Source organism: Narcine bancroftii, chromosome 10 (genome assembly GCF_036971445.1).
Source record: "Narcine bancroftii isolate sNarBan1 chromosome 10, sNarBan1.hap1, whole genome shotgun sequence".
Taxonomy (NCBI): Eukaryota; Metazoa; Chordata; class Chondrichthyes; order Torpediniformes; family Narcinidae; genus Narcine; species Narcine bancroftii.
Window position 1 is genome coordinate 89,470,838 of NC_091478.1, and position 64,322 is coordinate 89,535,159.

Here is a 64,322-nt window from a genome sequence, read left to right on the forward strand (position 1 = left end):
TTTACGGAACGTATTGAGTCCAAATATGGCCCTACCTCGGTGCAGTGCCATAAAGACTGTGATATGAAGGGGAAGTGGAAAGAAATTCATTTCTGTAATGTATTTCCTGCTCCAGTCAGATGGACCCAAACCAGACCTCCATAGATCAAGAGAAAGATGGGAGTCAGACTTGGGTACTGTAATTGATGAGAGATGCTGGTCTGACTTATGCTGGGAAAGCATGACCATGGTCATCAATGCAAGGTACAGATTAGTGCAATATAATTTCTTGCACCAGCTGTGTCTAACGCCACAGAAAATGAACAGGTCAAAACCAGAACTTTCAGACCAATGTTTCAGATGCGGCATGGCGACTGGGACGTTTGTGTACACAACCTGGTCATGTGCCAAGGTGAGGGAGGCCCTTTTGGGAAGAACTAGGCCAATTTCTAGAGAAAATCATAGGTAAATGATTCCTGCAGGACCCAGAGCTGTTCCTATTGGAAAACATAATGGACATAAGGCTTACAATGAAGAAGTCCAAATTTCAAATCCAATTTGTGTCAATCGCATTGGCAGTGGTCAGGAAGTGTATTGTGGCAACTTGGAAGTCCAGCTCTAATCTCAGTATTGAATGAAGGAACACTGAAATGCAAAGCTACACTCCCCTGGAGAAAATAACATAACCTGAGAAACAAATACGGTACCTTTCGTAGGATCTGGCAGCCATACATGCACTACATAGGTGCATGGCAGTGATTGGTTTCCCCGTTCTTGCTGCGACTTTCTCTTCCTTGTATTGATCCCAATCAAGGAAAGTCAGGAGTGAATATCGGCCCAGAGGCCGCCCACTGAGCTGCGACAATCCCTGCCCCTTATTTGTTATTTATTTTCCTGGTGTTAAAGTGTTATTGTTGTTGGTTGAAATTTGAGTGAGTAGTCTTATTTTATATGTGCGGGGTGGGGTAGAGATATGGGCTTGTATATATAGTCATAAAGAGAATGAATATATGTATATTTGAATGTGAACTGCCATTGTTGGCAGGTCACTGTATATGGCTGTACAAGCTTGTGTGAAAATATAAATAAAATGTTTTAAAAATGTTACTATCCAACACAAACTTGTTGAAACCACAACTCATATCATTCATTGTCTTTATCTAGACAGTTGCCTGATTCAGTCTAGCCTTGTAAATTTAGAACAATCTGTTTGTGGCCATCTCCATTGCGATAACTTGAAATTCCTCCTCCGCTATTGACAGGGGAAGTTTCTTTGCTCAGAGGAAGGTGAAGTCTCAGAATTCTTTGCTCAAAATAGCTGTAGAAATTCAATCATTCAAAACTGAGATTGACAGAAGGGATTCAAGGATTTTGGGATATGTACTGGAAAATTGGAAATAAGTAGATTAGCCATAATGTTAATTATGGTGATAAAGACTCAACGGGCTGGTTAAGCTACTCCTGCTCTGTTTTATTATATATTTATTCTAATTTTGAATTCCATTTTCTCCCCTGCATCTGACTGTAAACCATGGCTTTATTTGTATTTTTCATTTGATGAATGTTTTTATATTCCTTATTGCCATCTTCATAGACATCCTTATTTGGCATGCAAGATCATAGGCTAGATTCTGAATATTTCGTAACTTGAGTTGAATTTGCTCAATGGTTCAGTCACAAGAAACCTTGTCCTGTAAGACATGCTATATGAGAACACAAAACTGTAATCCTGACACGAGTCCTTTCATGAGATAATATATTTGCTGACAACATTGCTGACTTCTGTCAGCTCGGTTAGCAACAATGTTGTTTCAGCGCCAGTGTTTGGAACCGAAGTTTGTATCCCGCACTGTGTGTAAGAAGTTTGCACGTTCTCTCCATGTCTGCGTGGGTTTCCTCCAGGGGCTCTGGTTTCCTCCCACTGTTCAAAGCATACCAGAGGTTGTAGGTAATTGGGTGTAATTGAACGGCATGGACTCATGAAATGGCCTGTTGCCGTGCTGTATGTCTAAATTTAAAATTTAAATTTATAGCTCTCTACAAATTTCTGGCAATTTGGTATTGAAATGATCTTGTGCCTTTGTACTGCCTCAAGAAACCAAACATCTATGGATTTCTTTGAAGCTATAGATTTGTTAACATGGTGTATATTTTAGAATGCCTTTCAGTTAGAAGCAGAACTTTCTTAAGCTCCTGTCTGGCATGACTTTCCACAGGCCTTTTTCATAATCACCAACGAGTTCTATTATTTCCCACAATTAACATTCTATGTATTCCACGTTGAAAGGTTCACACACCTAAGTGCAAAAAGTAAGGCTTGCAATGTTATCAGCCATTTAGTCCAATTCCTATTTCTAGATTGATGCAGTTTCTGGTCAAAAGCCATTATAAACCTTGTTCCTACATATCCTGAATACTTTTTAATCAATTACTATTGTTTCTTACAACTCAGTATTTGCTATGGACTTAAACTAATCTCTGCATAAAATCAAAGTTAAAAAATTGGTCAGCACTGGCTCATGGGCCAGAAGGGTCTGTTACCACACTCTATGTGACAAGAGGTTTCGCATATCCGAACTCACCCCCTTAAATGTTTCCTCGCTCTCATCAAAACTTGACTTCTTTCTCTTGCCTTGTTGCCAGTTTCTATTGCTTGTTTATGGGCAAATATCTTCACTTCAAATCAACTTTTCTTTAGACCTACAGACAGTAAATAGGTCCTTCGGGCCCTTGAGCTCATGCCCCCTCAAACACACCAACTTAACTTACAACCCTTGAACAATTTTGAAGGGTGGAAGGAAACCACCGGAAGGAAACCTGCACAGACACGGAGAAAACATATCAATTCCTTACAGACAGATTCAAACCCGAGTCGCTGGTATTGTAACAGCGTTGCATTAACTGCTACGCTAACCATACCACTAGCTGTAGAACACGGAGAGAAGAAGGAGCTTCTGGAACATGGGCAAATGATTTTTATTAATTCTCCAATTATACCATGCATATGCTTATATATATATTATACATTTACCGATACTACAAATCTGAATGGCTTCTCAAAGGAAGCTGTTTGCTTAAAAACTGCTGGCTTATGATCAGGTCCTGCTGTGTCGAGGCTCGCAGAATACCATCAGGTGGCTTATATCTGCTTCTGTGCAAACTTTCCTGCCAGTTCCCAGTGACAGCTGCCCCTCAAATTTCTATACAGCTTGCAGAAATTCAGAATTGGCATGCCATTATGGGTGACTCTGTCAAAAATTTATCCAAATACAGTTAGAAATTGAAGAGGCTCACAATTAGAAAATACACAAATGGGCTGGACGAACTCAGCAGGTTACACAGTGCCTGCAGACTTCCTTGTTTCACACCATAATTAGAAACTTTTCCTTTTATGATGCAACAACTTATGATGGTGTAAAAACTTAAATGCAAAGTAAATTTAAAAAAAAACATTGCAGATACTGGAACTCTGAAAGAATGATAGGAAATGCTGGAACGTTCAGCAGGTCTATGTCAAGCGAAACAGTTAATATTTCGGGGTGAAGACTCTTTGCCAATATTGAGAAAGAGTTGGTTTAAAGATGTAGAGAAGCTTGGGCAGGGTCAGAGGGGATTACACGAGACCAGGTTGACAATGGGGATAAAATGTGATGAAGTAATCTGGTCAACAGGTTAAGGGAACATCAACAGGTAACTGAGAGAATACAAACAAAAGACTATAGAAGCTACAAAGTGCACCTTTATAGGAAATGCATGTAGAAAGAGATAAATTGAGCCAATACCTCAGATGTACGACCTATGACAGAAATGGCCAGTTCAGATTCAAACAGAGAAAACTGATTCAATAGTGGATCTGAACAGCCCAAAGGGAAGATGAGGTGTTGTGCCTCAAGCTTATATTGGGCCTCTGTTTTAAGTTCAGGAGACTACAAATACATCAGAGTGGGGTGGGATGGAAATTAAAGTGGCTGGCAATAGGGCCTCAGGGTCACCCCACACACATGCTCCACAAAGCAATCACATAATCTGCATTCAGGATCCAAAGTAGGGGAGACCAGAGTTTGAATGTTGGATGTGGTACACTAGATTAAATGCAATTGCTGCGGGTTCAAAATCAAAGCATTTTGTGAATGGATCAATTAATGAAGAACCCTCCCAACAGATGTTCTTATCATATTTTAATTTTTACGTTCCCTCTGAATTTGAAATCAGTTTGGATTGTAGCAGAGGTTTTCTCAAAATTATTTTCCACCCCAGCCTATGTAAATGAAAAAAAAAACAAGCGTCATAAAAAGACCAAATGATTTATGCTCTTCATTTGTCAAAGTAATATAAAACAGAGACCAGGAGTATAATGAAATCAAAACATTGTTCTCTTCCCATAACAATGTTGTTAGTACCAACCACAAATACGTCTCCCACCTGTACAACATCCCATGGTCAAAACTGCAGAGGATCAAATGAACTCTGTCCTATTTCCTTGCACCTATGATGTCTATCATTTTTACAAAGGTCCATCTTTAAGCAACGTCTCCTTATCCTCAAGCTTGCCTTCATTATCAGTGCCTCAAAATTATAACAGCCTTGACTCCTCCTTCCTTGCAGACTATCATCCAGTGTTCCTTCTCATTTCAAACACTTGCTCAACCTTCCAGAGATTCCTTGAGTGAATCCACAGTATTAGGTTGCAGTCCACTACAGAAATACAGGTCCTGCCAGCCAGTCTACATGATTATGACAAAGGTAATTGATCCCTCTTGATTTCTTACCATGTTTCTGACATTATTGTTCATACATTCCACCCACTGTGATCCAGACAGTGGGATCACATTTACCTATTTACAACCTTAGCTAATTAAGATTACACTTGACAACTTCAAGATCAACGCAAGGATAATTTCAGATTTGCTGCATCATGTAGGAAGTTGGAGAAACATTAAATTAACTTTTATTGAATTTAACATGTTTAATCACATAATGATGCTGAGCCAAGCTCTCAGGTTGATAACACATGTTGCATAACAAATGTGAGGAATCCAGGGCTTGTTATATTCACCAAATTTGCAACTAAAGCCAAGCTCATAGGCTTTCTTAATAAGTGCAGCCATATTGTGACCTTAAGCTTTAAGCTTATACTCGCCACAAATGTAACAGAATGTATCGGAGCTGTTGTGACATTGACAAGATATTTCTGCTGTATTGAATCTTCCTCAAGTCAATAAAACCGACTGTTAAGTATACTTGTTATGCTGTTGCCTGAAGAACATGTGCATCGACATGCATTCAATCTGCCTCAATGCACAGCATCTGTATATATGACCAGCTTGTCTGTCTTGACTAAGCATGCCCAGGTGTTTGCATAGACCTGCACTGAGTGTATGCCCAGGCATGCTTGGACTGACCAAAACCACTTGTTTTGTGGGAAATATGCTAGTAGACTTAAAATAGGACAGGGAATCACAAAAATAGGTTATATCTAAAAATCAGTATGTGATAGGAAACATTTACAGTTATTTTCATGACCAGCAGGACGAAGTCCATACAATACGCCCAAAAGTGTTCAGGAAGAAAAATCTTTGTAGACCAGTGTTATTTGTCTGATATCTTACATTGGATGAGCAGACATTTCACCCAACTAATTATTGGAAGCCGTTGGATAAAAATGTATTCTTAGCCTTGCGCAGTAAATGCAGGATCTTACCCAGAGTGTGTGCTTCATCAGCTTCTTTTGTCGGGAATGGAATTGAACTTTGGCAGTAGATTCAAAGCCTTTATATCACTATAATACATGTTTATCCCATGTAATTATGGGCAGTCTTTTTGGTCAATATCATAAACTCTGACTCTCTGCTACTGATTCCATTCCTTAGTCAGGCATCTTCACCAAAACTGCACAGGACCATTTCAACAACCTGGACTTAAGATGAGCTTTTTCTATATCAAGCCTTCAATAGGATCATTAATGGTTTTTTATTTATCCTCTGGACAACTTTTCCCAACCATGACTGCCATACCTTATTCTAACATTTGTAGGTTGGAGGTTTACAAAGCCCTGTTGACCATTTCTAGCCTTGGATAGGCCAGAATATGTTTGCTGATTTACATGGGCTTCCAGTTAACCATATTTTAAAAGCTATGCTTCTCTGAAATCCCTTCATACCCTGGTTGTATTCCAATATCTGATGTCTCCTTCAACACTATAACCTTCTGAATTGTTTCCATCCCTACCGTTTTGACCTCTAGATTAGTTCCAATTTTATTCACTAATCCATTGTGCTCAGTTGCCCATTACATTTGTCACCTGGCCTAATGTTTTCATGTATGGCACAGTAAAATTACATTTGATAAAGATTCATGTTGGAACATTTTATAACCTTTGCTGGAACTGTATGCATGCATAAGATTCTTATTTATGCACTGTAGAATTGAAGAAGTCAATTTAAAATATGTTTCGGAATCAGAAGTTGAGAATTTGGGAAACAGTATGGAGCAAGGAGGTTAGGGCATATTCAAGATCCACAGCTCTTTCATGGACAGGAGTCTGGATGCCAAAGTTAAGTCAGAATTTGCCTCAAATACTGGTTAGAGCATGAACTGACCTGAAGTGATCCAGGGAACCACAAAATGTGGTGGGGGAGCTAGAAAGATCCCTCACCATGAGGGAAAACTGCATATAGGCGGGAGAAGGGTGAAAAACAGACTACGCACATGATAAAGACAAATATGTTTTGTAAACAGGACCTTGGCTTAGCTGAAACTGTCAAAGGTATCAAAGCAATAGAACACTTTGAAACCATAAATATCTAACCCCTTGAAATCTTCACCAATAGAATAACCTGTGGAATGTTCGAGGTTTGATATTCCATGGACATTGCACAGCTAAAACTATAGGCGGATAGAACAGAAAATTAGATGGCATGATGTTGATTAGTTGTATTCATGTGATCCCTTCTGCTTTGTTTCTCTGGATTTGATTTTACTTCTCCAGTTGAAAAATGATACATGTACTGCTTTTAGAATCTTTCTCCTGAGTAGGTTTCAGTGCAGTATTTCAGTGTCTTTCCACATTATAATAGAAGTTATTTTTCAGTTCTTGATAACATTGCCAGGCAGAACATAAAATATGTTATTGTGCAAGTGTCAAAATTAAGCTATCACTCTGTGATTGACAAGGTATGTGGAATGTCATAGCAAACACTATTTTATCCAGGAGAGTTATCATCTGATATCACAATCCATAAAAATAGATGGATGTAATTGCACTCATGTTAATGTTAAGAAATGTATTGATATAGCCATCTTCCAAGAAACAAGGCAAAAATCAACTCGAATACAGATATAACTGAGAGGAGGGTACCTTCTTTTGATGTATTTAGCGGCACTGAATCAGAAGCCTCTAAGATATATACACAGCAGAAGCTTGTCTTTTGGTATGGGAGTTCAGCTGCAGAGATTTCGCAAATTTGTTTGCTTTAAGAAAGTAATGGACTTTCTTTGTGAATTACAGAATTAAATAAATGCTTTCCAATTAATTAACAGCAGAGAGGTGAAGACAAAATCTGTACAGCAGCTGTTACTTGATCTCCAAACCCAAACATGTATCTTTACCTAGTATCCCAGAACAATAAAGAAGGAAAATCTACTTTCCAAGTATATCCAATACTTTACATAACATGATTGTTAATAGCTTTATAGCAGGCTGTTCATTTGCCAAGGCAAATAGTGCCTTTGGAAGACTACACAAAAGAGTCTGGAAAAACAACCAACTGAAAAACCTCACAAAGATAAGCGTATACAGAGCCGTTGTCATACCCACACTCCTGTTCGGCTCTGAATCATGGGTCCTCTACCGGCACCACCTACGGCTCCTAGAACGCTTCCACCAGCGTTGTCTCCGCTCCATCCTCAACATCCATTGGAGCGCTTTCATCCCTAACGTCGAAGTACTCGAGATGGCAGAGGTCAACAGCATCGAGTCACGCTGCTGAAGATCCAGCTGCGCTGGATGGGTCATGTCTCCAGAATGGAGGACCATCACCTTCCCAAGATTGTGTTATATGGCGAGCTCTCCACTGGCCACCGTGACAGAGGTGCACCAAAGAAAAGGTACAAGGACTGCCTAAAGAAATCTCTTGGTGCCTGCCACATTGACCACCGCCAGTGGGCTGATAACGCCTCAAACCGTGCATCTTGGCGCCTCACAGTTTGGCGGGCAGCAACCTCCTTTGAAGAAGACCGCAGAGCCCACCTCACTGACAAAAGGCAAAGGAGGAGAAACCCAACACCCAACCCCAACCAGCCAATTTTCCCCTGCAACCGCTGCAACCGTGTCTGCCTGTCCCGCATCGGACTTGTCGGCCACAAACGAGCCTGCAGCTGACGTGGACTTTTTGCCCCGCGAAGCCAAGCCAAAGATACCAAGTGAAACATGAAAGTCTGCAGATGCAGTGTTTGTAGTAAATACACAAAATTGCTGGAGAAACTCAGTGGGAGCCAAAGACATATAACCAACCTTTTGGGCCTGAGCCCATAGTTATACCTTGAAGAGCTCAATCCCAAAAAGTAGGATATATATTATTGTCTCACATTGACGTTGCAGGATCTGCTGAGTTTCTCCAGCATTTTTGTGTCAGATGCCACTATCAAGACTAGAAAGAGAAGAAAAATATAATTCCTTCATGGACATCAAGTGTCTGTGGATTCCACCACCTCCTCCGATACCACTGCCTACTGCGCTCCTGTAAGCTCTGCAGCTACATTGTCTCCTGTCTGATGCAGAGGTGATCCCGGCATCCACATCACCATCCAAGACCCCTGGTTCCCAACCCCCAATGCAATTTAGAGACTGTCAACATCCTGCTTACCATCAGCACCCTCATGAACCACAGTACCATCCTTGCAGCCTATAAGTGCTTAAGTGGATGAGTCTCCACTGATGTGGTCTATTCTCGAAGGGGTCCCCTCCCAGGCCCCTTCCCCTTCTCAGCAGTGGAGGGGGGTGGTTAGATTGGGGAAGAGGGGTGGTCTCATAATTTGTTACCCTCCTTCAGAGCCTACAACCTTCATGGCCTGGGCTGCCAACTGTGGGTGCCGCCATCTTGGCATGCACTTCTGTGATTTTAAGGGAAATAAAATACAACGGGTTTTGTTGCACAGGCAATTTAAGCCAAGCAGTTGGAGTCTCCACTTTTCCTCTCCTCCCAGGTTCACACTAGCCATTGTAGCAGCTGCAGCCATACAGCAATCTTTATGACTTTCAGCACAGCAGCCAATGAATTTAAACTAAGCTATGAAATGAAGCTGGAATTAAAAGTTCATGCTGATCTTGAAATAACTTTGTCATAAAAACTTATTTGGCTCATTAATGGCGTCGTGGAAGGAAATCTGCCATTCCTTCCCAATCTGGTATTTAAGTGTACCCAGATGCAGGGCAATGTGTTTGAATATTAATTACCCTCTGAAATAATGAAGAAAGCTCTTGAGTTTAGGGCCAGTGTGAAAAGGGCAAGAAAAGCTACCTCGACTCAATAAACCTGTTGGAAGTATGGCAATACAGCAAGGTAAAATTCAGGAAGGGCGGAAGAGCCAGGTTTGCTGTAGGGAACATCTGTAGCTGAGGTCATGTGGTTTGACTTTACAATTTCTGCCACCTTTAGAGAAATTACACCTCCACCTCCTGTTCAGCATTACCAAGTGACTGTCATTGATTTATTCTTCCATCACCATGGTAATGAATGAGAGGGGCAGCAATTAGCCTGATTTGAAATGTGCTGCTCCTTGTCAATGGGCAACTTCCCACAGCTTCAGGGGGATTTTTTTTAAAATTTAGAGATACAGGCCCTTCTATCCCGCAAGCTTGCACTGCCAAAATACTCCCACGTGACTTGTTAATCTACCAACACCATACATCTTTGGAAAGTGGGAGGAAACCGGAGCACCCAAAGGTAACCCACATAGGTCACGAAAAGAATGTACAAACCCTACAGGCAGGGCCGTAGGTCACCTGTGCTGTGATGCATTGTGCTATCCGCTGTGCTAACCTTGCTGCGCCAAGGAGTCCTATGAACATTTCTGTATCCAGTGCCCTCAGCTCTTACCTGACATTACTTGGAGTGAATTGAGTTGAAGAGAGACTTGTGTCTGTGATGGTGGGGTGCATCGTGAATTCCACACTGCTGATATAACATAGTAGTGAATGGTTTTTCTTTAGTGCACACATGCTGGACAACACCATTATTGAGAATGGAGATGTTTTGCAGCCTCCTTCTCCCATTAACTCCTTAATTGTGCATCAGAATTCATATCATGATGTGGTGAGACGGCAGATGTTTGATCTGATCTGATTATCTCTGTCTGCTGCATCTGTTTTTTGTTGCTTGTAATGCAAGTGGTCCACATTGTGGTTCACAGGTTGATATCTGATTACTGTTAGTCACACTTTTCTGCATTCCTCATTTAACCTGGGTTGATCCTCTGGCTCCACATTAGTGATAGAATGAGGGATAGACTGGGCCATGAGGCTACAGATTGTGGAGATGCATGTTTCTGCTGCTACCAATTGTCCCCAGTTTTACGACGATATACATAAGTCACCAAAAATCTGTAATAAAAGGGAATACTCTCCTCCATGTGTATCTACTCGAAAATGTAAAACATCCAGGATTCTATCCTGGCTCAGATTTTCCCTTTATTCTCTCTGTCCTTCCCTTTTCTTCAACTTAAAGCGCACACTTTCTCCCTTCTCCAATTCTGATGAAATACCATTCACGTGAAATGTTAAGTCTCACTCTCTCGCTCTTTCTTTCTCTCTCCACAGATGCTGTTTGACTGACAAAGCATCTCTGGCATTTTCTATTATTTCAGATTAGTCACGGAGTTGTACAGCACAGAGACAGGCTCTTCACTCCATCACCCTGCCAATATTTTTGCCAATCTACACCAATCCTATTTGCATGCATCAGAAACATTTTTCTCTACATTGCCTATATTGAAGTGCTTATGTTTAAAATTTTCTTTAGGGACCCATTCATCTCCCCTTTCCTTGCATTTTGTTTCTCTACAATTAATTATTCAATTTGCTTTTGAGGGTTACAATGAAACTTACACATATCATTCTTTTAGGCAGATTCTAACAACTTACTGGGTATTTAATGATGCTTCTCCCCCTGCTAGCGTCCTAGCCAGTTCCTTATATTTGTATACTTTGGTTATTAATGCTTCTGTCACTGGAAACATCCCCTTATTTACTTTATCAAAACTATTAATGTTTTTTTGAATACTTCTATCGAATTTCCTCTTTATTCTCGCATTTTTCATTCCTTTAATTGATAACAGTGTCCATCACATCACTGCTAAATTTCCGCCGCAGTTAGACACCAACATGCTGCTGTCAACGAGAATGGAAGGATGGATTGCCTGGTTGTGAGATGTTTAGATGCAAACCATATATCTGAAATGTCCATCAAGCTGGAGAAATGTCAGGGTTTTGCAGAATGCTGCAACCATGTTTTTGATTACTGTCCTCTGGAGAAGGACATGACAACATGCGGATAGGAAGAAATTTCTTCTTACTCTTGCTTTCCATGATTAGGGGATTCCTTAATTTATTGAATTCATGCTAAATATAACATTGAATAGATTCATTAAAGGTTATTCTCTCACACAATGAAATAGTTCGCCTGAAGAAGTTTCATCTAACATCCTTACAAAAAAATAAAACTAAATTTACAATCAATCAAATCTAAACCTGGCAGACAATTGTAACTTGGAATGGAATCAAAGTTTTAAGTGTACAAACTCACCGTTATCTTGCTGTGGAGACTTTTTTTCTTTTTAAAATATTTTTAGTAATATTTTACAGCATAAACAATTAAACAGTACACTAATTCAATGTGCTACAAGATTTTTAAAAAAATTACAAATATTCTCAGAATAGGGAAATCCACAGCACAATGACAACAAAGCAAAATTTAACAACAAAACACGCAAAAGAAAGAAAAAGGAGAGAAAGAAAATCAAAACCACATCCTCGAAGCAAGGTTGAAAGTTGACAACAACTTTGAGGGAGACTGCAGAGTGGCAAAATTCCAGAACAACACTAAATCTAGAGATTATGATGATAGCCCATAAATGGACCCCATATGTTTTAGAACTTAACATTTGAATCCTTGATAGCATATCTAATGTTTTCTAGAATTAAACAAGATATAATATTGTTTAACCATTGTGTATGGGTAGGTGGAGTATTATCTTTCCAGTTAATCAAAATTGCACATCTGGCCATCAATGAAGTAAAGGATAAAAATTGGCTTTGAATTAAAGTCAGTAATTCATCAACATCCTGAGATGATCCAAAAAGAGCAATTAAAGGGTAAGGTTCTGATTTTCACTTAAGAATTACCCAATAGTCTTTGAAAAACACTTTTAAAAACATTGATTAGTATTCAAAATGTGGGCTAAGAAAGATACATACATTGCATGATAGGGCATAATTATACTAAAACATGCTAGTACAAACTGGAAATTAAAGCAAAACAAAGCTTAAAAAAACTTCTTTACATTCTGAGTGTTGGATTTAAATATCACCTCACTGCCTGAGAAGACACATTCTATTCTATTAATGATGACAGCAGGCAGAGAGCTTTGGAGGATTTTTTAAACACAATGAAGTACAAGCTCCACAAAAGCTTTCAAGAAACACTAATTGGAAATACCTAGCTAATGCCAGCAAGTCAAACAGGGGAAACATTAAGTTATTATTTTTAATAATGTTTACAAGTATATACAGCCTTTTTCCACCTAGTGAAAAATGTTAGCCTTGGCAAAATGTGGCAGTGCAACTTTTCACTGGTGACGCTGCTCATCTTCTCTCTGATAGCAATCATTAGTTTTATTTTTTAACCCAGTCTTAAAATGAAGACAGATGAGAAGCTGAGTTTTAAACGCACAGTGTTTATGTACAGGAAAAATGGCTGCAAGATTACAAAGTAGGGTGTTTAAAAGCCATCCTAATGGTACAGGAGATATTCTTCAAAAATAACACATAGATCTGCTCAAGGACAAGGTTGTTTTAAAACAAGTGAAAAAGAAAGTAATTTGTAGCAACAAAACAAAAGAAAAATGCAGGAGATACTAGAACAGTGAATCAATATATAATTAATACATAATTTCAATTAAAACAAAACAATTCCCTTTCTCTTTTGTGATAGTCATATTTTATTTCAGGAGTAAGTTCATTTGTGTATAATCTTACAAGGTTACAGCAACTGAAATTTCATCTGAATGCTGTTCACACCTCATTTAATTGTGAGATCCCTGGCCAGCAGTTAATTTTATAATCTATTCTCTGACCTGTGGACACCTGAGCACCATTCACACTTCAGCCTCTCTTGCCAATCATCTTTTTTCTATTCTGCTTTTGACCTGTTGTGCTATATTTCTGCAATTTTCAATCTGTGATTTAATCAGTTGCCATCTCTATTTTTGTAATTATACTCTTTATTTCTATAATCTCATTGGCAGGCACATAGCCCGCTGATGTCATCAGGTTTATTCAAAAATTGGTAATTAGTGAATGCACTACCGTTCCTCCCCCCACCAACACAAATTTAGCTCTTTAAAACAGCAGCTCGAACCCAGCTCCTTTTAAATTATGATCACATCGACAACATTGATGTCTGTAATCCAGTTCCAGCCACTTAAGAGGTCAGAGGCTCTGAAATCTGCAAATACTCCGAACCACATTTACGATTCTCGCTGATCACCTAAGAAGGTAATTGGTGTTAAATATGAGCTGAGTCCTCAGTTCAAACATGCCTTCAGTCCTGAGCTTTCTTAATTATTTCTTCTAAAGAGTTGACCAATTCCAAGGCATTTTCTATATGTGCGAATTTATCAAATCCCTACATCCTTGCAGCCTGCTGTGGAACCAGCATTGAATATTTGAAAACAAATTCAGAAAGCTGCAACAAAAAGAAATTCTTGATCCTCACATGGCTAACAGTGTTTATATCCTCATGGCATTGTGGCTATTTCCTAACTTTGTAATAAAGCTTTTAATATTTTAAAAAATTAAAATCTTGAACCTATTTTGTTTCCTTTTATCTGGGATTCTAGTAAGACCAATCATGTGTGCTTTGTGGTGGGATTCACTCTTTGTGGAAGAGATGATTGGGTGACTTGGGTGATTGGAAGACTTGGGTAACAAGACAAGAAAAATGAGAGATAGCGATAATTGTCAGTTTACTGTCATACACATTGTACAATGTACATATGCCTGAAATTTTTATTTGCTGCAGCTGAACAGGTTCTCACAAAGATAAACTATGAGGACCAGGGACAACCATCCTATACTACATATTAATAGCTTGGTAGTGGAGAGAGAGCACAAAATTCCTTGGCGTCCACTTAGGAAGTGACCATTCCTGGACAGAAAACATCTTCTAACCTGTCAGAATGCTAAAACAGCGACTGCCAATTTTTCTTAGAAGACTGAGGCAGGCAAGGCTGCTGACCGTCTGTCTGTTAAGTTTCTACTGGAGCTCTATTGAGAGCATCCTGGCTGGTTTCATCACAGTGTGGTACGATTGTTGTAGAGTATCAGATAGAGGTCAATCCACAGACCATAAAGGTGGCAGAGAGGATCAATGGGGTCTCCCTCCCCTTTCCATCAGTGGGATTACTGGGATTATTGTCTAAAGAGGGGTCTCAAAATCATTAAGGATTCCTTCCACCCTGCACACAGCATCTTTCAGCTGCACCCATCGGAAAAGAGATACAGGAGTATCAGAGCCAGAATGACTAGGTTGAAAATCAGCTTCCTCACGTGGGCAGTGAAATTGCTGTACAACTGAATGAACTGCTCATACAAATCCTCTGAGAATCAACTATTTACTTAACAATAATTTTTTTTTATTTTAATGTTGGCAAATACGTACTGTGCATATATGTTATTTGTTTGCCTGTGAGTTTACATATACATGTGTTTGAGTGCGTTGTTATTGAGGAAGAGAGAACACAGTTTCGTCAGGTTGTACTTGTAGAATCGGATGATAAATATAACTTGAACTTGAAAAGTGGTTTGCAATAGTGCAGACAGTCCAGAATAAGTGTACCAAGGGATTGGGGTTCAAGAGCCTGATAGGTGTTGGAAAGAAACCGTTCTTGAACCTAGTGGTACTGGTTTGCAAGCTTTTGCACTTCCTGCCTGAAGATAGTAGTGTAGAAGAGGTTGTGACCAGGGTGATGAGTGTCCTTTATGATACTGGCTGTCTTCTGAGGTGGCACAGTGATGTCGAAAATACATTGGAGGTCAGAGCTTGTGATGAATCTGGCTATGTTTACTACTTTGTGAATGACCCGCTCCTTCCCTGGGCACATATATTGCCAAAGCAGGTTGTGATGCACCATGTCAGTATAGTTGTACAATGCACCTGTTCGAAGGACTATCTGACCACATGCCAAATCTCCACATACTCCTTAGAAGGTAGAGGCTCTGGTGTTTCTTCTTCATGGTTGCCTTGATGTGCTGCCCCCAGGAAAGGTGTTCTGAAATATGGACTCCCAGGAATTTGGTTCTGATGCCCTCCAATCTTCTTCCCATCAATGCAGACAATGCACGATCCCTTAGCCTCTCCTTCCCAAAATCAACAGTCAGCTTCTTGGTCAGGTTGAGAGTTCAATTACTGTTCGGACACCAAATAACCAGTATTCTGAATGATCATTTCTTGTTATTCACCCAATGGTGATGTCATCAGTGAATTTGTAGATTGAGTTGGAACTGAACAGTCATGTGTGTACAGGGAATAGAGTAGGGGGTCTAAGCATGCAGCTGTGGTGTGCCCCTGTGTTGATGTCAGCTTGGAGGAGGAGTTCTTCACAGACTGGGGTCTGCCAATGAGGAAATCGAGCATCCAGTTGCAGAGGGATGGGCAGGGTCCTAGATCCTTTAGTTTGGTTATGAGTCTGGATAAACTCCAAGTGAGGATTGTTTACTTGATACACTAAGCAGATCACCAAGTGCAGCAGGAGAAATTAATAATTATGTTAGAAGTGGAACCACAAGGACATGAGAAAGGACAGGCAAAACTGGAGGCCTCTCGTGCCTTCAATAAGATGGTGGACTGAGCCTCTCAAATCTCTTTGGTTGACAGTTCCTTTGATTTTCTGATCTCTAGGTGAAGACCTTTCATCACATTTAGTTTTCAGTGGCAACCCCTTAATTTGAGATGATTAACCCTGGTTCCAGATGCCCAGCCAGTGAAATGCCATCTTTGTATCTCCCCTTGTTATTTTGATTTGAATTACCAATGATGGCTGTGGGCAAGAGACCCTTCTTCTTTCAGCAGGTAAACTAAGATATGTTCCAGTACAGCTCCATATACTGATATCAAAATTGGACTGAGCAAGCCATTAGGGTGTGGCAATGAGGTGCAGGGTTGGGTCACCAATAGGACAGATGGTGTTTCTGCACCCATAGATTTGGCAGGTTTCTTTGCTTCCGAGATTAGTGGGACTGGCCTGGCCAGAATTGAAACTCCATCACCAGTTCCTAAAAGAGCAGCAATATCCTAAACATATCCTTCAATACTGATTTCAATAACTCAACTCTCCACAGCCTGGGCAGCCTATTCAAATGCCTCAAAGGAAATGGAGTGAAGCGTTTTTCCATGCTGCTTTCAAATAGCTATCAACCTGTTGTCTCCAGTTGGGAACCCAGGAATGTCATCTCTCTAAGTCCATGTGACCTATAGTGCGAGAACTACAATTGACCTCAATGATATCAGGCTTATAAGTAAAACACAATATCAATTCAGATCATCATTCATAAGGAACAATTATGCTCTCTGATATTCATGCCAATACCATTGGGACCTGCCACACACATCTTGCACAGCCAACTGCAATTCAAGTTGTGGGCACAGTAATAATCATTGCCCAGTATTTCTCCTGGAAATGGTACTTGCTCCTCTGCCAATGCTCCAGGCTTAATTTCAGTGCCTGGAATTGACAGGTTTCTCAAAATATTTGGACAGAGTGGACAGAAAATTAGGCACGGTGGCATTACATTACATCATCAGCTCCTTATATGTGTATTTATTTGAGTAGAGACTCCAGGTAATCCTGTCTTTCTGGATTTTGTACATATATAATCTTGCAGGTCAGAGTGCATCCCAGTCATGGAAGTCATGTCGATTTCCTTCCACGTAGGAGAGCAATGAGTGACTGTGAGAGAGGTTGGCAAAGAAACAATGCCACACTCAATAAAGATGAAATTATTACAAACACATGTTCATTTACAATTTGCTTTATTTAGACCTGATTACAATATTAATGAATGTGGTTGTAACAGTTTTGTCCTACTGCTTAGAGATAGTCAAAATAGAAATAAAGACAACAAATATAATGGAAATCAAATCTGAGAGAGATGAAAAGCTGAGTTCCTGACATGGATTTTATACTGTGGCACAATGTTCAGATCCACCGTATGATATTTGAGAAAAACACAGTGGAATTCCTGTGAAAAGTGAAAATGACAAGAATATCTGCTCATTCAAGGCACTCCTGTAACCAACCCATTTACACCATGCTCATTAATCCAGTTAAACATAGATGGACCCTCTGGGTATGCTGGAATGTGGTTAACGACGTATGACAATGACTGTCATGGATTTGATGCTTATGGACTCTGCCAGCTCGAGTACTTCGATGTTGGAGATGAAGTCGCTCCAATGAATGTTGAGGATGGAGCGGAGACAACGCTGGTGGAAGCGTTCTAGGAGCCGTAGGTGATGCCGGTAGAGGACCCATGATTCGGAGCCGAACAGGAGTGTGGATATGACAACGGCTCTGTACACGCTGATCTTTGTGTGTTTCTTCAGGTGGTTGTTTTTCCAGACTCTTTTGTGTAGTCTTCCAAAGGCGCTATTTGCCTTGGCGAGTCTGTTGTCTATCTCTTTGTCGATCCTTGCATCAGATGAAATGGTGCAGCCGAGGTAGGTAAACTGGTTGACCGTTTTGAGTTCTGTGTGCCTAATGGTAGTCATGGTGGGGAGCTGGCTGATGGAGGACCTCAGTTTTCTTCAGGCTGACTTCCAGGCCAAACATTTTGGCAGTTACCGCAAAACAGGACGTCATGCTGCTGAAGACTCAACTGCGCTGGGTGGGTTACGTCTCCAAAATGGAGGACCATCGCCTTCCCAAGATCATGTTCTATGGCAAGCTCTCCACTGGGCACCGAGACAGAGGTGCACCAAAGAAGAGGTACAAGGACTGCTTAAAGAAATCTCTTGGTGCCTGCCACATTGACCACCGCCAGTGGGCTGATATTGCCTCCAACCGTGCATCTTGGCGCCTCACAGTTCGGCGGGCAGCAACCTCTTTTGAAGAAGACTGCAGAGCCCACCTCACTGACAAAAGACAAAGGAGGAAAAATCCAACACTCAACCCCAACCCACCAATTTTCCCTTGCAACCGCTGCAACCGTGCCTGCCTGTCCCGCATCGGACTTGTCAGTCACCAACGAGCCTGCAGCAGACGTGGACATACCCCTCCATAAATCTTCGTCCGCGAAGCCAAGCCAAAGAAACAATGACTGTCAGAGCAACAGCCTGAAGCTTGGGCCACAAAAACTATCCAATAGGTTTACTTGTCACTCCACTCCTGAGGCAAGAGTCAGGCTGATAGTGATTGTGTTTGGGATCAGGCCAATGGGGAGTCAGGTTGCTGCTCTCAGCACAGCAGAGCACCCAGAGAGGTTTTGGGGGAGGAAAAGGTGGTATCAGGAATGCTAACTCTCAAGATATGGTAAGAAGGCAGAAGGGCCCACAAAGTGTGAAGGGACTGGATCAAGATGGGGAGGATATCAAAGACAGCGGGGATGGGTTCACTGCAGTGTAAGAGATGACCAGAGGATTGAGATGAACTTTTTCTTATAATGGCAGATCTCCTGCAGGCTTTGCAGATTAAGTCAAGCACTCTCAGGACAATAATATTGTGTTTTTGCAAGCATAAATGAAGGCAGCAATTTCATTACTCGTGTGATTTGACTGCAGAATGGCCAGACATGTGATGTGCTCTGGGTTGTATCAATACTGAAAGAAGTTGTTAAATGATTATATTTCTCGGCAATAGATATTTAAAGGCCTAAATATTTCCTTTTCCTTTTCCATTGAGATGGAGTAAAAATCGATCCTCAATCCCTGTCAGTTAGTAACCAATAAAGTAAAACTTACACACCATACGCTACTCACAAAATCTATTTTCATTGAAGATAAGACCAAGTACACTGGCTGTCATACAACGTTAGTAACAGAGGATGAGTTTCTACCTGTTATTCTCTGAGTGATCTGGGTGAACATTTTAAATAAAAACTGGTAAAAGTTCTTGAGATCCACAATCCTCTTTCATTATTAATGTAACAACCTTAAGAATGTTTGGATTTGAGTAATCCCTTTCATTCATGACCCCAACCTTTCCCTCCCTTTGTTTCTGACTGGCACACAGCCACTGTATAAGGCCTTGACAAGTAGTTGTTTTGGGAAAGCTTTAACACCTGTCCACTGATCTGCTGCCAGTCTGCATCTGTGCCCAGCTGACAAGGCTGTCTGCTTTGACTAATGACATGATTGATGGACAAAATAAGGAAGAACACACAAAAACATTTCAGTCTGGTCTGGTGTGTCAGCGAGCCTTCATCAAGTGCTGCTGAAGGTATATTTTGCTGCATGCCTCATTACACAGTAATGGCGTTCCTAGGAAAAGCTGATTCTTTTCACGACACAAGACAGCAGGCAGCTTTATGGAATGTGGGCATATCGGTTGGAAGGAGGACTTTCTGAACAACAGATACTCTTCTCCCTCTCCCTCCAAAACTGTACCTGTCATCAAAATGCTAGGAGGCCAATTCAGAAAGTAAGGTAAGAAATGTCAATTCTTAGACTCTTATCCATTTTGCTGCCTCAGTCAGTTGTCATCTAACCTGTTGCAGTAAACATATGAGAAATTATAGATGAAAGCAATAATTCAGAACACCATGGTTTGCAGCCAAACACAACTGAATTAACAAACACCTGCAATTTCCAACGAGAAGCATTTGGACCATCCAGCCAGCAGCTGGGCTGGGGGAGTGTGACTCTTTTATCTGTGCCCAACAGGCTGCGGTGCTGATTTGACCTTGAAGCGAATATTAGTACACACTGCTCACTGTCTAGTTCCTGTTGGCAAATTATTTCTGAATGAACCATAAAGGTGTCACCTCTTCCCTTTTAAAAATCTTCAAGCCACAATGAGTCCCAAGGAGGCAGACTGGCCCTCGACTTATTTCCCAATTAGCGGCATTCCAATAAAGTTTGTGAGCCACTGCAATTCTCCTATATCACAATATGTAAAGGGTTTAAGCTTCAGTTCCTATGTCTAGTTCACATCTTGCAGATTTCCTTTTCAAGGGAGAGACAGGCAGTGAATGGGTCTCTAGTAAGCAAAAGGTTTGAACGTAAAATTCTTAAAAAAAATAAATCACCTAAAATGATGTCTCATTTCTGAAATAGCCACACTTACATCTCACAACCTCTTCTCATTCTGTCTGAGCAGCTGTATGACAAATATGTCAAATTAATACATCACAAGGTATGAATGCGTAGTTAGAATTTGACTGAAGTACCACCAGCCTGCAAAAAAGAACGATTTATCAATGCAAACTTAATAACATCTATTTGAATCTAACTAAAAATCAATATTTCATTACCAAATTGTTAGTGAGAATGAAGAAAAATTGCGGAAGTCGGGCTGTTTTCTGGAACCGAAGCATCAGGAGTTCAATCTGAAGACGGAATGATTCATGACCAGGAGCTGGTGAAAGGGTGAAGGAGGACGAATGCTGAGAACTTTGAGGGCTCTCTCCAGTGTGACCTTGGCAGGGGAAAGAAATATATAAGAAAATGAAAGCGACTGTCAATTCCCAACAGGGACAGATCACACAATAGATCAAGCAGAACCTGAGGTGGAGGGTGCAGGGGTTTATTAGGGAGCAAACATGCTGAATTTTCAGACACCGACGGTAAAAATGACTAAGCTCCAATCATTCAGATTACTTTATGGAAATGAAGTGCAATTTTGTAGCATTTCAAAGCCTTTGAGGTGATGTTCTGCAATGTTTTTTACAATGTCATATTTGGATAATTCTAGCCCTTCAAAAAAACACAAAGGATTTAAATAATTTAAATGTTCAAGTATTTAACAACTGTTAACGTGTTTAACTGATTAGTTCTGCACCACTTCACATGTTTGTATCTTTAATTATTTATTCATTTATCTTAATTGCTAACAACAATATTCGAGCACATCGAGGGGGAAGGTGGCCTTTGCAATTGTTATCTTCTTTAGGAGCTATCAGTTTGCATGCTTAAATAAATCTAAATTGACGAAAACGCTACAGTAAGACATCACAGCTGGGTGCAGTGCTCAAATACTGTGCCTTTTATAGCCCCATATTGAAATGTATAACAAAATGACAGCACATTGTCCCCTGGTTAGATTTCTATACTCATTTCTTCCTGATCATTGTTCTGTTAAAAGTTACTTACATTTTATTGCAGTCATCTATTTAGTGACAGTCTCGCTTCTAAATCAGCCTGAGTACACAGGGATCACTGGTTGGATGATTTTGAATATATGAAACTGACCTGAAATTGACAGGTAGGTTGTTAGAAACTGCAGCTTTAACAGCAATTTATATTGACACTCACTTAAAACACATCCCAGGCCGCAGTGTATAAATTTGGAAACTATCCCTGGTATGTTAAACATGCGCATATTATTTGAGTGACCAACCATCCCATAACGTACATATTAAGCAGTATTAGCAGGAAATGGAAATAGGAAAAACATAACAGAAAGATGGTGGGTCATATATTCCAAAAATAATGTGAATCCATGAGTGCACTATAGGCATGACATTGCTCACCCTACTCAGGCTGTTTTAGCCAATGGGGATGAAGAAAGGTATGATGTTATAATCCCCACAGAGTTAGTTCAGCTATGCAGATTTTTGAGGGTTGTAGCATGAGTTTTACCCTAAATTTCCAGGAAGCATCCTGGCATATCTGAACATAATTCTGAAGTACAATAAAACATAGAACATGTACAGCAGAGTATAGGCCATTCGGCCCATGATGTTGTGCCGACCTATACATACTTTATAAAAATACTAAACCCTCCCTACCTCATAGCGCTCTATTTTCCTTTCAACCATGTGCCTGTCTTAAGAATCTCGTAAATGCCCTAATTGTTCCAGCCTCCACCATCGCCCCAGACAATCCTTGCCAGGCACCCATGACTCTCTGTGCAAAAAAAAACCTTCCCCCTGATGTCTCCCCTAAACTTTCCACCCTTCAATTTGTACAGATGTTCTCTGGTGTTTTCTGCTCCCACCCTGGGAAAAACAGCAGGAAGTACCCGTCACTCAAAGATTGAAGGCATCACAAGGATCATGAAGAGAATCTCTGTTCTTGATCCATTCATTTTTATTTTGCCAACAATCTGAATAAGCCTGACCATTCAATTTCATTTCTAAGTACATTAAAATACCACTCATTGTCTTCACTACCATTAGCAAGCATCATTCTCTTCAAGCATCATTCTCTTCAAGCTTGTGCTGCATCACCAACCTTTCCCAAAACTGCTTCCTCACCGAACTGCACACCTGCCTTTCATCCATGGCCTCCACAACCTCATCTCAGTTGCTCCCTTCAATATCAGAAAATGCAAAAAAACAAGCTTCCTACACCTTATTAGATCTAGTCAACTCTAATTCTTTCTCTCTCCCTCTGCAGGATAAATTGGTCCACAATGTAAATATTGCCTGAAAAGAGGATTTATAGGCTGAGATCTCCTGCCAACAAAACATTTCCCTGGTAAGTTAGGTTGCAGTAGTATCCAATGATGGGACTCTCCTCTGTTCACAGTTGGGAAAGGGGTGTGTGTGTGTGTGTGTGTGTGTGTGTGTGCGTGCGTGTGTGTGCGCGCGTGTGTGTGTGTGCGCGTGCGTGTGTGTGCGCGCGCGCGTGTGTGCGTCCGCGTGTGTGCGTGCGCGCGTGCGTGAGACAGAGTCCCTGACTGATTTCTGTTTAAAGGACAATACAATCATGTTAACTTGAACCTCATTGAAGAAACTAATGTACATCCCATGCACAGCATATATTTAGCAGCGGATAATAACCTCAACAATTGCTGATATGGATAATTTAGGTTCACCAATTACTCATGGGTAGCTGTAAATAAATCATATTGGTTAGAGTAAATTGGTTTTTAAATCTTCCAGTTTAGGAGATCCAAAGAGAATGGCGTACCAGGAAATCAACAGGTCTCTTTTTGACTTCAAAGCCTCTGCTGAGCTCAGATGCTCTCTGACAAGGGAACAAAACAAAGTAATGTCTTGGGAGACAAGAAGAAGAGGAGGGAGTGGAGAAGGCCAAATCTATCAAAGATGTCCAGGACCAATTCTCCTGTTCTTCTCAGGTGCTGTTCAGTGAAAGAAGTTCAATGGAATGTGTTCCATCCAGAGAAGCTCAGAGTGGGTGAGGGCCACACTGTCAGAGACTGAAAAGTTCATGGTGCCCTTTAAATTGTATGATTTCATTTTTTTTTCTCCAGACTGGACATTGAGATGTCTGTAATAATTCCCAGTCACTCAACCATTATTGCATAACAGAGATGTTACTAAATGGATAGCACTGATTTAAAGATAATGTGCCTAATCCCGCAGAGGCTTATTATTCCATGAATGTTGAATGTATCTTACTCTTCACTGAGAGAGAGCAGCAGGCAGAGGGACTATATAACTTCACTGGAGTTTCTGGAAGATACAGGATGTGACAGACATCACCTGTATCACTTTGAGGCTGTCAGAAATATCCCACAGCTGCAAGACGCTCTACTGATGTTCAGCCAGTGTATGGCCATGCACCTCAACAGCCTGCTTAGTGGTGTTGGCAATTCATGCTGCAACAATTCTTTGCAAAATCTGCAGCATTCTCTTCTGAAATCCGAGGAAATTTGTGCATTTGCAACATAGAAAATCATCTCAAAATATTTCTCAAAGAAAAATCAATGGATCTTGAGATAATGAACAAAGTAGCAGAGTATCCAAAGCCTTGTCCAAAAAGAGAGACTGAAGAGACGACAAGATGCAGAGGGATTTACAAAGGAACCTTGAAAGTATCAGGTTCAGGTTGACTGAAGTTCAGTGATGGGAAAGGACAGTAGTGTGGTTTTGTTCCCTAGATAGGGCAACAACCTCATTGAGAAAGCACAGGATAGAAGTTAGCAGAGAAATCAGGGTGCACTTGGTCATTGCCTGTTGATCTAGGATGTTGGAAGTCACTGAAGGTACAGTTGGAATGGTCAATTCCGTTCTGGAGTCTGTATCCAGACCTTGTTCCAGAAGTGCTTTCTTTATGTCACCATTTAAATGGAAGTTTACAGAAACACCCTTTCATTCCCTTGATTCATACCTTGATGAAGGGCTCAAGCCTGAAACGTGGTATTTATCTTTATCTTTGCTATATACAGCACACTGACCTGCTGAGTTTCTCCAGCATTGTGTTTTTACCCTTTCATTCCTTCCTGACTCTTGACTTAATTTGTTCCAGCATCACTTTCCTGATATGGTGCCACAATTTGGGGGAGCTCTTCTTCAAGCCTGTCTGCCAAACAGCTGCCCCATGCTTCTGTCTTCAACAAATCATATCACCCACAGAAAGGAGAGAGAATCTCCTGGCTCTCTGAGTGTCAGACACTCCAGTCAGCGTTACTACAAAGATGTCTGATGGTATGAAACTGAGATACCAATGAAAGTTGATTCAACCTCTATTCAAACTCATCTTCTGAAGTTCCCTGCCAACCTTTGCATTTCTTTTATAAAGAAACACATTCCACACTAATTGCACCATTGGGTGCAATGGCAAATTGACCACCATCAACACCATCACGGGAATATCACCCATCATGATTATCATTCTGACTTGGAAGGCATTAATGTTCCTTCATCGTCACTGGGTCTAGATTCTGGAACCCCCAAGCTAAAGCACCATGAAATAACTTCACCAAAAGCCTCGTTGAGGTTCAAGGAAAGAAATGACCACCACTTTCTTCAGAATAGTTAGAATTCAGCAACAAATGGTGAACTTGCCTATGGTACTGGTAGCCAGAAAAAAAAAGATTAATATTTCTGAATATCACTAAAGTATCTGGTATGGTTACCTTCCATTAGTTATCGAGGTTAGTCATCTCAGATACCACAAGAACTCAGGTATTCATGGCTTGATTCTTGGCATCACCATTTTCCAGGCATGCTGCCGTGATGAACAATGGATGTGGTGTGATTAATGACACAGAGAATTGACTCACCATCATATCTCATGCAACAGCACCTCAACTTCATTTCATATCAATAGAGCTTCCACGACAGGTCTTATGCATATATACATGCAGCACTGTCACAGGCCATTTCAGCCCATGCATCCTTGCTGCCCAATTTACATCCAATTAACCTACACCCCCGGTATGTTTTTTTGAATAGTGGGAGGAAACCAGAGGCCCTGGGGAAAACCCACGCAGACATGGGGAGAACGTTGTGATGAATTATATTATAATACATATAAATGTGTTTTTGGAGGAGATAGATTGTGGGGGTTTAGTGTAGGTCAAAAAAAAACACAAGCATTTAACAAAACAGATCTCATTTAAAATGCAAGAGTTTTGCTCAAACCATATACTCTGGGCTCAGGGCCTTTTTAAAGACAATAAAAACTGCTTCGCTAAAGGCTTTCACAAGGAGGTGCAAATAGAAGAACCTGAGCCCAAGAGACTTCACAAGTAGGTGTAAATGGATTATTGTTTTGAAAGCAACAGATGAACAGGCTCGGAAGATTGGGTCTGGTGCCGCAATCTGTCTGACTGCAGTTTGCTGTTCTAAGAAGTTCATCACCTGAAAGAAGGGAAAAAAGAGGAACTCTTTTAGAAAACCCTGATGGGGAAAGTTTCTTTGGCAATCACTGAAGTGGTTGATCAGCAGAAATCAGTTTGTGTGTGTCCAACAAGCAACAAATCTTTCTCTGAAACCAACAAGAACCTTCCTGAGCAATAACCAATTACTTTTAAGCACCAGAGCTTGGTGAAAGTTCATAAATGTTAAATTCTGTGCACAGTATAAGAATTGCCTGATACCGGTGAACTTGGAGGAATGAGAATTGAAATTGGTCTGTGAATCAAAGAACTTTTCTGAACCTATACACATTACATACACGTGTGCTTAGAATTAGAAGCAGGTTAAGTTTTGTTAAATTAATAGTGATACATTAAACTCCTTACAGACAGCTCAGGATTCAAACCCAGGTCCTGATCGCTAGCACTGTAAAGGCATTGTGCAAACTACTGCACCAACCATTTCACCCCAATTAATGGCTTCACATCTATGATTTGTGTTTCCCTTGATTTTTGACTGTGACTTCTTAAATTGTAACCCTTCAATTATAGCTAAGTTTGCCATGAACTGCATGAAAATGTTCAGAATGTTTGCTTGTTGAAATTCAACAAGACAATGATATCTTAAAACAATAATTTTTATTAATTAATAATATAACATCTTACTTAACTCTAAACTTAACCCCATCTATGCACAAATGTAAATATGTACATGTGTGGATCACCCAAATCATTACAGCTTAGGCACAATTCTCAAAAGTTGATTCAAAGTTCAATCTTAGAAATCTTGCGTTCAAACTTAGAACTTTAAAAACTATTGTTCATAAGTAATTATGAAGTAGTTGAAATATCAAGTCATCAGACTTCAAAACTCATGAATTTTTGTGAATTGCTTTCAGAGAAATGTTTCTTCATATGAATGATTTGTCACAACTTCCCCCTTTCTTTGCAAAGGTGTTATGAAACTTGTGGCCTCCACGATGTTTTCAAAGACCCAGGCAAGGGTCAGATGAAATAACCATCAAAATGGCCATGATCCAAATGCAAGAATGATCTTGCTTTCTTTACCCAGATATGGGTCACTCCAAAGTGACCATTACAATGACCACAGTATCACTGCCCTCTCTTGACAAGAAGCAGCTGAAGTGACCATCTTTCTCATAGTCACTTTGATTCTGTCTCTCCAGATGACTTTCTGATGAATTAAAATGGCTTAAATCACATGATTTGCTTGATCACATATTGATTTTTAATTTACATTTCCTAAAAACATGAGTCATATGGCAGATGCCTACTATTTAAACTGGCGTCACTTTGAGAAAACGTTCATTGTTTCAGGTTTTCAATTGAGAACAATAATGCTTGTTTACAGTTTTGAACATAGATGCCTTTGCGTCTGGGTTTCAATATGTTATTATGAAATATGTGAGTGCCTACATCCCTGTTCCAATCCCCAAAGTAAATTTACAAAAAAAACACCCATGAAAGTATGACACATATTTTACTTTCTTCTCCCAATGCTTAGCCTTTTCCTTGATCCAAGTGATACAAATGACAAATATTGAACTCAGCATTATGTACACTTGACTGAACAATATGTACAAAACCCAATTCACCAATTTAAACTGATTTAGGCTCAAGGAGGAAAATGGCCCCAATATCTTCAAGGAGCCTCACTGATAAAACAACTTCATTTATTATTTGCAATGTATGTCTTAGGACATGTCTGACTGAAGACCACAAAAGTCTTATCCAAGAACTACTCTTTTTCTTAAGTTTACCTGCCTTTAACTCTGTCCTTCATATTCTGCATATCAGTCCTTGATTATATTATGTCTATGCCCTATAATGCAGCAAATAAAATTGTATTTCTTTCAATTTGGGGACACTTTTTTCATTTTATTTATGGATATAATTTAGGACAACTTTATACTCAACTCCAAATGAAGTCCTTTATTGTTAAGACTGTATTTGAAAAGCTTGAATTCCCCTTTAGTGGTGAAAATGCCTTTCCTTTAGAGGGTAAGAACTGAGCAGGTGCAAATACAAAGGATGAAGGAATTTCTGCAGCTCTAATATTAAAGGATGAGATGGAAGTGTGTCTAGTGTCTTGTCTCGTCTGCCCTGCTGAGGTCATTGAACTTGTTTCACCACCAGTCCACAGTTCTGACAGTGAAGAATGGTGTTGTGGAATTATGTCAAAAGCCATGTTCAGGATAGCAATCTTCCAAGGAACCTGGAAATGCAGAATAATATGGGAGTGGCTGAGTGTGACAGATGCATGCAAAAGTGGCACAGATTTACGTGATCCTTTCTGATATTCATAAACCAGCTGAAGATTAATGGAGTGGAAGCCCTTCCTGTTGACAAAAGCTGCTGACTGGTCTTCTGGTGCCTTGATGACTGCACGCATGCAGTCTATAACTCCCTGGGTACAAGGAAAACCAGCCACTGCTGCAAATCTGAGGGTCTTTTCATCTTGACTGTTGGAAAAGAGATTTATTTGATGTATTAGTTTGCTTTGCAAAGGAGAAGCTTAAAGCTTAATGCAAACTGGGATTACAAAGTATGTCCCCTGAAGCTGCCTGGAAGGAAAATGAGACAAAAAAAAAAAACCAATGGCTTCCATAATGAAGTGTAAGGACTTATTATTGGAGAATAACTGAAAAATAAAAAAAAGCAGTAATCTCCCAGCTCAAAACCACCATGAAATCTAAAAATCACAAAAAAGAATGATCTTGGACAAAAGCCTAGAAATTGGATTGATTAGCGTACATTTGTAATGTCCATCAGGCATAAATTCAAAGCAGATCATATGAGCAATCATTTCAAAATGAAATTGCACCCATCATAAACCTTCCATGCTCAGTGCATTTTTCCAGCATATATGTGCACCAAACTAAGTGAGCAATGCTCATTTCTTCCCTTGCTGGCATATTCTAATGACACCGAGTGCAACATGCAAGGATTTCTGAAAATGCACAATATGTCTCGAAGCACACTGTATTGTCAAATTTTACAAATTTGCTACATGTATAATTATTAAGGAACATCTAGAATCCTAACTAGACAGTTTCTCAACAGTATCCTGGAAATTAAATAAATACCAAGTTGCTCGGGTACTTTCCAAAGCCTATTGTAGGTTAAAGTTTTCTACTATTTGGTTTCTGAGATATTCCTATGAGAGGTGTCTCAATGATGCTCCTAGTGGTGGGACTCCATAGCTGGAATTAATATTATGGCTACAATTAGCCACTCAGGGTAGGATAAGAAGCTCAGGCAAGGAGGCAAAATACTCATCAATAGGAAGACTACACTCAGCAAGTCTTCAAGCACACCATATTCTACCTGCATCTCTTCGAATAAATCTCGGCAACCTAACATTACTAACATGTGAATATTACTGTTGGAAATGCATTAATCTTCTGAAAATATGTTTCTGTTGTCTGCAGCGGTCTCGGGACACCTTATAGCTTACACCCAGCGGGTAGAGATATTTTGTTGTGATTTACCTCATGTTGAACCATCCGGCTGATCAAAGACCCCAGCTGGATGAGCAGCATGTGGTCTGGAACGTGAGAGGCAGGTTAAAGAGCAGCAGAGCAATGGGCACAAGAGCAGAGGGAGGCCATGGGGAAAGCCTCCACAGAACACCAGCAGCCCCATCTCTCAGAAGTGCAGAGGAAGGAGATTATGACTTTGTAGGTGATAGCTTATTCAGAGATGATTTTTATCATGATGTAAAGATGTTCCCACACTCCAAACATAGTTCTGTAGTCTCTGGCTGTCATGGGAGACACAAGAGACTGCAGATGGCCTGTTTCCATACTGTAATTGTTAGATGGTTAGAGGCAGCATCAATGAGAGAAAATGAATGGTTAGCATTCTTGACGAAAAGTTCTGGGGTGGCTCTGTCTGGCCTCCTTGGCTTCCTGTATCAAGGTCACCATTCCCCACCTTAAATGTAGCCTTCCATGTTTCAACCCTGCAAATCTTTTTTTCCCTCTTTATGGCAGCTCTAATGTGCATTGCTGGTGTCAGTTGCCATGGAGAATATAGCTTTAAGGAGTGACATCCTTCTCAGAAAGCTGTCAGAATGAGCTTTCAGTTGAACATTATTCCTGTGAGCACTGTGTGTGTGTGTGTGTGTGTGTGTGTGTGTGTGTGTGTGTGTGTGTGTGTGTGTGTGTGTGTGTGTGTGTGTGTGTGTGTGTGTGTGTGTGTGTGTGTGTGTGTGGGGATACAATTAGCACTATATATGGAATCAATGCAATGTACAAATAAATGAAGGAATCTAATTTCCAGTCTATTGTGTCTACACTGAAGAGAATCTCTAAACTGTGTAACCCACGACCCTCTGAAAGTAACCCTGTCAAATTTTATCAGGGCATCAAACTGTGGGTCCTCTTTCCAATTTTTCAAGTTTTTATGATAAGGTCTATTCTTCTTCATTTCATATCCATCGGAAGAAACCTTCCAAATATGGACAAAGTGATATTGTTTTATCGAGTGAATGACAAAAGCTAAGTAAACAGTCAACCGGTGGCACTCACATCAACAGTGATGAAGTGTTTTGGAGATGAAGCGTATCAGCTCCTGTCTGAGAGGCGACATAGATCCATTCCAATTCACCTATCATGGCAACAGGTCTACGGAGGATGCCATCTCAATGGCTTTACACAAAGCCCTGGGCCACCTGGATAGTAGTCCATCAAGAGCATCTTGATGGACTACAGTTCAGCATTTAAAACTGATCAGCAAACTCCATATCCTGGGACTCAACAGCCCACTGTGTAATTTGATCCTTGATTTCCTCACCTCCAAACCACAATCAGTGAGGATTAGTAAGAACATCTCCATCAGCACCAGAGCATCATAGGGCTGATGTTCTAATCACTTTACACCTCAGTACGACAATAACATCATCTACAAATTTGGTGATGATACCACAGGAGTGGGTTATATTAAAAGGGATGATGAGTCAGCATGCAGGAGGGAATTTGAAAACTTGGCTGAATGATGCACCAATAATAACTTGCAAGGTATTGATTGTTGACTTCAGGAAGGGAAAACCAGATGCGTACAATCCAATGCTCATTGGAGAGGGTGAACAAATTTTAGTTCTTGGAGTCACTATATCAGAGGAACTTTCCTGGACCCAACACACTAATGACATTGTGAAGAAAGCACGTCAGTGCCTCTACTTCTCCAGCAGTTTGCAGAGGGTTGATATGACTTTGGAAACCCTGGCAAATTTCTACAGATGTGTGCTGAGCAGCTGCATCACATTCTGGTATGGGGACACCAATACCCATGAGTGTAAACCCATGCAAAAGGTAGTGGACACAGCCCGGGACATCACAGGCAAAACCCTTCCCACTATCAACATTGCCGTCAGAAAGCAGCAGGAATCATCATGGATCCACACCACCCAGCACATGCTCTGTTCTCGCTGTTTCCATCAGGAAAGAGATGTAGGTGCCACAAGACTCTCTCTACCAGGTTCAGAAACAGCTGCTACTCCTCCACCATCAGACTCCTCAACAATAAACTCATTTAAAGACTCTTACCATTGCCCTATATTGTTTTTTAAAAAATATTTTATTTAAAATTTTTTGCATACATATAATTAATAAATCATTATGGAGTACAATAGACGTTTAAATTGAAGAATTTATCATTTATTTTATGATGGTTATAACCCCTCCCCTTCCCTCCTTCTCCAAACCCTTTACCCTGCTCCCCCTCATAAAGAATAATATATGTGTAAAGCATAATATATAGTAATACAAAGTAAGAAGAAAAAAGAAAGTACAGGTATAGTACCTTGGACTTCCTGGAGTATAGCCCTCAACACACTGGAATTCAGCAGATTTTATATGGTCATTTTCATTTTAAGGAAGAAGGTTAACACAGGTCTCAAGAGACTGGATAAACATTTCTACGTATTTATACCGAAGGTTTGTATATACAGGCTCCAAATTTTCAAAAATATAGAATATTTATTTCTCAAATTATATCTAATTTTCTCTAAAGGAATACAGCTTTGAATTCCCATGCCTAGATGTGAGCCTGATTTCCAAGTCATTGCAATGCATTTCCTTGCTACTGCTCATTCCATTTTAACAAATTTCATTTGATATATTGATAATTTCAACTTAGATCTTGTTCCTTTTATATTTCATAATAGGAATAAATCTGGATTCACTGGAAATACTGTACCTGTAACTTATTCTAAGAAGTTCCCTGGATCCTCTCAAAATGGAGCAGGAGTTAGCAAGCTGGAGGCCTCCCAGTTCATATTTCCATGTTAATCCTTCTATAGAGACTCTTGACATGTTACCTTTCCAAAGATGTTTCCTTGCATGTTTATTTAATTCTAGAAAAAAAAAAATTGTGGCAGAAGTATAGGTAAGGTTTGAAAGAGATATTGAATTCTTGGGAATATGTTTATCTTTATATAGTTACCTTGGAGCATGACCAAGTTGAATGCAAGAAAGTTCCCATCTTTTCACCACATCTAAAACATTGATCTGATTTCATTCTATTCGATTTTTGTGGTGTTAAATATAACTGATGTAGAAAATTATACTGAACTAATCTATATCTTACATTAATAGTGTTTGTCATACCATCTTGACAGAGATCTAACCATCTTTGCTCATCAATTATAATATTCAAGTCCAACTCCCAATTCTGACTGGGTTTATGCACTCCCTGTTTAATAAAAGATATATTGCAGAAGTAAATTTCTTAGTATTTCCTCTTCTAATAAGCATTTCACCTCACTACAAATGGGTAGCCACATCTCTAAACCTAATTTTTCCCTTAAAAATGCTTTCAATTGTAAATAACAAAACAGAGTATTGTCAGGTATTCCATATTTATTCATCAGTTGTTCAAAGGACATCAATTGGCCTTGTTCATAACAATTTTCAATATTTTTATTACCCTTACTAAACCAAATGATTAAAAATTGGTTATCCTTGGAAAATGGTATGTTTGTTTTTAATTAAAAGCTTCCTAGGTGATATATTTCCTTTTATTTCATTTTTGCCATTTACCTTTATTCAATCAAATGTTTCAACAATGGTGTCTCTTTAACCCCAATAAATAATTTTGAATCCCATTTGTATATAAATTCCTCTGCTAATCTCTCTCCTAGTTTGTCTAACTCTATTTTAACCTATGCTGGCTTTTCTACTACTTCAAAGAGAGAGGTAAGGAATCTCATTTTAGCTACTTGGTAAGCATTCTTAAAGTTAGGAAGCTGGAGGCCTCCCAGTTCATATTTCCATGTTAATCCTTCTATAGAGACTCTTGACATGTTATCTTTCCAAAGATGTTTCCTTGCATGTTTATTTAATTCTAGATAAAAAAAAATGTGTGGCAGAAATATAGGTAAGGTTTGAAAGAGATATTGAATTTTTGGGAATATGTTTATCTTTATATAGTTAACCCTTACTATTAATGTTAAAGGTAAAGTCATCCATTTTTAAAAAATCAACTTTTTTTGAGCAATGGCAAATAATTCAATTTATATAAATTGCACTGTATTGTTTGTCTTTCCTCTCCGTAATGCATAATCATTTGTTTATTTGTGTACATGTGTACATTGTGTACAGATTTTTTTTGCATTACCAATAAGTGGTCATTTTGCCTTGCCTACAGCAAAAATAATCTCAGGGTTGTATGTGATATCATATATGTACTCTGACAATAAATCTGAAATCTGAGAAGGACTCCAAAACTGCTGTGGCCCCAATGAGAGCAGTGTCTTAGACATGTGAATGAAATGCATCAGTAAACTGCAATTTTTTTTATCAATAAATAAACAAGAACTAGTGACAGTTCAGCATTTAATCTGGAAAAGGTGTCTGAAATAGAAATTATTACAATTAATGCCCTTCAGACAGGTGAAACCAAGTATTTTGGCCAGTTACAGGTCAACTCATGAGTATCTTGTTCAAATGCACTGAAAGGTTTTTTGGTTTGTTTCTCCAGATATTTTTTGTTGTTATGCTATTTTTAGCTTATCCATTAACTCAGTTGTGTCAATGCAGTCTCAGTTTTAGCATAGTTGTTTATCTATTTACTTTAACAAGATAATGACTGCATTTAAATAGATACGAATTTATGCAAACATTACCAGTCACAACTAAAAATAGTGTTCAGAGGAAATAACATATTTAAATAAAAGAGGTTCTTTTTAATTTCTGCTTAAAATTTCAGCATTTTCAGTAATTTACTGTTTGCTATTTCTATTGTCCTGGATAATTTTGACAATTTTTTTTATTTCCCATTATCCCTGCATGTTCTGTATTTGATGAGACATGAGATTTTTTAGACATACATCACGGTAACAGGCCATTTCAGCCCATAAGTCCATGCTGCCCAATTTACACCCAATTAACCTACACCCCCAGTACATTTCAAATGAGGAATATGATCCTTATTACTACCTTCATTCAAAATTTTGTACCTTTTTCCACCTTCCTCTTTCCTCATAATTCCCACATTAACTGTGGGCTGCATATTTTTGTTCTATTTTGCAGTCTCTTTGGAGTTTCTGTTTTTCTTACATAGGATGGTCAGATAATCTAAATTGGCTCTGATCAGCATTGTGTAAAACATTTATAGATATATATATATCTTTGTGAATGCAGAATGTTCTGTGTTCTCCCAGCATTCAATTGCTTTACCATTTTGCCTAGATGTTGAACGAATATAGTCCCAAAATAGTTACTTTTAATTATTGCAGTTTTTTGACTAAGATAATATTATATTACTGGTGCTAAAATCCAATTTGCAAGTATGACCATAAAACATTTCTAAACAAATTTTAAACTGCTGGTTTGCACTCCCAACAACACATCCCCAATCTTTCATTTGACTTTATGAAGATACTTACAAGCTTTCATCTGATTTCAGCATCAGACCATTCTCATTATTCTCCTTCGATTAATTTGCGAGGGGGTGCTGGAGGCTTCCTGATCATGTCAAAGGTGTGCATCTGGAGCTCCGGTTGCCGGTGGTCTGGATGGAAGGCTGCGCAGCTGTGGAGGCTGAGGGAACACTGGAGACAAAGCCATGGATGATCAATGACTGTGGTGACTCTCCTTTGCTTCTTTTTCTCTGGCTCAAAGGGGCTTAGGGCAAATTTTGCTGATAGCGAATCTTTGCCTGCTTTACAGTAGATTAGTGGTTTTCAAACTTCCCCCTAAATTCACATTCCACCTTAAACATTCCCTATGCATAAGTGCTCTGTGATTTGTAAGGGATTGCTTAAGGTGGAATGTGAGTGGAAAGAAAAAGTTTGAAAACCACTATTTTAATCGTACCTAATTGACTCATTATGAGCAGTTTCATAACTCCAAAGGAAATAGATCAATGACAATTTTTCTCATGCAAAATATTTCAGTAACATTTCGGTCTAGAGCAGTGGTTTTCAACCATTTCCCCCCCTCCCCACTCAGACATCACCTTAAGCAATCGCTCACTATGACATAGGCATTACTTAAGGTGGAATGTGAGTTTAAGGGGGCAGTTTGAAAACCACTGCAGTAGACTAAAGAAAATTTTGTGTAATATCACATTTTCCATTTTATTACATGACAATGAAATAATCTTGAATTTAGAATCTTGAATATATCATATTCCATACTTCGACAGGATTCTAAATTGTTTTCTTGGTGATTCTCCAAAAATTTCCTGGGTTTATAATTACAGATCAAATACTCAACAAAAGGAGATAAATTGTCTTCATAAAAGTCAAGTAAATTTACTCTATAACAACCTCCACTCCCTTGCCTCACAATCCAGAATTGTGAGCCTCCTTCTAACCTCTGGTGACGTCTAAGTGGAGTTTGTATGTTCTCCCTGTGGCCACGAGTTTCCTCTGGGTGTTCCAAATTTCTTTCACATCTTAAATAAGTGTGAGTTGGTCGATTTATTGGCCACTGTAAGTTGTCCCTTAAGCAGTAGTGTTTGGCATGGGATGGATGGTTGTTGGTGGGGGGTGGGGGGGGGAGTGGAATCAAGGCAGTTGATGGGGAAAGTGGGGAGAATAAATTAGATTGTGGTAGGAGGATTATAAAAATGTGTCAGGACAGAGAGGCTCGTTTCCATGCTGCATCTCTACCGTCCCATGACTCCAAATAATTCTATGTTAACTTTTTTTCTCTGCAGTTAATCTTCGAGCCCATGAACTAGAATAGCTCACTCATTATGGCATAATTATAAATGCTACAGAGTTCTGAATAACTGCAATGATTTTTTTTATTTTATTGTGCAAATACATAAATAGTCTGTGTGGTGAATATAGTGAATCCATAAAAATGTAAGCTTAATCTTTTGGTGGTTCATTGTGTAAATTGCTTTATATTCATTCCAATTTTAGTACAAAGGTAGTGGATCAATAGGGCCTATTTTGGTGCTGTATCTTTCCATAATGATATCACTCGGATTAACCTTCCTATAGGTACAATTTACCACATATCCCAGAATTCCCCAGCTATTTCACCTCACTGAATAAAATATTGCTCGCAAAGTGATGGCGGAAGAGTGATCATTGGTTTCTCATATCACAAAGAACAAATATTGACTGCGACTGAGGGATATAACATTAAACTATTGACCTAAGGTTGCATATGCAATTGGGAAAGTCGCTTATGTAACCCAAAGGGCAGCGATTTACATTGTGTTTCATGAGCTGAAATCAATATTTATTTTATTGCGCTCATGGATTTAAAATTCTTGAGAATGGTAAAATTCCTGTCCATTTTAGCAGAGACTATATTGTGGACTGCTTGACATTCAAAGATAATTGCCCTGTCTATATTGTCAGGTCAGCAATTAGTGAACTATAATGATTCTTGACGCGAACTACGAAAAGTTATTTTTTGACAGGTGACAACTCACAAGTGAATTCCATTAACATGCTTAATGCAAGTTGGAGAAACCTCCACTAAAATACCAGGGGGAGAATTTTCCAAAGGATGCATTAAATATTTGAATATTTATGCCAAAATGTAACTTCAAAGCCTTGATGTTTTAATCTTAGATGACAATAATAATGATTATTGTCATTTAAAGACTTGATGGGTTGATTTTGATAATACAGGTTTTCCAAAAAATTACTGTTGGCAAAACAGTATAGATAATCTAAAGAATTAAAATTTAAAACCTAAATGTTCCTTGAATAATATTTTAATATAATGAGGCTGCCAAAAAGCAGCTGCGAATGACATTGAAAATTTACCAAAATAACTTCCTTTCAAATGCCCTGCATTTCATTAATTGCAACAATCTTTTCAAAGACTGAATCTGCTCCATGAATGAACTCGCTGCACAAAGTCACAAAGCTGCACCAACACTGATCCGTTGATGTATTACTTATCAGTTTCAATGTGCACAGACCTGCTAAAGACATGCCACTTAGGAATGAAGTGGCTGTTCTTATAAACAAATACATTGGGAAAATGCCCAGTCCTCATATGTAAAGCTACACCAAATAGGAAAGTACATTGTGATAGGCCTGTGGGATTAGAAACCAAACATCAGAGCATCTTTATTTTTCTTTTTTTTTCCCAGAACACACCCATAAAAATGAATGCACAAATCTGTATATAAACATGTACCCATTCCATACATCCATATCAAGGTGATAAGTAAGTTATGAGCCTGGATCTTGTTACTTCCAGAGATACAAGAGACTCCAGATGTGTCCTGTACATTGCTCAGTAAACTAATGACCTAGAAATCTTAAATATTGCATGTGTTTGGCTTAGTATGAGGATGCACAGAGCACTGTTAGTTTTTCTCAAGTCCCCAAAGGAAGCCTTCCGTGGGTCAAAGGTGTCTAATTTTAATTTTCACCACTGAAAATTCATTTTTATCTGTTTTTGAGGCAGTAAGTGTTTTGGTGGACTTGACCTAAGTACATTTTGTCCACTGAAACCATATGTTTTTGTCAGACACCAACTACAATTAAAACCAGTGAGACAAACATATCCAAGAGAGAGAACCAAGTTTAGGGAGATAGCAATGAAATGCCTTTTCATACTATTACAGAGACTGTTTACAATAACCAAAGAATCATTTTTTGGGGATGATTCTGATGGAAGAGCACCAAGTTCCTTGGAGTTCACTTACCTATTGTGGGTTCTCGACGTCTCCTTACTTGTCAGCAAAGATGCAACAGCAACTGCACCTCCTGAGAAGACTGAAGCAGGCGAGACTACCAGCCACCATTCTGTCAACCTTCTGTAGGAGCTCCAGCAAGAGTGTCCTGGCTGGTTGCATCATAGTGTGGTATAGTTGCTGTAGAGAAATGAATCAGAGGTCAATCCACAGTACCATAAGAGTGGCAGAGAGGATCATAGTAGTCTCCCTCCCCCACCCCCCGCATCTATGTGATCTACCAGGATCATTGTCTGAAGAGGTCAGGCAAAATCACTGAGGATTCCTTCCACCCTGCACAAAGCATCTTTCAGCTGCACCTATCCAGGAAAAGATACAGGAGTACCAGAGCCACCACCAGCAGGCTGAGGAACAGATTCTTCCCAGGGGCAGTGAGGACACTGAACGGCCAAAAAGAATTGCTCACAATAAACAGCCAAGACACTCATATGTTCAAAACAATATTTATTTATATATTTGTATATATGAAATATTTGTCCTGCTTCTGTGTATTGTTTGTCTGTATGTATGTTATGTCTGGTTGTCTGGTTGTGGTGCCTGCCACATTGACCACCACCAGTGGGCTGATCTCGCCTCCAACCGTGCATCTTGGCGTCTCACAGTTCGGCGGGCAGCAACCTCCTTTGAAGAAGACTGCAGAGCCCACCTCACGGAGAAGACAAAGGAGGAAAAACCCAACATCCAACCCCAACCAACCAATTTTCCCTTGCAACCGCTGCAACCGTGCCTGCCTGTCCCACATCGGACTTGTCAGTCACCAATGAGCCTGCAGCAGACGTGGACATACCCCTTCATAAATCTTCGTCCACGAAGCCAAGCCAAAGAAGAAGAAAGATGTCTGCATGTTTTGCACCGAGGCCCAGAGAAAGCAGTTTCATCAGGTACAATTAGATGATAATAAACTTGCCTTGACTTGGAAAGGGAAAACTTTTCCTTCTTAGTATACTTTTAGCTAAACTTTGAAGACAAAAGCCCTGGCATTGGCATCATCGGGCATTTCATCAAAACATTTGACAGGAAAGAAAAATGCTCACTTTCAATTTGACAAAAGTGGAGGCTTCAATGGCCGGGAAACTTCAAAAGTCCAAATTCGAAATTATTGTAAACTTTTTGTCTCCGATGAATGTAGAATGGGTCACAAAGCAACAAGTGAATTGTTCTATTGAATGGTGCAAGATCTTAGTCACAATAATAAATTAATGGGAGTTGTTAGTGCTTTCTGGAGATTTTCAACAAACACTACTGGTAAATTCACAAGATACTAAAGAAAATATATTGAAAGCCTGCATAAAAGCATCATATATTTGGAAAAATGTTAAACCATTACACTTGAAAACTAATATGCAAGTACATTTGACAGGGGATCCATCCATGAGAGTTTGTTTTGAATTTATTCAAATTAGGAAATTGGGAAATTAAGCACGAAGTCTCAACAGGGACAATTTTGATGACAAACTTGGGCCAAATTGTCATATTATTTCCTAATCTGATGCAAGCTGTTTTCCCAAATGTCACTCAACAAAATTTGGATTACCAATGGGAGCATGAAAGAGCATTTTTAGCACCAAAATAATGACACAATGAAACAAGATTATCAATTCAAAAATTACTACCATGTATAATTGAAACAGCAATAATGACTGGTAATGGTGTTGGGGGAAAAAGTTCTCACCCCTCGTGTACTAGTTATCCTACCTGACCTACCTTTTCAATTCAAACCACTTCAGTTCCCTGTTCACCTTAGTTTTATGAAGAGAAGTAGCAAGGGGCAAGGGCAATCTCAATGCTTTTCCAATGGCTAACTACACATTGATTGCTAAAGAGTTGGAGGTGAAAATAATCTATACATTTTTACTCGGCATTCAAAAGAAAGAAATAATTGTGATTCTGAACCACGTCCACATGAAGATCATGTAACGCATTGTGCATAGGTACAACTTTACTTAAGGAGAAATATTATAATTAAATATTATACCTAATATTTGTTTCATATTTATATTCAGTAAATATGTTTTTATCAGTAAACTTACTAAACCACATGATTTTAACCTCCTAGTGATATAGGAATAATTATCTCTTTGTTGTATTTTATTTCATTTCCAAGAAGTGATATAATACCCATAATATGGAAGTCAATGCAAGCATCACAAATGCCAGGATCCTTAGCAACATCAGGTGTGGTGGGTGGTCTTATACATTTTAAAGATCTGGAAACCTCCCGGTTCTCAGAAGCAGAGCTCTCTGAAGATCTTGACAAGGACTTTCTAGTTGCTCTGAAGGTGAAACCGTCACTGATTACCATTATTTTAGCACAAAATTGACAGCAACATTTACTAGCTTAGTTTAACACAGAATTCTCAAAGTTGTTTCCAGTGAAATAACTGCTCTTCATGAGATGTTGTGAGAAAATTTGAAAATGTTAACACTTGATTGCATGAGGTAACTATGAGCCTTTAATAGCATACTGTCAAAAAAAAAATGCATAGCCAGTTCTCTGGGTCTAAAAAGCTATTTTTAATGGTGTGGTATAGCGAGCTTCGCTGATCCAGAAACAGACCTGGTCACGGAGGTGCAGGCTCTTACTGGGCTGACATCACAATGGTCCCAGTGGGAGGGGCTGAAAAGGATCATGGGAGTGGTGATGATAAGCTCTCAGAAAGTTCCAGTAAAGTCACTTGGTTGGTCCAACTCACTCACAGCTTCTGTATGCCTTTTTTTTTCTTTTGTTCACTGCGTAGCACACTGACCACAGTGGAATATAATGCCTGCACATAAAGATTTTAAACAATATTGGTAAAAAAATTCTTCCACACTGCCTTAGTAGTGTTGCTGCAATGGGACCATGTTCTAATGAGACCACAATAGAACCAGATCTGACAGGGTACAAAACCAGAACAAAAGCACATTTAGCACCATTAACATCTCTCCTTGTGTACATTCTTACACCATCATCCACGTCATTCTGCCTTGATTCCATTGTGGCCAAGAAGATCATTGGTGGGAATCTCACATGTAGATAAATTTATGGTTCAGTGTAGAATAGACTGCAGTGGTGAGGAGATTAGAGGGGTTGGGTAATGGGAATGATGCTAGGGAGAAACAGCTTTCCCATTAGCAGAGGGGTCAGAGAGATGATTAGCTCCTGGAGCATGAGAATCATGAGGCCCAGATGGCAAGAAGATCAGTGAGCCCGGGAAGGAAATCAGAAGGACAAATGTTCTGAGATGATGGGTGTGAAGATACGTGGAGGGTGATTAGGAGATCAGAAGAAGGAGATGATCAGAGGCAATGATGAGATTGGAGTGACAAGGAATTCAGAGAGAGAAGATGATTAAGGAGTGAGTGGAGAGTGGAAGAGAGCAAAATCAACAAGAAAATCAGAGAATTACAATGAGGAATTCCAAAGAGAAAACTATGTGGAGGAAACAGGTGTAATTGAAAGCAGATCTGATGTTGTTGAGCAACTGAAAATTGATCCAAGGAGCCAAAGGAGGGCATTAAAAAGATGGTCGACCAATTCCCTTAGGCAGAATCTGAGGTGGGGGGGGGGGGGGGGAGGAGGGTCACAGCTCAGGATGTAATGATAAATTAGAACTTAGTTAAGGAAAAAAGAAGTAAAACAATAGGAAGTTTTAGGAAAGGACCTGCCTCTGTAGTCATGGTTAATCACATCAATCAAGCAAGTATAGTAACACATCATGCAAGTCCTGCCAATCATATGCAGTACCCGCTGAAACGTCCAGTGTTCTGCATGTAAACATATCGGTTAATCTCATATAGCAAACAAATTTTCAAGTAAATTCTGTTGTTAGGCAGTTAAGATCCATGACATCAAACAATAGAATTTTTTTCAATGGATTTTAAAAGTAATATGGTTTTTTTTGTTTTATTTATGACATTTTACCTTCTACTTTATTCATGTGACTATGTTCCAATCGTTATTTAATGCTCTGTAAAAAATAATAAATCAGCATAATATTCTTTTTCTTTTCGAGTTTCCTATTTACACCTTGCCCTGTTGATGAGGTGCAGCACAATCTGCCCAGTGCTTTGTCTGGCCACACAACCATCTTTTTAATGTCAGGTCATTCATGACGCAATGTTTCCTTCAGTGAAACACAGAAGCCTGAAGCCATGGCTTTCAGCACAGACTTAACAGATGCTTCGTGGTGCTGACCCATGAACAAGGTCATACAAATCCTATTTCAATCAGAATTCACTTTTAAACTTCACCTACTCAGTAAGTTATGATGAAGAGAAATAAGGTTAACAAAACATTGACACTCAATAAATGCACCAACACTGCAGATGATGGGATCTAGAGTGAACAAAAAGGTGGAAGGACAAGCAGGATCCATGGAGAGAAATTATCAGTCAATATGTTCTTCCTTTTTGCACCAATGCAGTCTGACCAGCTGAGAATATCTTTTTATTTTCAGCTTTCAAAATCTGCAGCTTTTAGTTTATTTTTATTTTCAAACTTCTTGTGTTATCTAAAACTGAACTGAATGAAGTTAAACAAGAACATTTCCAGATGTCTAGTGCTCTACAGGAAAGTGTTGGAGAAATTCAGTAGCCCATGTAGCATTCATGGGAAGTAAATGGCAATTTTATGGTGGAATCATTTTGGAGATATTGCAAATTGCAAAGGATGTTCCATTCAAAATAAGGCAGGTGAGTGTGGTGATTGGGAGTTTGTGATCCTCGTGACCACTAGAGGGTGCCCGTGATGGAATATTCCACCTCGTGTTAGATGCAAAATGAGGTTGTGAGTTGTTAATAAAATATAATTAATACAAAAGAACCCAATTTTCTTTATTATAGTAAAAGAAACATGACATGATACCAGGAGTGGGTATTGGCAAGAGACATGGAAAGTGTGAAGCCTCCTGACACTGTGAATTGGACTGAGTGGCAGCTGTTCAAACAACAATTCATGCTGTACCTGCAAGCCATTGGACTCGATAGGAAACTTGATGCACAGAAGATTGCACTAACTGTTTATCATGATGAAACTCCAAGCACTGGAGGTTTTTAACACGTTTGTTTTTGCTGAGGCAAATGACCAGGGCAAGTTTGACAAAATTATCGAGATTTTTAATGAACATTTCTTACCAAAGAAAAATGAAATGTTTGCGAGGTTCGTGTTTTGCTTACGCATGCAGCTGCAGGCAGAGAGCTTTGATATTCTTTTAACAGACTTAAAGTTGAAAGCAAGAACATACAATTTTGTATTTCTGCAAGATTCAAAGATCCGTGATGAAATTGTGTTCAAAATTATTGACAAGAGAGTGAAAGACATTGCTATAAGAGAGGGAGCTTACCTTAGCGGGAGCAGTGAAGATATGCCACTCCAGTGAATTAGCTCTGCAGTGCATGAAAAAGTTCGGCGAGAATGTAAGGGCCAGTGAAAACGAGGGCCGAGCCATAGCCATAGTGCCTAAATGCACACATAACAAAGAATGAGGTAAAGGAAGCAACAAAAAGATGGAGAGACATTTAATTGTAAAGGATATGGTACTCAGTATAACATCCTATGAAAAAGTCTGCAACAAGTGCAAAGAACAAAGTCAATATCCAAAGCAGAAGTGAAAGTGAGCACACTACAGAAGAAACTGCCCTCAGTGATGCATTCTTCATGAGCTTGGTAGCACAAGAAGGTTTCAAACCAACAGACACTGAACAGCCAAGCATGAACAGAGTTATCAGGACAAGTGGACTGTGACATTGCTTTCAAATGGACCAGATATTCCTTTCAAGCTGGACACAAGGGCAAAGGCAATTTGATCTGTGAGCGTGACATCAAGTCAATGAAGATAAAGCCATACATCTATCCAAATTATTTTTAGCTCCAGGCCAACAATGCACAGCATATTGACACAAAAGGCACATGTAGATTCAAGGTGAAAGTAAAGGTAAACAGCACCACCTCATGTTTGCAGTAGCCCCAGATAGACATTACTCACTGCTTGGTGACAACGTAAGTGAAAATGTAGGCCTAGTCAAGAGGGTGTACCGCATTAATAGCACCAATGCACAGAACTGCATAGAGGAAATACTGGATAAATTTCCAGACATCTATAAGGGGTTTGGTGTGCTACCATTCACCTATAAGATACAGTTAAAGGAAGATGCGAGAACTTGACTTATATCACTGTGGTGATAGGGTGCTAGCGATACTCCTGACCACTAGAGGGAGTCAGAAATGTATGTTGCAATTCGGGTTAGATGAAAAACATGGCTGCACTATGAGGTTAGTTGTTAGTTGTTAATAAAATATTGTTAATACCAAAAGAACCCAAGTTTCTTTATCACTTAAAACAAACATTATATGGTACCAGGAGTGAGTTTCAAATGGACAGCTAACCACGAGGAAGAATGGGGATGATTGAAGACCATTCTAACTACAGAACCAGTGCTTATTATGTTCTTTGACCCATCAAGATATGCAAAAATATTGACAGAAACTTCAAAAAAAGGAATAGATACTGTACTACTGTACTACTTCAGGCTGTGGAAGAAGATTGGAGGCCAGTTGTATATGCATCAAGGATGATGACTACATCTGAATGTTGATATCTGCATATGGAGAAAGCGTGTCTAGGTCTGGTCTATGGACTCAAGAATTCCACAGTTATGTGTATGGTATACCAAATTCATGGCAGAATCAGACCACAACCCATTAATAGCCATAATAAAGAAAAATCTCAGTGAGATGGTGCCTGGAATCCAAAGACTAATGATGAAGCTACAACATTATGACTTTGAATTGGTGTACACACCAGGGAAAGTTATTGTCCTGGTTGATGCTTTATCCTGGACTATGATGCAGAGTGAAGTACACAATGAGAGTTCCACAGACAGACACTGAATATTTTCCCTTATCTGACATGAAATCCAAACAGATCACAGCTGAAACAGAAAAGAACACAGTTCTACAGAATGTAATCAAGAATCTGAATGAAAGATGGCCTAGTGGTGAATATCAGCCATACTACAAGAGCTGAGCTGTTGTCAATGGGCTTCTATTCAGACAGACCAGAATTATCATTCCTCAATCACTGCGACAAGGGATGCTGTAAAGGGTGCATGGGGGACACATTGGAATGGAAAAATGCAAGAGGAGGGCCAGAACTGCTGTTTATTGGCCAGGGATAAATGCTGACATCGACAGAATGGTTTCCAGCTGTGAGACCTGTCCAAAACATCATGCAAAGCAGGCAAACGAACCCATGATCATAACTGACTTACCAGTGAAACCATGGCTGTAAGTTGCTGGTTATTGACCATCTATCGAACTATTCGGAGATTGTGCTGCTTCCTAACATGTCGGCTGCTTGTGTGATCAAATATATGAAATCAATCTTTGCAAGACATGGAATTCCTCAAATCATCTACAGTGACAATGGACCACGGTAAAGTTGTAGAGAATTCCAGAATTTTGCAGAAGATTATGATTTTCAACATATGACTTCAAGTTCACTGCATCCACAGTCAAATGGTAAAGCAGCGAAAGATGTTCACATAGTTAAACAGATGCTCAAGAAAACACAAGATAGTGGCTCAGATCTGTATCTAGCTCTGTGGAGTACCGAGCTTCACCACTTGAACAAGGCATCTAACCCACTGAGCTCCTGATGAGACGTAGACTACATAACAAACTTCCCTACTCTGCAGACCCCAACAAGAACCAAAATGACAAACGGCAACAAAAATATCTGTAAAGGAGACAGAAAGCAATCTATGACAAGTCAGCAAGAAGCTTAGGGCCGTTGACACAACATGACACAGTGAGACTCAGAGATGACTAGCAGAGCTGACACATGCACCTGAGCTGAGAAGATCCACCCGAGTTATAAAAGCACCCAACAGGTTGAATCTCTAAAATAAAAGAACTGCAAACTTCAAATGCGTGTGCTGTTTATGCTTGTGTTTCACTTTAAATTGAAATGAATATTGTATTACCAGGTAATGTTGCTTAAGGAAAGTGGAAGTGGATGTGGTTATTGAGAGTTGGTGATCCTTCTGACCACTAGAGAGCACCGGAGATGGAATGTTCCACCTTGGGTTAGATACAAAATGGATATCCCACGAGGAAGTGATTTGTTAATAAAATATAATTAATACAAAAGAACCCAAGTTTGCTTATTACAATAAAATAAACATCGTAGTGAGGTAAGTTAAAAATAAGGCTGTTTAGGTGAGACGTATGGAATAGGGGAACTCTGTCCTCACTCTGTCCAAAATGAAAAGGAACAAAAGCAGCCAACAGGAAATAGATTAGAGGTGGTCAAGGGCTCTGTCTATCATGACAAAGGGGAAGTCATGATGGAAGAAAGGAAACAGTTCACCTGTAAGGAGTTTATGGCAACAGAGACAGAATAGAGGAACTTAGAGGAAGAAGTGGAGGCTATAATCAAGGTAGCTGTGATACACACATTTTCTAATATCCTTTGATGTTTTTTTCACAGAAATCCTGCAATATTGCCGTAAGGAAGACCTGACATTAAGCTGGCTTTGATTGTTTATACTGAAACAAACAAAGCTGGCATAATGCCGGGTTAGTATGTCATTTTACACAGCAAGCCAGCATTCTGGGATCAAAACAGGTGGGGGATGTAACACAACAGCATTGGTATCGGCGTCTACTGTCATGTATAACCGTATTTGATGGCATTTTAGGCCTACTTTTTTCGCCCCAAAATGGCTCAAAAATGTTCCCTTGGACTTGAAATTAGGGCTGTCGGTGGTGGGTAGTGGGGGAGTTGGGGGCGGGGGGTTGGATCAGTGTGGGGGCTGGTTGCTGGTTGTCAAGAGACTCTCATAACAGCCCACTGTCAGTCCCCACACTGGTCATTGTTGTGTTAAGAAAGTGTCAGGTTCAAGAGAGACAAGTCTGGACACAAGGTTTTGTAATCAAACGTTACTTTTATTAACATACAACAATTAATAGAAGAGTCTGGGAAAATCGTAGCAGGAATAAAACACATATGTACACAATTTATAAAAGGGTGTGGGAAAATACATGCACAATTTAATAACATACATGCACAATTTATAAAAGAGCGGGGGAAAATACGCACACAATTAAAACATGCGCACAATTTATAAAAGAACATGGGAAAATCTACAGCAAGCATTGATCTATAACAGTGATTTCAAACTTTTTCTTTCCACTCACATACCACCTTAAGTAACCCCTTACTAATTACCGCTATCTATCGTTGGGGGCTGGTGACAGACTGTGGAGGGTGGGGGAGGGGTGGGAGCAGGGCAGTGGGTTTCAGACTGATGACTAACCCACTGACCAGCTTGCTCACAACAAAAGGTGACTAGAGACAGCTGGGGACAGCTGAGGAGGGGGGGGGGGTGTGGGATCACTGTGGGGACTGGTCTTTTATCACAATGCCATTCCCTAACACTAATCTCCTCTCCCTTGATATCTTAAGGTCTGTCAGTGAATGTCTTGAATACATTCAGTAACTGAGCATTCCCACTCTCCTTCTGTAGAATTCTAGCATCAGTACCTTTTGATACATACTTTTTATCTTATTCATGAATGATCAATCCCTATTTTAAAAGGCCAACAGCCACCTCACTTCTGTCCTGTCAAAACCATGAATTACGTACTTATGAATTAAATCATCTCTCATTCTCCTCCCAGCAACACATCAGTGCTTCACCCACCTAAGGAATCGGTGACTGTAGTAGAGGATGCATCACTATTTCATCTCCAGCTCATTTCATCTCCAGCTCCAGCCATTTCATCTCCAGCTCATTTCAGACTTCTGCATTTATGGGAGCGTGCATAGACATCCGAGATGGGCTAAACCCCAAGTGCCTGCTGGTCAAGTATCCCCTAGTGAATTACTCGCTGTAAGCAGATTGACTTTGCCTTTTACCTTTGCAGGAGAATCTGGCAGATCTAGTGTCAAATCATTGATATATTGGGAATTACATCTTGCCGGGATGGAGCTGGACCCAGCCACATTTTGTGGGTCACCCTTTCTCCATAAGTGGCCCACAGCAACACTAACAATTTGCAGCTGGGTGATCTCAACCACTGCGAGGCTTCCACAACTATTTCAGCAAATAGAGGGGGCCAAAAATGGCGAGGGCTTCAGACTGTTCAAACCGAGGACAAGCCCACAGTCCAGCTTGATCACAGCACAAGATGACTAGAGACACCTGAAAACAGCTGAGAGCGGGGTGGTGGGATCAGTGTAGGGGCTGTTGGCAGGCTGTCAGGAAGCTCTCCCAGCAACCTATTGTCGGTTCCCGCACTGGCCCCACCAGCCCCGCTCCCCCTGGGAGAGAGCAGGCAGCGGGCCAGTGGGAGAAAGCGGGACAGCGGTACACCAGGAGAGAGCGGGACAGTGGTGGTATAATTATTATAAATATTTTTCCTGTTGTCTTACTTGCATTTTTTCTCCAAATTTTAAATGCTTACCTGTAAATACACTTAAAAAAAAAACAGTACACATACACATCCTTTTCTGTCATGGTGCCAGAATGCCAGATCGCCCCTTTTACACAGATCTGGCTCTACTATTATCTCCTGCTGGAAAAAAATCTGGGACTGGAATGACACCCCCCCCCCCCCCCATTCCGCATCCATGCCTTTTACCAGAAGGTGCAGCATAATAAATCCACAAATATCCCGTAAGAAGTGGCTGTATATAAGGGCTATTCTTTTAAGCCTCCCATTCCCAAAGGTCCATTATTTCCTATCTGTTCAAAGCTCAGCTGCATTTGTTACCATCTCCTCTCTATTCCCTGTCTTCCACCATACCACCATATCTCTGGAAACATTTACTACCTTATACTTTATCCATGCTACGTGCTTTGTGGCTGCAACAGCATTCAGTTTTGCCAAGTAACTATGGTTAAATGTAATTTGAAACATTCCAAGTTATTTTTCAGCAAGAACGTAGATAAAAAGGTGAAAACCTTGAACTACTCAGGCAAGGTCAGGGTATGGTTCGTGAACTGGTGTGGGTATCATTTAATTTAAAAAAATTAAGGGAGATTTCATCAAGAATTGTAAACAGAATATAAAGGAAGGACAATTTGTCTAAATTAATGGTGGATCAAAACCCTTAACACAAATAAACGGTTGATGGATGGAGTGTCACGATGGAGAACCCTGAAGTGGGAAAAGCACAAATAGCTCCTTGTTGGGCTCCAGAAGAGAGTCCTTCTGTGATGTTATTTACAGCAATTCAACGAGGAAGCACTGACATTTTTATGTTTACTTCCTTCAACTATTTACTGGTATATTTTTTTCAATATTCCCTCATCAAACCGAGATAACCTAAATAAAATCAATAACTTTAATGAAAATGAGATGGCAATCCTAAAAAAAAGGCTGAAGTCCTTCCAGTCAAATAAATTGCCAGGAGATAGTATTTATCCAAGAGTTTTGAAGGAGAATAGGGCGGAACATTCTGAAGCACTGACAACTGATACAGGAGGATCAATGTATACAGCAGAGGTGCCAGAGAATGTAAAAAATGAATATAATGCATCTTTAATAATATTGAACTATGAATCTATATTGGATAAGGTATACATACCAGAATAATAATCTGACCAGGACAGCTGCTCACCAAATGCAAGGATGAATTTTAATTCCAAGGGAGAATGTTGGTGGCAAATGTCAGCCAAGGTCTCTCAGGCCTTGCAAACATATTTTTTTGAGGGTACTGATGTCATAAGCTAGACTCAATATTTGCAAAACCTATCATCTGTTGAAATGGTTGTTTGGGATGCCAAAATTGCATCCAATGCAATTTTGTGTCAAATATTTTTAAAACATTCTTGGGGGGCAGAAAGTTGGTTCCTTAAATTATGCATGATTGTGTTTGGGTTGCCTATGTAAATTTCTTCACCAATTGGTCCATCTTATGGGCATGTGTGGCAGAGAGAGAAAGGAACCAAGTAATGTTAGTACACTGCATAGTTCATTTTAATTTGCAGTTTTGGAAAGGATTTGTCGACCATAATATGTGTCTGGTACCAAAATCTTTCTGGAGTTGATGGAAATTACCAAGGCTGGTGATATGGAAGATGAGCATCAGGATAACTCTGTCCTGATTCTGTTCAGAAGGAAAAAGGATAAAACCAGAGATTCTGGAAATAGATCAAATGGAGTCAAGAGCCTTTCCACGAAGAGAATGGGGAGTCATGATGAAAGAAGGAAAATGCTTCAGACATCTGACTCCAGCATCAGAGCAAATGCATCATCAGATTAAAGAAAAGAGAAAGATGAGATGTTACAGAAAAGAAAGGACAATTCAGAGAACATCTATTTAATGTTCCCTTAATGCGAGAAAAAGTAGTTAAATTTCCGAAGCATTGATTACCTCCACATGTTTGGTGGACAGAAAAGATTTATGTTAATTACGCACCATGTGGGAAACAGATTCTTGTTTCTTTGGGACAAAGAAAAAGAGCTTGAGAGAAAGAGACAGATAATTTAGTTTCTCATTCCAATAAGATTTATTTAAAATGGACTCCTAATGTGAAGACACTTATGAGCTCAATTATATCCTGGGTAAAACCTATCTTCTTTGGTTCCATGCCATAGTAGACACAGTAGGTTGAACATTTGAGGCCTACTGTCAGAGCAGCTGCCTCCTTCGGTTCTGATGAATGATCCTCTCCCTAGATACTGCCTAACCTGCTGAATAGTTCTATAATTATCTGCTTGTGCACCTATTCTAGTTACTAAATTTTCTAAATTTAGACATACAGAACGGGAACAGACCATTTCAGCCTACGTGCCTGTGCTACCCAATTACACCACAACTCCCATTATGTTTCGAACTGTGGGAGGAAACCGGAGCCCCCTGAGAAAATCCATGCAGGCATGGGGAGAATGTACCAACCCCTTACTGACAGTGCAGGATTTTAACCCGGTCGCAATCGCTAGCGCTGTAACACCATGGGGCTAACCTCTATGCCAACCGTGCTACGCCAACCATTACGCGACACTTGTATGCCCAGAAAACCATTTAAAGGCCAAGAAATTGTCCATTTTTATGGCATTGAACTGCAATGAGAATGACTAACATTATTTGGAAAATCACATGAAAAGTGAGAATTTAAATTGCAAGATCCATAAAGCAATATTTTTCTCTAAAATGTTCAATTGAAACAGACATGATGTAGTCCATTGAAATTTTACACAATTTCCTGGCAGTCAGCATTTAATCCAACAGTTTCTGACCTCTCAAGCAAGATCCTTAAAGGGATCTAATTGTCCACATTCTTCAGAAGAATAGAAAAACACAAAATGCATCAATTAAAGTGATCACACTGAGTCAGACCTAGGCAGGCTGATGAAGAACCCACAAAAGGCATGATCTTTGTGTAAGGGGACCAAGGATACAATACAAGATTATTGCCAAATGAACCTTGAAGGGGCTCCCAGTGAGGCCTTCTGATGAAAATAAACTGTGCACCTTGGGGAAATCTTAATTATAAGCAAATGCCTGTTAGAGGCTCTGATAGCTCAGTGGTTAGAGCACTGGTCTTGCAAACCAAGGGTCGTGAGTTTGTTCCTTGCTGAGGCCTCATTTCTGTGAGGGGTGCTTGACAAAGTGACAAAAGGGAACCTTTATCTTTAGTCTGCTGCCTGTTCCAGAGGGCAGAAAGAAAAGTAGCTGGATGCCTGTTCCAGAGGGCAGAAAGAAAAGTAGCTGGATGTAGCAGCTACCACAACCTGTGAGGAGTGACAAGGACAAGTCACAAAAGCCTGGAATAATCCTAATACATGGAAGCCAAGAGTGACCATAGCCCTGACTTCTCTGGACAAATCAATGAAAGCACAATGTACTTTGAAGATGTAAAATGCCACATATCTCACTGAGGACAAAGAAGTCAAGTCATCAAATCAAGTTTATTTTCATCCGATTGGACAAGAACAACACAATGAAACAATGTTCTCCGGTCCTCCAGTCCTAGTTGCAAAACACATAGACACCCAACCAGACATAACACACATACAGACATACAATCCATATGCAGTATTCATATATACAAATAAATAAATTTTGCTTCAGAAATATGAGAGTCTGAGATGGTTAATGTAAGCAGTTCCTTTGATCATTCAGTCATGCCCTTTAAATAGCACAGATTCCTTGGAAGTAGGGTGGGCCAAATGTGGTTGTTCTATGAATGAACTGACAAGTGAGGTTGAAAATTCCATTTTCACAAATTTTTTCTGTTATACTTGATGTAATTTGGGACTTTTACACAATGAAAATGTGCCAAAGAAAATGAAAATCCTGCCAGAAATGGCAACATTTCCCAATGGACACTGAAACAGTCAAAAATGTGAGCAAAATTGTTTCATTACAGGTTAAGCAAAATGTGAACAGTGCAATGTCTTTTTTTTCTCTCAGAATTATGTAGTCATCTTCTCACTCAAAATATCAAAGACTGTTCTTAGATGAGTCCAGGCAAGGCCATTGCTTTTTTTTTTCCTGGGGTAGTTGTAGTTCGCTGCATTAAACATGAGCTTACTGATGACCAGTCAGACATCGGTACTGGAGAGGAAAGGATGCTTGGAGAGAGCATGGCATTGTTAGCCTGCATCCTTTAGACAAGGCATTGAAACAAGCCTCTACCTTCTCTCATTGTTAATTTTATAGATATATTTCTCCATCCATGGCAAGATGTTGAAGCCTAATTGGACATTGGTAACAAACAGTGGGTTTGCAATTGTGGAGAATGTTGCTGATAATTCCAACCTGGAACGGTTGAAACTTAAGTTGAGACTGGCTGGAAGAGTGTTGGAGGTCAAAGGCAGGAGGTCAGTGGAGGTGTGGGTCGGAGAATTCACACTTTTAAAAGACTTGATACTTTGCCGTGAACTGAGATTAATCGCAAAACATCAATTCTTATAATTCAGTTCTTTATTTAATGTGCAAGTTCTAATTTCCTCAGGAGCCCTTTGGTCCGTGAATAATAAACCCAATTTTGCAGATCTACGAACATATTAAAAAAAATGCCTCCTCAGTGACATCGCTATGAAAAACAAAATAAACTGATGGGGATTTTTCTTGCTTTGTGTTTTATGTTTCTGCTTTTTCAAGGGATTATTTCCAAATCAAATCAATCTGTGATTTAGACATTACTTGTTAATGCATCCTAAACCAGCCACAAGCAATTGCTTTCTTCCATCTAAGCCAACAATAACGTGCACTTCTCATTCAGCAGAAGTATTCAACATTTGATAACAAAACTTTACTGCTACGTGAATGAATTTATCCAATTGATTATTCATCTTGGTAAATTGAATGTGTTCGGTCTTCAATCTAGGATGAGTTAGTTAATCTCACCTACAGTAACTATTTAAAAATGAGCTTTTGTCCCATCACACAGAAAGGAATTTAAAAAAAAATCTTGACAACGAATTAGAATCTAGGAATTAAAACAACCAATCTAGTTAATCCATGATCATTCATCAACAACTCCAGATTACAGAACAGGAAGTCTGCTCTTCATTATGAATGGAGTAAATAAGCCTAGAGAATGTGGACTTATAAAGAGAAAAGGAACATGTGTAAAGATTCCCAGAGAACAGCGATTTATAAAGAGAAATGGAACGGAGTAAAGTATCCAAGAAAACGGGGTCTTATAAAGAGAATCTATGAGGACCTGGAAAATCTCAGGATGTAGCGACCTGAGAGAGCCTCTGCTTCCTCAGGAGTTTGCGGAGGAGTTAATGAAGTTGTTCAAGTGAACTGGTATGGACTTGAAGGGCCAACATGGCCTGTTTCCGTGCTGTAAATGGTTATATGGTTATATGGTTATTATGTCATAAATAGAAGTCAAATGTATTTTTAGTATTATACCATTCCAAGTATATTGATGCTATTTAGCATGTACATATCATGTATATTATTAATTTAATCCATTGTTCTTCAAGGTTTAATGTGCACTTCTTTAAAGAACATTTTGGGGATGTGGGTATTTATTACCTGCCCATATTTTTCTGGAGAAGCTATTGCACAACAGTGAATTTGTTAGGTATGGAACTCATGATATTCTCTTAACTGTGATAAAGTAACCCTGTTAAATGTCCAACATATGATAGGATCTGCTAATCAAGAGATGGGGTAATATTAGAAAGACTGCTACTTTGTCTTTTTGGCAATTAGGGTGCTATGAAACTATTGAAGCTATTTCATGACCAGTTTTGATTGAATGATATGTTGTCCTTGAGGAATACATCTCTCAATTTTGAACTAGTTTTAAGTTCTAAAAATGGGGGAAAAAAAATCATATTATCTATAAGGCTATTTATAGAACAAGTGCATCTGGATCTAAGTCATTCAGTCATGTCTGTTCCATGTAAAATTCAAATATATATAAAAGTCAAATCAAAAGCCTTTTATCATTCAAAATTAAATCTCTAACAAAGACATTTTATATTCTGAGTTGATTTAGCCTTGACAAACCCCAGGGAGACAGCAAAGCTTGCTGGAGAGAAGAAAGTAAGTGTGAAAAATAACCAAAAATAAATGTAAATGTGTAAGAGCACAACAAATCACTTGCAGAAATACATCATGTAAGAAATGAAAAAGAAGCATGAGAAAGTTTAGAAAGGTGATTGAAATTTCTTAACAGAACAAATCCCTTTGTTACACAATGTACATAAAATCACTGCAACCAGACTTTGAAAATAAACTGTATGAATGGATACAGGAGGACAGACAAAAGGGATTCATTGTAACAAACAAAATTCTTAAACTGAGCTCAAAGGAGTTAGTGCACACAGGAGGCAAAGTATTAAAGATTTATGGGCTACGTTTTTTATGTAGCCCATGGCATGCACCACAAAGTTTGTAAATTCTGACTTCAAAGAACCACCATTGCTCAGTACCTACAGAACAAACATAAAAGGAAGTTTGCCCAACTTCACAGGTTTATAGTAATGGAAGGAGGCATGCTTCTTTTTTATTTACTACAGGAAAATAATGATGGCTTTCCTCTTAAATGTTGGTTGGTTTCATGCAACATTAGAGGGTGATCTGGTTATTACATGCCATAATGTATTTGTTTCCTTTTCTGTCTCAATATTGTAAGAGTTTCCTGATTTTAATTCGGATCTATTCGTTGATTTCAGCATTGCACTGTGTTCCTTTTCTTTTCGTACACATAAATCAATCAAAACTGTTAGAGGAAGATTGACAAAACCATCGTCATTCGAGACCAGATTGAAAATATCACTGAAATTTTATCTCTTTGAAACTGCTGCTGGAAATGTTGGAAACAGAAGGTCTGGAATGTTCAGAAGCTGGTTTTGAAAATTTGCAGTTTACTGTCACTTTAGCATTCATAGCAGGAGGCACACACTGTCACAAGAAAATGTGATATTACTTCAAAAGATAAAATTACTGACACTCTTCTAATTAATAAGGGTGTGATGGGCTTCTGAAAAGTAAGATTTGATCTTACTGAAGCCAAATAGATTATCCAGCTTTTTAACACGTGACTAATGCATGTGCCTATCATTTTCATAAAAAGTGGGGTGGTGGGGGAAAGTTGGGGGGGGGGGGGGGAATCAAATACTGCAGATGCTGCAAATCTGAACTAAAAAGAATAAAAATGCAAGAAATTCTCGACAGATCAGGCAGCATTTGCAGACAGAGAAACGGAGTTCATGTTTCTAATCAAAAAGACCCTTCATCGGAATGACAGCGAAGAGTGACCTGAAACATGAACTCAGATTCTCTTTTCGCGGATACTGCTTGAATTGCTGGTAATTTTATCTTCTTTTATTGACATCATAAAAGGGAATTTGGAAATGCTCCACAGTGGCATTTTTGCTGTAATTTCCCCTTCTTATGGTTTTCGCCTCAGTCCACAGAATTAGAGAATGGATACAATACAGAATGAGGCAATTTTGCTCATCAATTCCATATCATGGAAACTATTCTCACTTCTCTATCCTCTCTTCAAAACTCTGTGAGTTCTTTCCTTTCAAATACTTATCCAGCTCTCCTCAGATCACTACAGTTGAATCTATCTCCACATGTATCCCTAGGAGTGTGTTCCAAATGCTAATCACTTGCTCCTTGAATCTGTTTAAAAAAATACGCTGGAGTTATTCATCATTCTATCTGTACCTAGAGGTTTCCTACATAGCTTATACCAATGGTTCTCAACTTTTTTTCTTTCCACTCACATAACCCTGTGCATAGGTGCCCTGTGATTAGTGTGTGCGTGGAAAGAAAAAGTTTGAAAACTACTGTTTTAATCGTACCTAATTGACTCGTTATGTGCACGGTTTCATAACTCCAAAGGAAATGGGCCAATGACAATTTTTCTCAAGCAAAATATTTCAGTAATAACTGGGTCTAGAGCAGTGATTCTCAACCTTACCTTCCCACTCACATACCACCTTAAGTAGTCCCTTACTAATCACAGAGCACCGATGGCATAAGAATTACTAAAAGTGGTATGTGAGTGGAAAGAAAAAGGTTGAGACCACTGGTTTATACCATCATCAATAGTTTCTCACCAGGTATTCAGCCAGAAAGGGATTACTTCCCCTGTCAATATCATAAATCGGGCCAATCTTCTGGCAGTTTTCCAGTTAGCTGCTTTGTTACCCAACATCCAAGAGATGGTTAAGTAGGTAGGTAGAAGACAAATGCTAAAGATTGAAAATTTTTGCTCTACTTTCAAAATTTCCTCACTTGCCTGTTCATTCATTCTGTCTATTTCATTTTGTACTTCATCAATGTGTTCAATGGCTTCTTGTTGCTCTTTTTCTGAGGTCTCGTCTGCTCCATCATGGTTCGAGTTCACCTCTTTTTAACTCAAAGTGACTTAAAGTTCATTTAGTTATAAAGGATGCCCAAAAAATTGAATTTCAATGTGACAAGAGTTCTGAACTAATTTCTAGAAATGAACTCTAATCCCATCATAGTTACTTTGAGTACACAGAATTCAGCCAATCACAACATCTATCACATGGGAGATTCACAGAAATTAGTGATCTCACAATGGTCCTTGGAGACCCATTGAGTCAGAAACCTCATTTCAAAAGATCACGCTGAAGGGAAGTCTGCTGCATTGAGGCTAGTGCTCAGCATTGATTTTATTGGGGATGAAATCAGATGACCGAGCACCTTCGCAATTCCTTTGTAAATTGGACTCAATCAAATCTGTAATTTGTGGCAAATTAACTGGTCAGGAGCACAAATTCAGTTTGTTAGTTGTCAGGGATATGGTGCCATTTGCTCACTAATGTCAACAAACTTACAGTTTAATAAAGCACAAAATTTGATTAGAGAAATTGACAAGCAGTGTGCAGAAGCAATGTTCCAAATTCCAGACTCCCATCCTCAAGCAGGCGGTATTTGGGAGCTGGATTCGACGGGAGCATTTCAGAGCATTCTGGCTCCATGTTGTTGCTATCCCAGTAGGTTCTGCATTTCAGAAATGCAGATGATTTTGCTGTATAATTGCATTTTCGTCAGTATGAATTTGAACTACACTTAAACTGTGTTATAGCACACAGTGATTTCTTCAAAATGTTCTATAATTTAAATGAGTTCACTGAACGTTAATGTATGACTAGAACATATATTTATGAGACTGGTTTATGGCTCAGTGTGAACTGATACTACAATATTCAGTACCATATGCATGTTTATTCTATTGTAATTGCTACTGTGAGCTAAAAGATTGAATTGGCTGTAATTCATTATTACTGGTAGATTACAGCTCACTGAATAAAATGCTTCTGACAGTGACTTGAAATCTTTTTTTTCATTGTCTAATGCAATTAATATTTAGAGTTAAGGCACATCTTACTTTCTAGATGTAATATTTCCTGGGAAAAATAATCAAACATCTTTGCTTGTGGATAACAGGGTTTTAACTGCAATTTAAGGGTAAGTACCACCTAAGCACATCTTTTTTTATAAAAAAACCTATGGATCCACTCTTCTACCATGAACACCTCTCTCTGTTGCCTGCAAGTTCAAACCCAGGCTTATTTCTTTCATAGTATAAAATAGAACTACTATGTAAATGGGAGCAAAGAAAATTGTGCCAGCGAATGGCATGATTGTTCTACTGAAGACTCCACTGTGGGTATAATGTTCCAATGACCAGTTCCCTTCAGTCATGTGAGCAATTTATCACTTTGTTAAGTTGTAGAAGGGCAGATTGAGAGATATTTTCCACTTCAGTCATTCAAAAGATCCAATCCGGTATTTAACAGTTCATCTTCTTTTCTTCAACCCACTCTCTAACATGGCTCATCCTGTCAATCTTCAGTCTTCCTCATCTCTTGTTTCATGCTCTTGTCTTCTTTTTATCCATTTTGTCTGCATCTACATGTCACCCCCAACAGCTTAATTTGTTGTTCATCTTCTGGTTCCTTTCACCAAACCAAACATCAATCATTTTATCTCTGATACTCCTATCTTATCCCCCTTTTGAGTTATTATGATACATGTGTGTGGGAACTTTATTCCTATCTCAGGGATAAACATGAAAATCTGTGGGGTTTTTTTTTTTAACCAAAACAATGATACAGAGTTTAGAAATAAAACTGATCATATATTTTTTTAAAATCACACGTTCCTGTGGATAAATTAAAAAAAATGCTAATATAATTATTTTCAGCAAATTAATGTGAACACTTAAAATAACAAATGAAAATTCAGATTAATTCTGAGGCTTGACTTATTTGTGCCAGCATTTTAAAATATTTAAATAACGGCCCAATCTTTCAAAACATTCTGAATGCAAGGAGAATTCTAGGAAATGCATGTAAAATAAATATTGAGGTTAATACTCATGAATTAAATGTTATTTTTTTAAATTCTATTTCAATATCTAGCAACTGCTTGTCTGCTTCAGTAGGTTAAGCAACAACCACTTAATATTATTACATTGCCTTTGCTCATTCTGTAGTTCATCAGATAAATCCAGATACAATATGATTTTATTAATGTTAATGTGCTTTTCCCATTCAATTGCCAGAAGGCATTGTCTGAAGTATAATAATTTCACAATCACAGCTCAAGGTTAAGGCTCTGTAAAGGTTGGTGAACTCTCATTATTAATCCTAGGCCTTTTGGTGAGGGTGGGGGTGGTTAGAAAAATGTACATTTATTTTTACAAATTAATTATATTCTCTTGACATCTTTTTCTTTGTGAGTGATGATCATGTTATCTGTTCAACATGGACTTCCTTTATTTTAGAGAGGAGACTTGAAGCACACTCGCCAGTGACCATTCATGATGCTCATGGAAATTCCTCATCAAGAGGAGTTATTTGCTGCATGTGTCATCAAACTGTCTTCAGACGCCGAGGCAGTTGCACCCCAAATAAATAAAGCATCTACCTCAATCAATTCCTGGTCTAATCTATTTTTTTCTTCCTCTCACTTACTTTAAGTGTCCCATTGTCAACCTCCCTCAACACTTCTTGGCTATTTTTAATTTTTGCATTATCACATGACCTGTGGAATAGTGCAAGATGCCTAAAATAAAGGTGGGGACCGCCTTGAACTCATGTGAATATGATGTTTCTTTTATTCTAATAAAGAAACTTGGGTTCTTTATAACAACTATACTTTATTAGCTATAGTACTCACGACCTCGTGGAGACATCCATTTTGAATCTACTGCTTGCTGTAGCAACTCATCTTTGACTCCCTCCAGTGGTCAGGATTATCACTAGCACTCGTATCATTGCCTTCCCTTTCCTTGAGATATTTAATCTAACAACATTGTTAATCTAACAATGGTTAAAGAACCATTAATACAGTATTCATTTCAATTTAAAGTTCCACAAAAACATCAGCAGCACAAAAGTTTTACTTTAGAGATTCAACCTGTCAGGTGCTTTGATAACGCATCTGGATCTTCTTTACACAGGTGCTTGTGTCAGCTCTGCTGGTCCACTACTGTCTAGCACTGGTGGTGTTTCCTTTGTTGCTGCGCAGGTTGGATCCTCTGCATTTGTCTGTTCCTGCAGAGTTTCTTGCATTTTCAGCAGGCTCTTTCGATTCCTCCTCAGTATTTGACCATCCTCTGTTCTGACAGTGGAGGATCTTGGATTTACTTCCTCCAGAACAGTGGCCTTTTTGTCCCAAGTGTTGGAATCTCTGAGTCTCCCTGTGTCATGTTGTACCAGTGGCCCTAAGCTTCTTGCTGACTTGCCATAGTTTGCTCTTTGTCTCCACTGTAGACACTTTTGTTTCTGTTTGACATCTTTGACATTTCTGTTTGTGTTTGGGTCTGCAAAATGGGGCTATGTCCCATTTGAAGCTCAGCAGTGACATGCCATGTTCAAGTGACTCAATAGAGCTAGATAAGAATCTGAGCCACTATCTTGTGCTCTCTTGAGCAACTGTTTAACTATGTGAGCTTTTCCTCTGCATTACTGTTCGACTGTAGATGTAGAGGACTTGACATTACATGTTGAAAATCATAATCTTCTGCAAAGTTCTGGAATTCTCTACAGCTGTAGCATGGTCCATTGTCACTCTAGAGAATTTGAAGACTTCTATGTCATGCAAAGATTAATTTTATATGTTTGATCACACAAACAGCAGACATGTTAGGAAGCAGCGCAATCTCTGAATAGTTCGATCCATGTGGAACAGATCAGTCCCAAATTTCTGCCATGGTTCCACTGGTATGTCAGCTATGATCATGGGTTCCTTTGCCTGCTTTGCATGATGTTTTTAACAGGCCTTAAAGCTGGAAACCATTCTGTCGATGTCAACATTTATTCCTGGCCAATAAACAGCAGTTTTAGCCCTCCTCTTGAATTTTTCCATTCCAAGGTGCCCCATGTGCACCCTTTTGCCACAGTGATTGAAGAATGATAATTCTGCTCTGTCTGAGTAGAAGGCCAGAGACAGCATTCAGCTCAGCTCTGATGTTGTAGCATGGATGACATTCACCTCTATGCCATCCTTCATTCAGAATCTTGATGGCCTTCTGTAGAACTGTGTCCTTTTCTTTTTCAGCTGCGATCTGCTTGGATACGGGAAGAGATTCAGTGATCATGGCATATCTTCACAGCTTAAGCTGAGGTAAGCTCTGTCTCTTGTAGCAACCTCTCTCTCACTTTCTTATCAGAATGGTAAACACAATTTGACTATGGATCATTGAATCTTGCAGCAGTCCAAAATTGCATGTTCTTGCTTTTAATTTCAAGCCCGTTAAAAAAAATGTATCAAAGCTCTCTCCCTGCAGCCGTGTGCGCGAGTAAAACACGCACCTCTCAAATGTTTCATTTTTCTTTGGTTAACAATGTTTGATAGCCTTGCTGAACTTGCCATGGTCAGCTGCCTCGGCAAAAACAAATGTGTTGAAAACTTCTAGTGCTTGAGGTCCCACCAAGGTAAGTAGCAGTGCAATCTTCCATGCATCAGGTTTGCTATCGAGTCCAATGGCTTGCAGATTCAGCATAAATCATTGTTTGAACAACCTCCACTCATGGTCTAAGATTCCAGTTCCAATTTACAGTGTCAGGAGCCTTTCTACTCTCCCTGTTTTGTGCTGCTATTGACTGATTCTCACTCTGCACACTCCTGGTGATTCTTCCACTCCTGGCACGATATGATGTTTATTGTAATAATGAAACTTGGGTTCTTTTATAATAAGTAAACTTTATTAGCTATAGTACTCATGACCTCATGGGGACATCCATTTTAAATCTACCGCTAGCCGCAACAACTCATCTCCAACTCCCTCTAGTGGTCAGGATTATTACTAGCACTCTATCATTACAGTGAACACTTGATACATTCATTGATGAGTCAAAAGACAAATCTACCTTAACAAAACCAAGAAGGCATATTGTAAATAAACATTTCCTAGACTGCTGACAAAGCAGTCAATGCCTTTTGCAAAATCTAAAACATTGACTCTCTTTCTCTGTGTACCTGACCTGATGAGTATTTCCAACATTTTGTTTTAATTCAAATGTGCAGCATCTTCCAAATTTTCATTTCCAAATAATTGTCACTTGAACATTTAGTACCATCACTTTTAGACAGAAACGACATTAGTTTTAGACAGATACAACAGTAGATTAGGACAGATGCAAATTAGTTTTAGCAAAATTTTAACGTTTAACTTCCAGCCTTATGAAACTTGAAGAATACACTTGCTGGTGCAAGTGAGAAAACTATGTTCCTCCATTGTGTTTTGTAATGATCTGAAGACTGAACATAAGAATGTAAATCAACTGCAGAATACAATGCTAAGTTATGAAATGGCAATCAAAGTGAAGGCCAAGAATAACTTGACAAAGCATTGAAGAGAAGTTGTTTATTCCAATGGAGCAAGTTATGAATACTAAGAAACAATGGACGAGATTGGTGCTGGTCTTGTGTTTAGGGTACAAGGAATTTGCAGTTTTTCATTCTGGTTCTTTTGTACTTACGTTCATGCATTGAAGCAGCTGATAGTGTTGACGAATTGTTGTCCACTCACGTGTGTCAAGGCACTCACGGCCACTACACCTGGCAAATGCTTCTTTGCTTTTACATAAAAAAACCCTAAAAAATAGGAACAGGAGTAGGCCATCCAGCCCATCGAGCCTGTTCCACCTTTCTCCACCTACCTGCCATTTCCCTATATCACTTAGTTCCCCCACTATGTAAAAATCTATCCAACCTTGTCTTAAATAGATACACTGCTTCAATGGGCAGCGAATTCCATAGATTCACCACCCCTGTGGAAAAATAGTTCCTCCTCATCTCCATCCTAAATTTACTACCCTAAATCTTGAGACTATGTCCCCTAGTTCTAGTCTCCTCTACAAAAAGAAACATTACCCACCTCTATCTTATCTATGCCTTTCATAATTTTAAATGTTTTTGTTCACAAACACAAAGAAACACTAATTGTTCCATCAAATTCACCATTTAACACATGGTAGAGAATTTTAGGACCATTCCATTTCTGTCATTTTCATCAGAGCTCTGACATAAATTTCCTGAAAAGAGTGAGGATACTAATCTGGCAAAATGTCCTTCTACATTACTGGATTTACAATTTCCTATCTTGAAATATTATTTTCTCTGTGCTAATCCATGGTTTAATGTAAATATAAGAATTTCCCTGTTCTTCACCCAAGCGGTGGTATTACATCCCTAATATCTTTTTAAAGTTAACAATTAGAGAAGCTAAAAACAAGCTTATGTTTGCCATATTAACAGCGGAGGAAAAGGTTTGCAATATTTGCTGTGCTCTTGGGTTATAAGATTACTGGTTATTGCCCCTTCCATCTTTTATACTTCTGTAATCTGTCTCACTCATTGGTTTCAGCAGATATTTTTGAAATGTGATAGATTCCAATTCTGAGAATTATCTCTGTGTGACCATAGTATTATCAACACATAATAACCACATGAGAGAAATAAACTATAAATAGTTCAATTCTGAATATCAAACTACTATGTTAAATCCATAGAAAAATAATTGAAGACACTATGGTTGTCTGAAGGCGGTGACACAGGTAGACAGTGTGGTGAAGAAGGTCCTTCTTCAAGGCCTCACTTGTCTTCCTTCATTCAGAACAGGAGTTGGGACTTCATGCACAAGATGTGGGTGACACTACACTTGGAGGTTTGTGGGTAATTTTGTTCACTTGCTATAGAGAGGATGTTATTAAGGTGGAAATGATGTAGAAAAGATCTCTCATTGCTGCAGTTGAAGGTTCCCACCTGCTTCAAAAGGGCATCGATCATCCTGGTGCCCAAGAGGAGCAGATTTCAATGCTCTCATGACATTACAGAGAATGTTTAGTCCTAGCAACTGGGGATGAATTTCTAGACATAAAAATTACATTTGAAACAATTAAAAGAACATTTTTCATACAACCAATATTAATTGTAGATACAAATACCTGTAATAGAAATTGGTCCCTTGACTCATTTAGAATTGCTTAAAATTCTGCCACTATACTTATTACTTTAGACATTGGGGCTTTGAATATTCAAGAGCATTTTACTTGTTTATTTGATATCAAATGTATTTCCAATGTGCATAATGACAAAATGTCCTTTGATTACATTCTTGGTCAATTATGTTTAGTCTTTTAAGTTTGAACTTGAAGGCATCCATGATTCATGCCAGTTCCATTTGCTCCCATTACCCCAAAG

At 39.2% G+C, this 64,322-nt stretch overlaps 2 long non-coding RNA genes across 2 annotated transcripts; both read right to left on the bottom strand.

Annotated features, from left to right (window-relative positions):
- Positions 1–19,230: 19,230 nt before the first annotated feature.
- On the bottom strand, positions 19,231–38,278 carry LOC138744004 (uncharacterized). Its single transcript, XR_011345184.1, has 6 exons — positions 38,113–38,278; positions 34,871–35,035; positions 32,182–32,338; positions 21,561–21,659; positions 20,723–20,886; positions 19,231–20,645 (listed from the first exon to the last, which is right to left on the bottom strand). It is a non-coding gene; the product is annotated as an uncharacterized lncRNA (long non-coding RNA).
- Positions 38,279–40,650: 2,372 nt separating this feature from the next.
- Positions 40,651–57,149, bottom strand: LOC138744005 (uncharacterized). Its single transcript, XR_011345185.1, has 2 exons — positions 56,878–57,149; positions 40,651–40,925 (listed from the first exon to the last, which is right to left on the bottom strand). It is a non-coding gene; the product is annotated as an uncharacterized lncRNA (long non-coding RNA).
- Between the last annotated feature and the right edge of the window lie 7,173 nt (positions 57,150–64,322).